The following is a 72,089-nucleotide window of genomic DNA, read 5'->3' as shown; positions in this document are numbered from 1 at the left end:
AGAAACCATTTCACATGAATCACTTGAGTGCAAATGATAGCTCCGCCAATGTACAGCCTTTTTATACCTCGTCTGCGATATACTACTGCCATCTGTATATGTGCATATCGCAAGCCTTCAGTCACCTCAGTGTAATTTCAATTATCTTCAAAGCCATCTGAGGCTTAAGCGGCCACTGTGGCGAAAAAAAAAAAAAAACACGGCACATTGTGTAGCGGAGCGTAGCACCTTCCCATATGACTGACAACTATCGAATCACCTCCATGTGCAGATACCTCGTTCTTCATACATGTTCGGTACGGACGCTGAACAAAGCAGTCACTCCAAAATCGCTCCCTGTGTCGACAGCAGTTCCCAGTTCGTACCCTTTCTAACTGCAAAATTATTTATATCGCTGTTATTTAAACACTAACAACGATCCCACTGTTTCTCTAAGTGAAGCTATAGTTCGTTTACATCCTATAAATTCCATAGCCCGGTAATTCTTAAATTGTGAACTCCAGAATTTATCAAACTGAACTGAGTGTAGATGGTGACCCCTGACCTGTCTCTGTTTTAATTCCTGTACCTTTGTAAAATTAAGATATTATATTGAAACTTGGTGCAGTTTCATCATTACGTATAATAAATATATTGCTGTCCTCTTGGCTTTCTGTTTTAATAAGAAAAATGTTACTTAATCTGACTCGTTTACCAAATTTTAAGTGCGAAAATTGATTTTTTCTTAGTGTCATAAGAAGTAGTGAGATAGCTTTCTGACAATTTCTCCCATATGTTTTTTTATGAGAAACTGAACCTAATGCCAACTCTCTAACTTCAATATTATGTGCTTCTAAAATTTCGAAGGAAAGTGGGATAATTCAAAAAGTAAAAGAGGTAACTTCATGGAAATTTCTACCATCTGTTCTTATGATAAACTGAATCTAATTCCATAAGTATAGCTTTCTAACTTTTTTGTTATATACATATTGAAATTTTACAAAAGTAGGATTTCTGAAGTAACTAATTAGTGAATCACATTGTGATTCAACCTTTTCAAAGTATTACATAATCTGATCAAGTCATGAAACCACATCCAAACATTTAAATTTCCATAAGTATATCGCGAACTCTCATCGTTATCGGCTCACTGTATATACTAGACATTGTTGTCTCGACCTTGCCCAAGTGACAAGAAGAAATCAATACTTCACGCTCCTCTCAGCACTTACTTGCTTCCCCACAGTGTCTCGAACAGAATGACCTCTTCATTGCCACCGAGCATGGAATCCAAAAACACCCACTTCTCTCACAAGACATACTGAAAGCTTTGGATCAAGGCAGTCAAGAAGCATTTGACTTTATACCACATCTACTCCTACTATCAAACGTACGATCGTATGGGGTAGCAAGCGAAATTTGTGAATGGATGTTTTGCTAGAGGACGCAGCATGTTATTGTGGATGGAGAGTAATCAACAGATGTAGAAGTAACTTCGGGTGTGCCCCGGAGAAGTGTGTTGGGACTCTTGCTGTTCATGTCGTACACGCTCTAGTCAAATTAATGTGGCCACTGCACAGATGAACAAAGGGACTACCAAAAGTGTGTCCTCAACGATTGTTCAGCGAACAATGCTGTGTATGGGACTCTGCAGTAAGTGCCTGGTTCATGCAATCATGCTGACTGCTGTTCTTTTCAACAAACTCAACTGGACTTCCACGATTGGCGACAGGCGGCCTTTTCAGATGAATCAGATTCTATGCTCCATTGACAGACGGCTATTGGCGTGTACGACATGAAACGTCTGAAAGCAAACACCCTGCAACAATTGTCGGATGGACCCAGGCTAGAGGACGCAGCGGTATGGCGCTGGTGGTAGATCTCAGTTTATAGGTGGAAAACTGGAGAAATGCAATCAGCCTACGGAAGAAACTGCTTACAAATCACTCATGCGACGGATCCTAGAATACTGCTCAAGTTTTGGGACCCATACCAAATAGGATTGACAGGGATACTGAAAACATACAAAGAAGTGCAGGGCGAATGGTCACAGGTTTGTCTGATCCGTGGGATAGTGTCACAGAGATACTGAAGAAACTGAACTGACATACTCTTGAAGATAAGTGTAAACTATGTCAAGGAAGCCTACTTAAAGAGTTTCAAGAACCAGCTTTAAGTAATGGTTCTAGGAATACGCTATAACCCCTACATTCGCTCCTCTAGTAGGGACAGTATTAGATTCATTACAGCAAGCTCATAGGCATTTAATCAATCACTCTTCCCGCGCTCCGTATATAAATGGAATGAGAAAAACACTAATTACTGGTACAACGGACGTACCATCTCCCGTGCACTTCACAGTGGTTTGCAAATTTAGACATAAATCCACAATATGAAACACGGTATACTTGTTTTGTTTCTTCAAAACAACTTTCACCTCCAAGCGGTCTCATTTCATCATCTCTTACCAAGTGTGATAACCATTACAGTCACATTCATTTGTGCACTTATTTTCTGCTGTTAGAAGCAGGATTTCTATTTTTGACACCAAAATAAAAGGTGGCGACAACGGTAAGTAGTGGTCGAAAGAAACAGATCGCAGACGTCAGGAAGTTACCTTGGACCTCGGTCAACATAACTTCATTCAAACATTAGTCTATTTCTGTCTGCATCATAAAGTTGTTCTTGATTGAAAATGTCAGTTTACGAGCCTAATTCTCGTCATTTGAGGGAGGTGTTACTGTTTTGTTTCAATATGAAAAAAAAAAACAGCGGCTGAGTCTCATCGAATGCTCTCAAGTACGTATGGGAAGGACGCTATTAGTGAAAGAACGTGTCGTGAGTGGCTTCAACGCTTCAAGAACGGTGATTTTAACGTCGGAGACCAGCATAATGGTGGAAAAGAGAATGTTTTCGAAGATGCAGAATTGGAGACATTGCTGAGTGAAGACTCGCGTCAAAGTCAAGAAGAATTGGCACAATTGGTAGGAGTGAGACAGCAAGCCATTTCAAAAGTCTCAAGGCTGTGGGCATGATTCAGGAAGAAGGAACTTGGTTCCCTTGGGATTTGAAACCAAGAGACGTTGAACGGCGTTTGTGTGTTTGTGAACAGTTGCTCCAGAGGCAAAAACGGAACGGATTTCTGCATCGCATTGTGACCAGGGACAAAGAATGGGTGCGTTACAATAACCCTAAACGCAAAAAATCATGGGGATATCCCGGCCATGCTTCCACGTTGACGGCCAAACTGAATATTCACGGCTCCAAGATCATGCTCTGCATTTGGTGGGACCAGCTCAGCGTCGTGTACTATGAGGTGTTAAAACCAAGTGAAACAATCACAGGTGCTCGTTATCGAACGCAATTAATGCGTTTGAGCAGAGCATTAAAAGACAAACGACCGCAATACAGAGAGAGGCACGATAAAGTGATTTTGCAGCATGACAAGGCTCGACCCCATGTTGCAAAAGAGGTCAAAACGTACATGGAAACGTTAAAATGGGAAGTCCTACCCACCCACCGTATTCTCCAGACATTACTCCCTCTGACTATCACCTGTTTAGATCAATGTGTAATGTCTCGAGTTAATGCCCGATAACATTCGGTGCTATACAGCCCGCAGTATTAGAGCCGGACGCTGGGAAAGAAACCGCCACTTGTGTCTTAGCCAATGAGTCATGTAAACCTGCTACTACGGCAGCGTGAGAACGGCTCCTGTGTCACTTCTTAGCGGCTGTACATTCACTACCTATAAGAACCTAAATAAATGATATTAAATATTATTCAATCATTTTCAAAATCGGTACACTACCTTTTGTCATTCAGGAGAAGATTGTATCCAAATTTCAACTTTATAACTATCATAGTTACAGAGATAAAAAAAATTGCTAAAAAATAAAAAACTGACACTTAGAAAACTAAATTCAGTTTGGAAATATAATAGTTCATCTTTTGGTATAACTGGAAAACATGAGCAGAACTCTCAGTTTGCAGAATTAATTGATTAAAATGCTCTGCATTTGGTGGGACCAGCTCGGCGTCGTGTACTATGAGGTGTTAAAACCAAGTGAAACAATCACAGGTGCTCGTTATCGAACGCAATTAATGCGTTTGAGCAGAGCATTAAAAGACAGACGACCGCAATACAGCGAGAGGCACGATAAAGTGATTTTGCAGCACGGCAAGGCAAGGCTCGACCCCAAAACGTACATAATTCTGCACACTGAGAGTTCTGCTCATGTTTTCCAGTTATACCAAAAGATGAACTATTATATTTCCAAACTGAATTTAGGTTTTCTAAGTGTCAGTTTTTTATTTTTTAGCAATTTTTTTATCTCTGTAACTATGATAGTTATAAAGCTGAAATTTGGATACAATCTTCTCCTGAATGACAAAAGGTACTGTAAGGATTTTGAAAATGATTGAATAATATTTAATATCATTTATTTAGGTTTTTCATTGTCATAATATAAAAATCAGACAAAATTATTATTTGTGTCTAATATTATTGTGGGAGTGAGTGCGAGTGAATGAGAGTGTGTACGTGGGACATTAGTGAAATTGCAATGTTGCATTATATACCATCTTAAGTAACCTGCAAGAGCTACACAAGCCTGTCGTAGGAAATTACCCACTTTGCTGATGACGTATGTCTAGCGTGATTGCTTTTGTAACAGAGCAGCCAGAAAGTCAGCTGGAGTAAAGTCTGTATCTAAAGAATATTTCGAGAAATATTGTTTTTTTTTTCGTTTTCGTTTATTTAACATTACTTTAATATTTTCATGTCAGGTCGACGTAAATGCGTCTGTGTATAAGGATTGGTGCAGGCCAGTTTTGGCGCTAGTATGATCATGAGCGAGCATTCTGATTGGCAGTCAGTATGGTCAGCCAATCAGAATTGAGACGGTGCGAGGTGCCGGGGCAAGCAGTGTATCTAACACTAAATTCTTCTAGAATCTACATATGTAAATGATGCTCTAAGCCCCCCCTATTCTAACTCCGACTTTTGCTGTTGCACATGGATTAAAAATATATACACGAACTGACTGTAATCAACCCTGCAAGTGGAGTAGAAAAGAGTTTGGCACCTGCAATAATTTAATTTGATAAATAAGTTAAATAAAGGAAGGTTTCATTAACGTAGTGAGAAATGATGGGTTGCTCTACCGATTAACAGAATGAAAGTTCTGTCCAAAATAACAATATGATTTATTAAGACTAAACACAAAATAATAAACAAAAACACATGAAACATTTATAATACATCAAATTGGCTCAAATTGGATACTCATACAAACACTGTGAAGGTGAAGTTGTCCCTAAACTAGATTGTGAGGTTTAAGACGAAGTGGTATGTGGAGCCAATTCCTTGCCACTCAAATCTTAAGAGAGACACACAGCTAACCCAACATTAATTGCTGCTACTCAAGACAGAACAAAGTTAGAAAAAGACGAACAGGCGCGCTCTGCTGAGCTCTGATTATCACCTAGGAAAATCCCTATCTGCCGGTGCTGCGGACATACATTACCAAACTGTCTTCTTAACTGCCAGAACACGATCTGGCGTACCGGAGGCGATGGCTGGTTGCTTCGACGTCCTCGACCGAAAGGCGAGAGCCGACTACCTCTGAGCACCCGTACAGGCCGAACACAGAACATTCCCGCCCCCACGACAGTGGCCGTGGTTAAACGTTCCAATCAGCAACTCGAAAACCGGCGGAAAATTCCACTCCATTGCCGGAGCACTACCATTCCACCAATGGAGATTCTTGGCGCCAATTTCTGCGCTGATTTTGCTACGTCACGGAGCTATGCCCTGAGCAAGCCAATCACAGTTACTATTTTGCAGAAAGCGCGGGAATTTTCCCGCCACAACTGCCTGGGTACACAAGTCATTCCCACGCCTCGCTGGTAGCCCGCCAGAAAGTGTTTTCGCTAAGTTTCTGTGAAGTAACGGAACCTCTAGCCCAGCCGCTGCTTCAGGCCCCTGCGGGCGTGTCTCTTGACAATGTCGGCGTCTGGAAAGCATTCACTCGACTCCCTCACACTTGTCAGCTTAACCCTCTCGAGATCCGCAGAGCCCGCCTGTCACCGGACCACCTGGGTGATGAGAGACGCTGCGTGGGAAGTCCGCGTGTGAAGGAATAGCAACTTTTCACCGCATGCAATTAGAGACGAAAATCGTAAGATAGAAATATGAGAGGGGGCTCATGCCACCTCTCAACGGTTCCCGCTCGTTGCCTGATACTGGGGGTGAGGCTGCAAGAGAGGAGTCGTTCGCCAGCTGCGGTCGTGGAAGGACATGTTAAATATGATGTTTCTCATTATGTGTAAAAAGAAGGAATATTAAGCTCCTTATGTTTGATACGTCTCGTGACTAACGCTGATGTAGTTACGGACAGTTTTGTGAAGTTTGGAAGTTCTAGAACTGTTTAATTGGACAAATATTTGTGTGTGAAATTTGGCCTTCATAACATCCGCGTGGCATGTTCCAATATTCAACCACTGAACATTTATGGCGAGCAGTTTTCTTTTTCCAAAAATCCGTGAGAAGGACTGAATGTATTAATTCAAATTAGTGGTGAAATTAACGACAGTTCTTCTGTAGAACTTTATTTCATTACTAGAGTTGCGCAGCCTCAGTAGTTGTAGATATTAGATTTTTTTTTATCAACGCTGCTTTTACATCATCTTGTAGGTATCTGCAGGGACATCGAGCAGTCGCCGTTCTGAGGTAGGTGAATTCTAATTTGCAGCCTGCACACGAAAAAAAACCACACCGCTGCAATCGGTGGATCGTTTTCTGGGAAAAACAATAGTAAAGTTCGGGTGTTTAGGAACTTTATAAAAAGCACCATTGTCTGAACGAACTCGTAAAGTATTCGCAGGCGAGTGATAAAGGAACGTTTGTGAGACGATAGACACGTGTGCTAATGAATTGTAGTTGGAACGCAGCAGCAAAGAGCTTGGGTGCAAAATTGTTATTGAAGTGTACCATGCAGCGAGAACAACTGAAGGTTCGCGCTAGCAGACTAAGTGCCGACACCTGAAGATCGACAGGCGCCATTCTACAGCTGCAAACCGAGGGATGGAGCAGTTGGCACCTGTGTATGGAGTGCTGGCCAGTAAACTGGATCGATGGGAGCAGGGCCTGGAGAACGGACCCGCGGTATCATCTCGCTGTGCAGTCATCCAGACGAGGCCAACGATAAGTATTGTTCTGTTTAAAGTTTTGTGTGTGTGTGCCAAGAAACTTTGCAGAATTGCTGAAAAGAATCAGGAAATTGCAGATGAAAAACTGAAGGTAGATTTAGGTAATGTAAATTACGAAGATGATACAATGACAGGTAATTTTAATTTTGATGTATCGCAATATAATGACAGTGGATTACCTGAGTCATTGTCGTCTAACTATAGTGCAGACAAAGAACTGAACGTGGTGGAAGCCGATGCTAAATATACAGGGTGTTACAAAAAGGTATGGTCAAACTTTCAGGAAACATTCCTCACACACAAATAAAGAAAAGATGTTATGTGGACATGTGTCTGGAAACGCTTACTCTCCATGTTAGAGCTCATTTTATTACTTCTCTTCAAATCACATTAATCATGGAATGGAAACACACAGCAACAGAATTTACCAGCGTGACTTCAAACACTTTGTTACAGGAAATGATCAAAATGTCCTCCGTTAGCGAGGATACATGCATCCTCCCTCCGTCGCATGGAATCCCTGATGCGTTGATGCAGCCCTGGAGAATGCCGTATTGTATCACAGCCGTCCACAATATTAGCACGACGAGTCAAATGCCCCCATAAATGAAAGTCAAGAGGGTTGAGGTCAGGGGAGCGTGGAGGCCATGGAATTGGTCCGCCTCTACCAATCAATCGGTCACCGAATCTGTTGTTGAGAAGCGTACGAACACTTCGACTGAAATGTGCAGGAGCTCCCTCGTGCATGAACCACATGTTGTCTCGTACTTGTAAAGGCACATGTTCTAGCAGCACAGATAGAGTATCCCGTATGAAATCATGATAACGTGCTCCATTGAGCGTAGGTGGAAGAACATGGGGCCCAATCAAGACATCACCAACAATGCCTGCCCAAACGTTCACAGAAAATCTGTGTTGATGACGTGATTGCACAATTTCGTGCGTATTCTCGTCTGCCCACACATGTTGATTGTAAAAATTTACAATTTGATCACGTTGGAATGAAGCCTCATCCGTAAAGAGAACATTTGCACTGAAATGAGGATTGACACATTGTTGGATGAACCATTCGCAGAAGTGTACTCGTGGAGGCCAATCAGCTGCTGATAGTGCCTGCACACGCTGTACATGGCACGGAAACAACTGGTTCTCCCGTAGCACTCTCCATACAGTGACGTGGTCAACGTTACCTTATACAGCAGCAACTTCTCTGACGCTGACATTAGGGTTATCGTCAACTGCACGAAGAATTGCCTCGTCCATTGCAGGTGTCCTCGTCGTTCTAGGTCTTCCCCAGTCGCGAGTGATCCGCTGGAATGTTCCGTGCTCCCTAAGACGCCGATCAATTGCTTCGAACGTCTTCCTGTCGGGACACCTTCGTTCTGGAAATCTGTCGCGATACAAACGTACATTGCCACGGCTATTGCCCCGTGCCAATCCATACATCAAATGGGCATCTGCCAACTCCGCATTTGTAAACATTGCACTGACTGCAAAACCACGTTCGTGATGAACACTAACCTGTTGATGCTACGTACTGATGTGCTTGATGCTAGTACTGTAGAGCAATGAGTCGCATCTCAACACAAGCCCCGAAATCAACATTACCTTCCTTCAATCGGGCCAACTGGCGGTGAGTCGAGGAAGTACAGTACATACTGACGAAACTAAAATGAGCTCTAACATGGAAATTAAGCGTTTCCGGACACATGTTCACATAACATCTTTTCTTTATTTGTATGTGAGGAATGTTTCCTGAAAGTTTGGCCGTACCTTTTTGTAACACCCTGTATACCTGTTACTGTTAAAGAAATAAAGCAGGAACCAGTGTCAGTTTATTGTGAAACAAAAGACAGTGTGTTAGGGATGTTAATGAACGTTTTGGCCAAGATGATAGGGTTGGGTTCCGAAATTAAAACGTCATTGAGTTCTGATATTAACGAAAAAATAAGTAAAATGGGTGTCGTCTGCCGTCTGCTTCGCGTCTGCTGTGCAGCGAGCTACCTTAATTTAATTATTAACTGTATTTGTCTTACTTGACACTTCTTCTTCCGTGTGTTTTTGCTTTTAGGAAGCTTTAATTGTCGAGTGCTAGTAATAGTGTTCCACAGATTTCGTGTTTGTTTTGAATACAGTCGGAGAGAGTCCCTTTAGTCAACCATAGTGCCAGTAGTGCTAGTGTTTGTTTTCAATACAGTCCAGAGACAGGTAGTGCTATTTTCATTGTTTTCTACAAGAAGTAGCTAGCAACCACAATTTAGTCAACAATCAGCCGCCTTTAGTGAATTAGCAATCTAGTTAAAAGTTGATTAACTCTCTACAGTAAATAGATTTCTTAGGATGGATAGTATGTGTGACTGCTGTGTACGGACGCAGGAGGAGCTGGCCGCTGTTCGCTAACAGCTGAACGTGTTGATGGCCGCGGTCAGTCGTCTTCAGGATGCTGACTCGGAGTGTAGCGGCAGTGGGGAGTCTGGTGCGCTGCATGGTGCACCCCAGGTGTTATATGCTTCACCCACTGTCCCTGCTGTCGAGACATCTTCGCGGGTAGAGTGGCGGGTTCAGCGGCGTTCGCGGCGCACGAGGCGGAGGGTAAATGTGGAGATTGGCCGTGCGGCATCGCCCGCTCTGCCTGTGAGTGGACATGTGGCCGCTCCTTCAGCAAGGTCCGAGCAGGCACACGGGGAGAGGGGTTTATTAGTTATTGGGAGCTCCAACGTTAGGCGGGTGATGGAGCCCCTTGGGGAAATAGCGGAAAGGTCGGGGAAGAAGGCCAGTGTTCACTCTGCTTGCCGGGGGGGTCTCATCCGAGATGTGGAGGAGGCCCTGCCGGCGGAGATAGAGAGCACTGGGTGCACCTGACTGCAAATTGTTGCTCATGTCGGCACCAATGACTCCTGCCGTCTGGGTTCAGAGGTCATCCTCAGTTCGTACAGGCGGTTGGCGGAATTGGTGAAGGCGGAAAGCCTCGCTCGCGGGGTGGAATCAAAGCTAACTATTTGTAGTATCGTTCCCAGAACCGATCGCGTCCTCTGGTTTGGAGCCGAGTGGAAGGCTTAAACCAGAGGCTCAGACGATTATGCGGAGATCTGGGGTGCAAATTTCTCGACGTCCGCTATCGGGTGGAGAAATGTAGGGTCCCCCTGAGTAGGTCAGGCGTGCACTACAAGCCGGAAGCGGCTACAAGGGTAGCAGAGTACGTGTGGAGGGCGCATGGGTTTTTTTTAGGTTAGACAATTCCCTCCCTAGGCCCGACAAGACGCCTCCTGAGACGCGGCAAGGTAGGAGTAGGCAAAATGCAACAGGGAATAACAATATTAATGTGCTAATAGTAAACTGCAGGAGCGTCTATAGAAAGCTTCCAGAACTGCTCTCATTAATAAACGGTCACAACGCACATATAGTACTAGGGACAGAAAGTTGGCTGAAACCAGACGTAAACAGTAATGAAATCCTAAACTCAGATTGGAAAATATACCGCAGAGACAGGCTGGACAGTGAAGGGGGAGGCGTGTTTATAGCGATAAGAAGTGCAATAGTATCGAAGGAAATTGACGGAGATCCAAAATGTGAAATAATCTGGGCGAAGGTCACTGTTGAAGCAGGCTCAGACATGGTAATTGGATGTCTCTATAGGCCCCCTGGCTCAGCAGCTGTTGTGGCTGAGCACCTGAAGGATAATTTGGAAAATATTTCGAGTAGATTTCCCCACCATGTTGTAGTTCTGGATGGAGATTTTAATTTGCCGGATATAGACTGGGAGACTCAAACGTTCATAACGGGTGGCAGGGACAAAGAATCCAGTGAAATGTTTTTTCAAGTGCTTTATCTGAAAACTACCTTGAGCAATTAAACAGAGAACCGACTCGTGGCGATAACATATTAGACCTTCTGGTGACAAACAGCCCCGAACTATTTGAAACCGTTAACGCAGAACAGGGAATTACGGATCATAAAGCGGTTACTGCATCGATGATTTCAGCCGTAAATAGAAATATTAAAAAAGGCAGGAAGATTTTTCTGTTTAGCAAAAGTGACAAAAAGCAGATTACAGAGTACCTGACGGCTCAACACAAAAGTTTTGTCTCAAGTACAGATAGTGTTGAGGATCAGTGGACAAAGTTCAAAACCATCGTACAATATGCGTTAGATGAGTATGTGCCAAGCAAGATCGTAACAGATGGAAAAGAGCCACCGTGGTACAACAACCGAGTTAGAAAACTGCTGCGGAAGCAAAGGGAACTTCACAGCAAACATAAACATAGCCAAAGCCTTGAAGACAAACAAAAATTACGCGAAGCGAAATGTAGTGTGAGGAGGGCTATGCGAGAGGCGTTCAATGAATTCGAAAGTAAAGTTCTATGTACTGACTTGGCAGAAAGTCCTAAGAAATTTTGGTCTTACGTGAAAGCGGTAGGTGGATCAAAACAAAATGTCCAGACACTCTGTGACCAAAATGGTACTGAAACAGAGGATGACAGACTAAAGGCCGAAATACTAAATGTCTTTTTCCAAAGCTGTTTCACAGAGGAAGACTGTACTGTAGTTCCTTCCCTAGATTGTCGCACAGATGACAAAATGGTAGATATCGAAATAGACGACAGAGGGATAGAGAAACAATTAAAATCGCTCAAGAGAGGAAAGGTCGCTGGACCTGATGGGATACCAGTTCGATTTTATACAGAGTACGCGAAGTAACTTGCCCCCTTCTTGCAGCGGTGTACCGTAGGTCTCTAGAAGAGCGTAGCGTTCCAAAGGATTGGAAAAGGGCACAGGTCATCCACGTTTTCAAGAAGGGACGTCCAACAGATGTGCAGAACTATAGACCTATATCTCTAACGTCGATCAGTTGTAGAATTTTGGAACACGTATTATGTTCGAGTATAATGACTTTTCTGGAGACTAGAAATCTACTCTGTAGGAATCAGCATGGGTTTCGAAAAAGACGGTCGTGTGAAACCCAGCTCGAGCTATTCGTCCACGAGACTCAGAGGGCCATAGACACGGGTTCACAGGTAGATGCCGTGTTTGTTGACTTCCGCAAGGCGTTCGATACAGTTCCCCACAGTCGTTTAATGAACAAAGTAAGAGCATATGGACTATCAGACCAATTGTGTGATTGGATTGAAGAGTTCCTAGATAACAGAACGCAGCATGTCATTCTCAATGGAGAGAAGTCTTCCGAAGTAAGAGTGATTTCAGGTGTGCCGCAGGGGAGTGTCATAGGACCGTTGCTATTCACAATATACATGAATGACCTTGTGGATGACATCGGAAGTTCACTGAGGCTTTTTGCAGATGATGCTGTGGTGTATCAAGAGATTGTAACAATGGAAAATTGTACTGAAATGCAGAAGGATCTGCAGCGAATTGACGCATGGTGCAGGGAATGGCAATTCAATCTCAATGTAGAAAAGTGTAATGTGCTGCGAATACATAGAAAGATAGATCCCTTATCATTTAGCTACAAAATAGCAGGTCAGCAACTGGAAGCAGTTAATTTCATAAATTATCTGGGAGTACGCATTAGGAGTGATTTAAAATGGAATGATCATGTAAAGTTGATCGTCGGTAAAGCAGATGCCAGACTGAGATTCATTGGAAGAATCCTAAGGAAATGCAATCCGAAAACAAAGGAAGTAGGTTACAGTACGCTTGTTCGCCCACTGCTTGAAAATAGCTCAGCAGTGTGGGATCCGTACCAGATAGGGTTGATAGACGAGATAGAGAAGATCCAACGGAGAGCAGCGCGCTTCGTTACAGGATCATTTAGTAATCGTGAATGCGCTACGGAGATGATAGATAAACTCAAGTGGAAGACTCTGCAGGAGAGACGCTCAGTAGCTCGGTACGGGCTTTTGTTAAAGTTTCGAAAACATACCTTCACCGAAGAGTCAAGCAGTATATTGCTCCCTCCTACGTATATCTCGCGAAGAGACCATAAGGATAAAATCAGAGAGATTAGAGCTCACACAGAGGCATTCTGACAATACTTCTTTCCACGAACAATACGAGACTGGAATAGAAGGGAGAACGGACAGAGGTACTCAAGGTACCCTCCGCCACACACCGTCAGGTGGCTTGCGGAGTATGAATGTAGATGTAGATGTAGATGTAAATATTTACGCTAAAATGAGTCATACAGGTTCCAAAATTAATAAAAAGGGTTCAGATATAAAAAGTTCAGATACAAAAAGTTCTGAAATAAATGAATTACACACTGAAGTTGAACAGGGGTTTACTAACTTGTCAATTGAAATGGAAGCTAAAATGGAGGACATAATTTCTAAATTGATGGAATCCTGGAATAATCATATGGCTTTGTTTAGTAATAATATGAACAGTGAGGTTAATCTGGTTAGACAAGAATGTAACACTGCAATTGTAACAGTGAAAAGTGAACTAACTTCACAGATTGAGCAAGTTGCTGAGGACAACCAACAGTCAAAGCAACAGTTACATTTAGAATTAGACAAAGTTAATGAACAGGTTCATAATGTAGAAAAGCACTGTGAGGAAAATCACACTGTATTAGCAAGTAAAATCAAAGAAGGAAAAGATGTGTGTGCAAAATTTGGTATGCAAGTGGCTAGTAAAATTACTAACATAGAAACTAATATCTAGCAATTTAGTACTAGTGTGAATTAGTAATTGTGTGAGCATGATGGTAGACTAACCTGAGTAGAGCAAAATGTTGACAACCATAGTGGCTGTGTAGTAACTAATGGAGAAGTAAAATCATCTGAAATTGCTTATGTAACACATCGCCAATTTTTGAAATTTGACCCAAATAAGAATGTTCACCCTAAGGAATTTTGGAGTGATTTTGCTCAGGTTTTCCCAAAAGTGTGGAGTGATAAGCAGAAGATTGGATTCATTACTTCAAATTTGATGGGAGAGGCAAGAATTGGGGGAAACTTGGCCTCAGATAAATACGACAGTCTAGTGGAGTTCAAACAAGCGTTCTTTGAAGAATACTGGAGAAAGAGGAAGCAGATGGAGGTGTTGAATAAATTTTGGTCGGGGTAAAAATATGATCCAAGAGAGACAGCATCAAAAGGTTTGTACAAAAGTTGGTGACTACCTTGTCATATTTGAATGCCAAAGTAGAAACAGAGCAAATTATTATGGGGATTGAAAATAAATTGCCATAGTATTGGCGAAATAAGATAATTTCTGCTCCCAGGGATGACACTGACCGGTTTGTGCACTATTTAGGAAGAGCAGAAAACATTTTAAAAGAGGAAGATAGTAACAGAAGAGAGTATAAGCCTCCTACTAGGTCAACTGACAACAGAGCCGAAGTTAACGTAAACAGAATAGGCATACAGAGTACGAACAGTTATAGAGGAAGATAATGGGGGAGAGGGGCCTGTGTTGGAAATAGTTTCAATGACTAAGTACAATACTTTGATTGCCGTCAGCTGCAGTCTGATGACGTACGGGTAGGCGCGGCCCGACAGGTGACAGAAACATCAGAGACAATGACGTCACACAGGAGGAAAACTGTTAGCAGTCTGTAATGACGCTAGCATTTGCAAACTCAAATCACGTAAGTTAAACCCGCTAGCGACGCCCTTTATCAAAAAGGCAGCTACTAAACAGTACGGGGGTAGCATAATAAAGAAAAGAAGGATAGGGGAGAATGGCACTGCAAAACAATTTGGTTATTCAGTAAAAGCAGTAGTTTTTTTGTGAAAGGGAAAGCTCAAATAAAGATCACAGGTACCATATTAAAAAGGAACTAAATACAGAAAGTGAAGACTCAGATCAGAAGGTGGGGGTGAATCAGCACAGCAAAACAGATGGGAGGCCTACGAGAGACGGTGGAAGTAGCACTATTATCGGGGAAACAGTGGGGGAGGTACCCAAGGAAGAGTATAATAGACTAGAGGAGATTGTATATAGGTTGAACGAAGTAATTTCGAATAGTGAGGAAGAAGGGACGGAAGAGGAAGAAGTAAATAATTTTGACAACACCTTGTATAGGGTTGCAGATATAAAGAGTATTATGGAGGGTGAGAAGTTAGTTAGACAAAGTATTAGACGCAAATAAAAAAGAAGGAATGAAACTGAAATTGGACAAAACGGAATTCGTAAAGAAAGAAATTAATTTCTGGGACATATTGCTACTGGCACTGGGATCATGCCCAATCCAGAAAAGATAAAAGCCATTAGAGATTATGCAGCACCAACCACACGTAAAGAGTTAAAAGGTATGTTTGGCCTTTTTGGATTTTACCGAAAATTTGTACCAGGTCAGTTATTTAATGCACCTTGTCTGAGGGAACTGGTAAAGATGAACAGGAGTGTCAAGCCGCATTTGAAGAACTTAAAGAGGCTCTGGTGAACAGTAAAATTTTGAACCATCCTGATTTTTCTAAACCTTTTTGTCTGGGATCAGATGCATGTGGTTACGGCCTGGGGGTGGAATTATTCCAGAAACAGTTGGTGAAGAATAGGTCCACAAAACAATAGCTTTTACTAGTCGGTCATTGCAAAAACCTGAAAAGAATTACAGCATTTCAGAGTTAGAAGCATTATCAATCATTTTTGGTTTACAGATCTTTTAACAGTACTTGTTGGGCCATAAAGTTTTAGTTTTCAGTGACCATAGTGCATTAATTTACCTACAGATGTGCCAACTTAAACACAGCCAACTTCGGAGGTGGGCCATGTACATCCATCAATTTGATCTTCGCATAGAACACATAAAAGGTTCCGCAAACATTTTGGCGGATACATTATCTCGATACGTAAAGGAGAACGAGCAGGATGGAGATTTCTTAGGAACAAGGGATTGTAATGAAGTTCTGCTAGCGGTCGTTCAGTTACAGGAAGAGGGACCAATAATACTTAATTGTAAAAATCTCAGGTGGGAACAAAACCAAGACGACAATCTTAAGTTGGTAAAAAGCAGGTTAGGACATCCCGACTTTCCAAAGTTAACAGAGTATTACCAGATACGTAAGGACATATTTTTCCGACGGAGAAAGAATACTGATGAGAATTGACGCATTTGTTTCACAGAACAACACGTGGGCTTACTTATTGATTATATACATGGGGAATATGGACATTATGGAGCCCAGAAATGTATTGCAAAGTTAAGTGAGGTAGTAGTTTTTGATAATATTTGGCGAAGAGTACAGAAGAGACTAGAATCTTGTGATAGATGTCAAAAGGTAAGAGCAAATAATAGAATTATTCAGGGGCAAATGTGTTCAGTGGAACCTCAGAAGAGGTTGGATTTAGTAGCTGTGAACCTGTTTAGCCCTTTGCCTGTTTCCAGGGGAGGTTGCGAGTACATATTTGTGCCAGTAGATGGTTTTACTAGATACGTGAGATTTTATCCTATTAAAAAGGCCAATGCTAAAGTAATTGTGAACAAACTAGAGAAAGACTATTTTGTAAACATTGGTGTTGAGATATTTAAATTTTCCCACCTCCGCATTGCAAATGTTTTGAGTTAAATGCCCAGGCGATGCGCTGTTGTTTTCACGATAATTCTACCAACATTGAGAGTTGTTTAGTTCTCGGGGTTTTGTAAAATTCCTGGATTCATGTCTCGTCGCTGTGCAGCCTATGAAAAGGATTGTGGAAGACTCCCAAATAAATTCCAAAGTACAGTGCAGTTTTAATACCAATATATTTCCAGGACTCTGGTGTCTGAGCCTGGTGAACTGTACCGGTTACATCACATGTACCCTCAGTTGACATCAAACGACATAGAGTTCACAACAATCAACAAACGAGTGAGCCTACAATACATTTGCTCACAACCCTAGCCAAAAAACGAGTGCCCCAAGGCGCCTGCGTGACCTCTATTTATACTTTTGTTAACAATTACCTACAATAAAAATTACAATTTTATGTAAAACCACAATTAAAAGTTAAAGTGAATATGAGCTACACATTGCTAAAATTTTACAATCTCAATGCTGAACAAGGTGAACCTATTTTCAACTTAGTTACGAGTTAATATAACATTTTCTGACTAATTATGTTACAGGTAACAATTACATTTCTAAATTTGTTTATAACAAATCAACTAGTGCCTGAATTTTAGTGCTAACATATATCGGGGATTCAATTAACATGCTTTATTTGTATGTTCTATTTAATTTTCTGTAGTAATTTTATAATGATAGGTTTACTGGTACACCCTGACCACATGCTACATTTCTTTCGATTAGTTACAGTATTAATTTCACATTTATATTGTGTTTCTCACATAAGAACAATTTTAATCAGCAAAGCATCGTTTTCGAATTATATGTATACTGAAATAGTGGTTATTTTTGTATGTAATTTGGAAACAGGTCACTTTACAATTTCACAATTAGGACTGGTGTTTATCTTTAATGCTCTCCAAGGGGTTCTGATAGGTAGCGATGAGATGCAGTAATATTTCAATACCCCCGAAGAGTTTTGCCTAGCCTGATAGACGAAACTCGTCTCACAGAAATATTAGTGTGATTGATGTGATACCGTACTAGTTGGACAAAATAACACAAACTGCAAATATCTTAAAAGGTACAAAATGAACCATGAAACTTTACATACAGATAAATTTCCCAAATAGCTACAAACATATACACCAAGAAAACAAGAATTGGAAATATGAAATTACAAAGAATTTTCCGAACTTTTACAAAATCAATATTTACATCAAATTTTCTGAATGAATGTTTTTCTGAAACTTTCACTTGTTTTTGTCACTTCTATAGCGTCCATTAATTTTCCCTCCTTCGAACACTCAAACACAACTAAGCTAACAAACCACAAATTTAATTGGATTAATTACGTTACACTTTTGAAGTGTCCATATGACATGTTCTAGAATAATATTATAATATAAAAGACAGTAGAATAAAATTTATCCTAACGGTTTGTAATACCATGAAATATTTTGCAGATCTTAACAAAAATGAATATTCAAAATTATATTTGTATATTTATATTGTGACAGTATAGAAACTGTTCATTTATATTCAATCCGGGTTGTTGTCACAAGTATCTGAATATACTATGTATAGTCAATATTTCTTGGCTTTGTACATCAAATGCAATAACGTTTCAAAATGTTTACCAGACATCTAGAAAGTCAGATCAAATTAACACTGAGAAACAGCTTCAAGATTTTATAAATTGTGACAAAATAAGTATTACATCAATAAAATTCCTGAAAGTGGCAAGATACACTTAAGCAAGTGAAAATGTAATTGTGCTATAGTTAGCAACCTTGCAGAAAGGAGGTTTTGTAAAAGAAAAAAATCCAGAGCCTTGTCACATTGCATCTTATATTTCATTTCGTCAAAGTACTCAGTCTGTCTATTAAAGTTGTCATTTCCTATTCCTCAATACCAAACTAGTCTCCAGATAGTGTCTTGTGAGATGTGACTAATGTAAAATAATAGTTTTTCAATGTGATTTGTGTGCTATGCGTTGTCATAGTTGTTCAAAATAACTCTCAATTTTAATTTCACATTAGCATTTCCTTCAATCAAAATGTACAAGAGTTCTACTTCATGCGATTCAAATGATTCATAAGTTGTGTTATGTGTGACTACACAGTACCACATCATCATAATCCTCTCAGTTAAACGAATCATCAAAACAATTAATAAATGAGGGTTCAATACCACCAACCACCTCAGCAGCATTGCATATGATATAACCTAAACCTATCATCATCATCATCATCATCATCATCATCATCATCCAAATACCCCTACGAAAATGCAATATCAAATCAAACTATCTTCCATCAATTAATGCGAATCAGAAACAGGACTGAGTCTGCAACCTAAAATCGTTAATACAAATGCAAATCACAACATCACTTACCATATTTCAAGACAATCCTCAACAATTCAGCAATTTCAACATCTCTCTCGTGTGTACACAACTGAGTGAAACATGTATATAGTATATCATGGCGATAGTCCCTTTTTAACAGCATAAATCACTTCAACCCTTTCCTAATTCATAACATCTTTCAACATCTCATGCGTTCTTATATATATAGTAACACACAAATTCAGTTGTCAATCGTATTGTGGGGCGGCGGGTGGAATAATAGAATACATGTTTTGTATTTATGCTGCTTGCCGTTCTCAACACTGGCTCTCTAACTACAATATTGGCAACCAGAAAGTGATTAGCAAAACGTGATGCCTGTAATTAGAATTCCTAGTGCCCACTTCATCTGAGAAATACATTTATAGCTACAGCTTATAGCTCTGAGGAATTAGGAGATTCTCTGAGATTCATAATCAAAAACCATTCTCTCTGAAATGTTCACTATATTCTGAAAGTCACAGACCAAAAGAATCCACACAATCTAACTACCAGAGCAGTTCAGAGTCTAATGCGCTGATGCCACTATAACTGTTCAAATTAAATGTTTAAATGAATGCTCGCCATAATTTGATGATAATGTTAATCAAACGCCATGCTAATAATGGTAGAATGTCTGTCCTGCAGCGGCACGTGAAAATACGACATACACAACTTCACTCGAAAACGATTTCATGGTTACACGTATCCCGAGCAACTTATTACTGCATCCGAGGCTGTTTATATCAACGATACCGACGCGACTCCCGGCACAGGTGGTGCGCTAATCAGCGTCTGGAGAGAACTGGGGCCTGCCTCTTTTTTCTCACGCAGCGTTCTTACATATAAAGCCGCGGTGCGGACGGCTAAGGGAACGCCTGATCAAATCTGCTCTCCCGACTAGCCGCTGGGCTAGTAATGCACCACTTTAAGTTATTGAATAAATCATTGCTTCCTTTACTGGTGGCCGATGAAGCTCTCAATTTATTTGTGCAATCAGCACACAAGTAAGTAATCATAATAAAAGTCTGACATGGCTAAGTCAAATGTTTTGGGCGAGATAATTAATTTAATTACACTACACGCAGTGGACGAGCTCTGACCTTGCCCTTTGGAGATACGCTATAGCTATAGTTTTATAGTTATTCTGTTGAAACTTCTCACATTTTTATGATTATAGCGGATCTCCCTTCTACTTAAATTTAAACATCCTAGCTTTATTTATTCGCCTACTTAATCTATCTTGCTTCCTTAATTTCTAAGACAAAAACCAGAAAATCATGAATTTCAACTAAAATTTTAATTTGTGAGATCCAGAATACTGTTTCTACTAAATTATTATTCAAAAGGAATCTAAATATAAATTTTTAAGTTTCTAGCTCTTTTCTGTTGCGCCAATGATTTTTACAGAAAAACGTCCAAATTTCGCAAATGGTTAAAGTTATTGAACTGATATTCAACACATATTGATTTAGTATTACTCCTGACATGCTAGAAACGTTTCAGGTTATTTACTTCATTTTAAAATATTGCGCAATATTTATTATGTCAGAGTTAGTTACAGCGGGCTAGGCTAGCACACAATGGAAAGACTGATGTGAATTTTATAAGGCGTGAGTATGCTGCTTCCCTACATCACCCTCTACTTAATTTTTTTGAATGTAAATGAAAAAAAATAATTACAAAAAGTGAAGCAAGAGTACAGCTTAACTCCCTATGAAAATGAAAATTGAAATGTAAACATATAGAAATATTAAAAGAAAACTTATTACCTACTTCAATTATTTAAATTGCTGGCATGATCACTGCCTCCTAAGCAACATTATCACTCAAAATTTAAGCAAAATCAATGAAACACTTTGGCATACATATTGCCTTAGACAAACATATAAAAATATGTAAAATTATGAAAATCTTAAATCATTAAATTGTCTGTAAATATTCATACATACAGAAAATCAAAGAAAATAACACAGTTATTCATGATACATAAACAGATAATTATATCTTAGCAGTCTTTTCTAAACCTGAAAGAAAATTTCACAAATCATGAAAATTTCATTTTTACACATGTGGTTGTAGCCGCATTGGCTGGCTTTCTACACTTCCATTCACAAGGGTAGAGGAGGGGAAGTTGCAACGGTGTGCGTCCTTCACGTTCACTCTAAATTACATGGGGAAAGGGGAGGGGTCACTGTGAGTTGTGTCCAAGTCACTCCACACTTTCACGCAGCTACCAGGCTGCCATTATCTGGTTTGTCCTGTAGAACAAACAAAAAGAGTGCCTCAGACTCTGTTCACTTAATATCTAAGGGTGGGTCACAATGAAATGGGGATATATACATTTTATCTTTCGATATTTTACTGGAACAAAGTTAACATAACTTTTTCAATTTTACTCTCGCGGTTACTTAACTGTCATGAAATCGGTAAACCAATGGCTCAAAACGCCGTTAGTCACATACTAGAGAAAATTTATGCTCAATGCATACAATCATAAATTCTATTTAATCTCAATTTATTATTTCTGGGCTGGAACACTGAACCAATGCTCGGTACATTCCTGACAAATCTGTATTTTATTTAATTAACTGACTCATCTTCGATTACCTTATTCTTAGAGATAGTATGAGTATATTTGATTAGCAGTTGTCTTCTCAGCCTCTTTGTACATGTGAGTAACTTGTGGTAATATTACAGCTCTGAGTGTCCAAAACACACTGCGTTTAGTTGACTACTAGATCCACTTATTGGTCCTCTGCTGCTGTGTCAGTTCCACATCTGCAATTATTTACTTACTTCATCGAAGTGTATTTATGCTGAGCTATAAATAATGTTTCACGTCTGCCATTATGTTACTCAATTATGTTACTAGTGTATGCACTTATTTAACACTCACTCTATTAACATTTAACGCATAGGATAGCACATTTTTTCATATCTATAGTGTATTGCAGCTGGTCAGTTTGCTCACGTTGCAATCCATTTCCACTTAATTGGATGCTGAAACCACAGGTAGTCTCTCTCGACCTACCACTAAAGTGCATTAAGTAATACTAAATTCCTTAAACCTATAGGACACCATGAGCTGCTCTGTCTCATCTAACATAAGGGTACCTATGGTCGCGTTCACGCCTCCAAGTCATAACCTCAATACGTGTAGGTGTGTCCTGTCACACACTACACCAAATAATGGCCAGCTCCAACCTTGTAAATATTTCAAGGACGTGTCCTTCACGTCTCAACCACAAACACTGTTCAATTCTATTACACTGCCATTCCTTGCTACACAAGGTGAGTTCATTCTTACAACTTATCTGCATATTTTTCATAACACTAAGCAATATCTTTTACTATTAATTAGTTAGCTCTACAGCATACAATAATTGGTTTCACTGCCACTTCAGATCCTGCTTGTACACGAATTTGTATATCTTTTAAAATTACTGTTGGTGGACCATTTCCAATAAAACAACAACTTTGTGCTTATAATATTACCAGGGTTCTATACATACTTGTTACTCAAATACCTTTGTATCTTAATTACATCATACTTCTCTGTTGTTTATTTCACTGTTAGGTTTTTCACATTAGGTATTTTCTTCACCAATCGGTGGATAGAATGGTTACAGAACTCATGGCTTGATAGCCATGACAGAAAATTTTAGTATTGCAAAGAAGGAGTCGAAATTTTGGTGGATAGGAAAGATGAAGAATGAGTGAGACCTGAAAAGGAAAGAAGATCTCACACAGCTCGGACTGCACAGCTGCCACACTGTGAAGAGGTTACAGAACAACCTCCTCCCTACAGAATTCATTAGCTTAATGCTGGCTTGATAGTCATACCGGAAGAATTTAGTATTTGAGAGTAAGAGCCGAAATTTTGGTGGATAGGAAAGTTGAAGAATTAGTGAGACCTGAAAAGGAAAGAAGATCTCACACAGCTGGGACTGCACAGCTGCCATACTGTGTAGAGGTTACAGAACAACCTCCTCCCTACAGAATTCATTCACTACCTATGAACTTCTTTAGGCCGATCACGTTCCTGAGACCTAATAGCTTTTCACTCTTAGGGTACTCTAGCCTATATGCATTGGCATGTGGTTTCCCTATGATCCTGAAAGGTCCTTGGTATACGAAGATGAATTTCTTTTCTTCCTTCTGATTAACTGAAATTTTATCGATTTCCTGCAATTTAGATTCTATTTTGTCCAAAATAATTGCTTCTTCTTCTTCTTCTTCTTCTTCTTCTTCTTCTTCTGTGTTTAGCTTACTTTTACTAACATTAACACCTTCGTCCCAATATCTCCTATTTTCAGAACTCGTATAGGCAGCTCCCAAGTTTCATCATTAGTTACTACATGTTTATCAATAAAAGGTACTGTAATTACTCCAGTTATCAGCAAGACCAATTTTAACTGGTTTCTCTCTAATATTTCGACAAGAAATCTATGCCAATTAAAACCTCAATCCTGAGATTGTTTGCAATTAAGCATGGATGATCAATTAAATTACCATTGATATCAAAGGGCAGTAAATCTTCTTGCTTTACCGTTTTTGACACCTTGCCAGTAGCATCAATTATTCTTAGTCCTGATACCCTCATTACGGTAAGCTTGTCTTTACTAGGTAATGCATCAAAGAAGGACTGAGATATCGCACTCACCTCACTTCCACTGTCTAAGAGACAACGTACATTGATACACAACTTATTCACTATTATTATAGGGTGGCTTATTCTAGGTTGTACAGGTGGTTCCTCAAACTCATCCAATAGTTCCTTTTGGATTTGTCTCCAACTAAAGTGATCGACCTCTGTCTTCATTACATTTAGGTCAAAGTGTGTAGGGGTTTCTTGAACTACATTTTCAGCTGCCTTTTCCAGTCGGTCTATTATTTTTAAATCGAAACACCGCACGACTTCATTACATTTAATTTGCTGAACATGACTCAAATTACTGTAGTCTGAGCGATTCTTCGTCTCCAGACCGGGCACAACACTAGTTACAGCTAAACCACTTTCACTATTATCGTCGGGTTCCTTCTCCAGTGACAACTGGTCACAGCTACTGGGTTCATCTACCCCCAACAGGCTATCCTGTACATTCTCACTTACCTCCTGTCCTAAATCTATTAGTACAGTATCAAAATCCTGCACAGGCACTTTAGATAAGAGCACATCATCCTCATCGTAAATGTAAGCATGAATTTCTTCTACTTCTTCACCTGACAATTCAATATTTTGTAGCTCTTCCCTACCGTTACACTGCTGCGCCTTCTCTTTCTCTTCCCACTAAGAAAGCGTCTCTAACACGGAATCTCTCGAATACTGTGAATGATCTAATATTTCTGCTGTATCCTTAGATGCTACCGACCCCTCATCCACATGTTCAGTCTGAGTATTCTGATCTGTCTTACCAATTATTGTAATTACTGGCTTAGGAAATGTAACCACCTGGTGAGCGCCAGTGTCCTCATAGACGGGAACTAGTTTTTCGGCCTCGGCCTACTACCGTTTCCTTTATTTCCATTATAGTTAACTGGCACAGCATTGCTTTCTGCACTGTTGTTTACCTGCATAATTTTGTTCGGAACAAAATTACTATCATTTGGATGCCATTGTTGGTTCTGATAATTATTTCTCCAATTCCTACCTCTCTTAGGATGGCGAACACCTACTGTTCTGATGTTTGCATTGCCATTCTGCTCGTTCTTAAAATTACTACTAGTGTTATTACCATTTCTGTTATTACGTGCTTGCTCCTCATTGGCAGCAACACGCTCTACACGTTCCAAATACTCAATGAAACCGGACATATGTAATTCTAGTTTGCCAATACCATGGCAGTTTGGCTTCAAGACCTAGTATTATCATTTCAGGTTTCAGCTTTTCCGCCAAATGTGACAAACGTGAAATCCATGATCTAGCAAACTCTTTAATAGATTCCTTGCCTGCATTGAAGCGTTTTCGCCCCAAAATTATCTCAACAATTCATTTTGCTTTTTGCTAGACCAATACTCATTAATGAAAGCAGTTTAAATTCCGCTAATATTTTACACTTCAACATATCATCAGCTGACCAACACATGGCGTCACCTGCTAAATGGCTTCTAATAAATGAGATTTTCTCTCGTTCAGACCAAGTTGGTGGAATCACATCTTCAAAATCGTTCCAGAAATGTAACGGGTGGATACTTTCATCTGGATCGAACCGCAAGAACTGCCGACATCCGATAAATGCGGCGTTTGCAGCTACAACTTGTTGTATACTACCATTTCCAGAAGTTACTGAAGCTACTTTACTCTCAATGTTAGCAATGTTAGTACTAATATTTTCTATTCTCATTTCAACATTATCTACTCTTTGCACAATATGAGTAGTATCAGTTTTGATTGCATCTGCTTCTGCTTGACATATGTTTACTTTTATATTAACATCGTTAAACCTATCTGAGCACAGTACAGATTCCGCCTCGATCTTTTCTGTTAACTTGTGCTCCAGCTTCGCATCTTCCATTTGGAAGTCTTTGCGAACCTCAGCAACTTCGGATTTTACTGTTTTATACATTTCAGAAAATTGTTGAGCAACCTTTTTCTTAATATCCTCATGATTGTAATCAATTTTATAATTCAAACTGTCCAGATCCTCTTTCAACTTATTGCAACCATCCTTGAAGGTACTGTCCATTACTCCAATCGTTTATTAAAATTAGTTTGGATGGCCACAATCTCATACTTTAATTCAGCATTACTGCTTTTGACCTCAGTTATTTCAGACTTTAATTCAGCTGTCATTTTAGCATTACTGGTAGCTATAGCTTGTAATATAACATTTAAATCAATAGCCCCAGTATCTTTGGGTTTCTCACTAGCTGGTTTTTTATCACACTCAGGTGACGAAAAACTTGCTCCAATACCAAAATCATCAAAACGAAATGAAACATCTGATTGATCAGTCGTATCTAACTTATCCTTTTTAAACTCTACCACCTCTGATGACTGTTTCGTTTTTAACTCATCAGATAAACTATCATCCAATAAATTAACAATTTCTGATTTCTGCTTTACTACAGGGGTCTCTATTATTGAATCATTGCCCTTTTTCACACTACTGTCAGGAGACAATACTTCATATTTCACTTTAACATTACTATTTTCATGCATATTTACACTTGAACCGTTGTCTGGATTAACAGTTCCCTCAACAGACATAGGTTCTGATTTAAGTTTAACCTCAGTTTCTTCTGGTGGTTCCATCGCCGACAGTCTTTTAGTGCAGGTTAGTAAAAATTTTAACAGCTTTTCACTTAACTTAGTTCCTTCTGCACGACGTATAGCGTTGCCAACGTGGCGTACCAGGATTACTGATGCGACACGGCGCATTGAACTGCAGATGGCACTTTGACGGCTGCTGTGGGTTTGCATGACTCGCAACTGCAGGCGCGGCTCCGGTTGCTTCGGCAGGCGACTGCGGTGAGGCGAAACTGGCTTCTCGCGATACCGGCAGCGCCGCTAGACTCAGTGCCAGCTCCGTCAATCCAGATGCGTTGTTAATCCAATAGCGTCGTCCACATGCACACGTAACACTATCACTGTTCTATTACTCAGTTGCGTGTTGCATTTCACTCCCGAATCCGAATATTTAAAAATCACTTTTACTTTTACTCAGTTTGTTTCCTGGCCGATTAGCAACATATGTGGGGCGGCGGGTGGCATAATATAATGTTCCTATTATTTATTTAATGCTGTTGTTTGCCGTTCTCAACACTGGCTCTCTAACTACAATATTGGCAACCAGAAAGTGATTAGCAAAACGTGATGCCTGTAATTAGAATTCCTAGTGCCCACTTCATCTGAGAAATACATTTATAGCTACAGCTTATAGCTCTGAGGAATTAGGAGATTCTCTGGGATTCATAATCAAAAACCATTCTCTCTAAAATGTTCACTATATTCTGAAAGTCACAGACCAAAAGGATCCACACAATCTAACTACCAGAGCAGTTCAGAGTCTAATGCGCTGATGCCACTATAACTGTTCAAATTAAATGTTTAAGTGAATGCTCGCCATAATTTGATGATAATGTTAATCAAACGCCACGCTAATAATGGTAGAATGTTTGTCCTGTGGCGGCACGTGAAAATACGACATACGCAAACTAAAGATAGGTCATTAACGTCATCCCAAAATTAACACTTCACTCGAAAACGATTTCATGGTTACGCATATCCCGAGTAACTTATTACTGCATCCGAAGCTGTTTACATCAACGATACCGACGCGACGCGACTCCCAGCACAGATGGTGCGCTAATCAGTGTCTGGAGAGAACTGGGGCCTGCCTCTTTTTTCTCGCGCAGCGTTCTTTCATATAAAGCCGCGGTGCGGATGGCTAAGGGAACGCCTGATCAAATCTGCTCTCCCGACTAGCTGCTGGGCTAGTAATGCACCGCTTTAAGTTATCGAATAAATCATTGCTTCATTTGCTAATGGCCGATGAAGCTCTCAATTTAATTGTGCAATCAGCACAGAAGTAAGTATTCATAATAAAAGTCTGACGTGGCTAAATCAAATATTTTGGGCGAGATAATAAATTTAATTACACTACACGCAGTAGACGAGCTCTGACCTTGCCCTTTGGAGATACGCTATAGCTATAGTTTTGCAGTTATTCTGTTGAAACTTCTCACATTTTTATGATTATAGCGGATCTCCCTTCTACTTAAATTTAAACATCCTAGCTTTATTTATTCGCCTACTTAATCTATCCAGCTTTCTTAATTTCTAAGACAAAAACCAGAAAATCATGAATTTCTACTAAATTTTAATTTGTGAGATCCAGAATACTGTTTCTACTAAGTTATTATGTAAAAGAAATCTAAATATAAATCTTTAAGTTTCTAGCTCTTTTCTGTTGCACCAATGATTTTTACAGAAAAACGTCCAAATTTCGTAAATGGTTAAAGTTATTGAACTGATATTCAACACATATTGATTTAGTATTACTCCTGACATGCTAGAAATATTGCGCAATATTTATGACGTCAGATGTAGTTACAGCAGACTAGGCTGGCACACAATCGAAAGACTGATGTGAATTTTATAAGGCGTGAGTATGCTGCTTCCCTACAGTATAATGGCATGAAAAGCAAAACATAGTAATTCCTTCCATGAGAATAATATATATGTGATAAAAACAGTGAAAAGATGTATATAGTTCTTTTTAACTGCACAAATGTACCATAAAATCTGTAAGTATGTATTAATAAGCGTAGTGTATCTTCACACAATTCACCTTTCATTTCTGAATAAGCTGATATAAATACAGTATGGTCTGTTGTCTGTACAGATGTGTAACTGTTCCTCACTAGAAAATACATATTGATTTTTCCTGGCAATGTAAGTTCAAATCATAGTCCTCACATATCAGTAATAGTCACAATCGGTAGGATGTAAATGTCAAATTATCAATACATATGATGATGCAGATTACTCAATCAAAACAAAATGTATCTTATAATACAAATTAAATCACATGAAAATATCTTACATAACGAATACAAGCAAACATAGGTACAAAAAATTAACGTATGTATTGTTGGACTTTTGTGTGTCAGAAAGGTATTGGGGAATGTGGCATCAGTGTTTTCAAGAAGAAAATGCCACATTAGCTGGGGTACCTTGCACAAGCTACACGCATAGTACACGAAGATTGTGTACCCCCCTGAGGGATTGCAATTATTGCACATAAGGTTTCAACTGAGTGACATTTCTTAAACCAAATAGCTTTTTTGATTTGGGATAGATAAGTCGATAGGCGTTTGGATGTGGTTTCTCATAAACTTCAAATGGACCAATGTAAATATCGAAAAATTTCTTGATCTCTCTATTGATTGCCTTGGATTTCTCATAACTTTTGATTAAGACTAAATCACCCACATTGCACTGTGTAAACTTTCCTTTTGAATCATGTTTAAGCTTTCTCTTGGCACAGTGTGTTTCAATATTTTTCTTTACTATTTCCATTCTCTCATCCGGTGTTAAATCATTACAGACAGGGAAATTGATCAATTCATACAAGATGTTTGGTGGGTGTTTTTTAAAATGGACTTCATAAGGCTTAAAGCCAGTTGTTGTATGTTGTAAGGTGTTCAAAACATCTTAAAAATCACATATGTAACTTGACCAATTTGTATGATCTTTAGAGCAGTAAGTTCTACAAAGCCTGCCTATTTCACACATATAGCGCTCAGTTGGGTTACAAGACGGAGAATAAACAGAAATAAGGACGTGCGTAATGTCTTCATCTTTCATGAAATCTTTCCAAATGTTTGATGTAAATTGGATCCCATTGTCTGAAAGAATGACTTTTGGTTTTCCAATCTGTGTGAAGTAACCATTACAGAAAGAGTTTAAAATTTTCCTGCTTGTTGCCTTCTTTAGTGGATGCAATTTTACTAGTTTAGTGAATAAGTCACCAACTAAAAACAAATAAGTATAACCCTCTTTAGTTCTCAGCAATTGGCCAAACAAATCAATTCCTATCAGTTCCAATTTGCCTTTTGGCACAATACTTTGTAAATAACCTTGGTATTTCTGATTTGTGACTTTTACTCTTTGACACCGATCACATTTCTGTATAACCTGTCTTACTCTTCTAAACATATTATTAAAATAGACATTTTCCTTAAGTTTGTCAGTGCATTTCATGATTCCACAGTGTCCATAGCTCTCATGTGTGTTCTTAATTAAAATGTCAACACATTGTATAGGACAACAAACCTTCCAGATGTCCGAGTCAGTGGTATGTCTTCTGAATAAAATACCTTTAAAGTTTTGATAATACATGCCAACCTTTTCATAGCCCTTTTTACCAATAAGGCTTTTCACAAGTTTCAAATCATGATCCTGGTTCTGGTATCTCGTAAGTTGACTGCAAATGTTAGTAATTTCCTTTTCACCCTTAATCCCTCTCATGTACATTATTTTAAACACTTTATTATCCAATAGCTCTTCTTCCTGACCACCCCCCACAGGTAATCTAGACAAAGCATAAGCAATTATATTCTGATCCCCTTTTATATACTGAATGCTTTAATCAAATTGTTGCAAAAATATGGCCCACCTGGTTAATCTACTATTGAAAAGTTTACAGTCTTGAATATAACATAGGGCTTTGTGATCCATGAAAACTATGACTTTATGGCCTGCTAGATAGTTCCTGTATTTAGTGAAACTCCATACAATGGCAAGTAGTTCCTTCTCAGTCACCGCGTAATTACATTCATGTTTCTGCAGACCTCGGCTGGCAAAACTGATTGAAAGATGTTCTATTTTTCCATCAATTTCCTTCTGTTGAAACAAATGTACACCCAATCCGTAATCTGAACTGTCATAAGGCAAAATGGTAGTGAAATGTCAGATCTGTGGAGTAATTGACTGTTATTTAGTTGTTGTTTGATCTCATTGAACGCTGCTCGACACTGATCTGTCCATTCACATATGGTATTCTTTTTTAATAGCTCTCTCAAACACGGTGCATTTAAAACTTGGGTGCTGACATACTTACGATAAAAATTACATAGACCATAAAATGACCTCAGCTGTTTCTTGTTCTTTGGACATAGAAACTGGACAATCGCAGAAATTTTATCACTGTCAGGTAGAATGCCTTCTCTGTTCATTATATGGCTTAAAAACTTCAAGTCTGATACTCCAAATTTGCATTTACTTAATTTAATGGTCATACCGCCTTGCCTGAACTTATTTGCTAATTTATACGAAGTATCGAGGTGTTACTCCCAAGTTTCGCTCGTTATTAATATATCATCCATGTAAATAATTAGTTTAGATAGTAGTTCACTTCCAGTCACATGATCCAAAGCTCGAATAAACTTAGCTACAGACACATTCAGCCCAAACGGAACAACACAATCATGAAAACATTTACCATTATATAAAAAGGCTGTGTATTGCCTTGAATCCTGTGCTAATGTGATCTGATGACAACCTGAGGTCAAATCCAGGCTAGAAAAATATTTTGTATCATTGAATTTGTACAAGAGTTCCTCCATGGATTCAGGATGATCTGTTTCTGTTTCTATAAACTATTTCAGGTGACGTGAATCCAATATCAGCCTAACACCACCATCATTTTTTGAAATACAGACCATCGGGCTGTTATATGGACTGTGACTTCTCTCTACTATTCTCCATTTTTGCATTTTCTGGAGTTCCCTCTCCACTTCTTTCCTTTTACAGATGGGTACCCCATAAGGCTTAATGAAAAAGGCTTTGTGTGGCTTTAACTTCAATTGACATTCATAACCTTTGACCCTACCAGGTTGATCACTAAAAATGTTACAGTTTTCCCAGAGAACATTTTCTAATTCCTGCTTTTCAGACTCAGTGAAGTAATTTGCTCCTTTTACCTTTTCTGATATAGTTAGGGGGTAACTACCATCAACCAAATTCTGGTTATTGTGATCCCTATTTTCCTCTTCCTCCGTGTAATGGCTACACTCTGGATAAACTATTTCCCTAATGTGGTTACTACTGCTTGTACTTCAATTTAACCGGATCACTACTTTTACTTGAATACTGGTCTTTGGTTCAGTGAACAGTAATTCTGACTTTTACCAATCAAAACTCACCTATCCAGTCCATCCCTAAAATCATTTGCTCATTGAGGTCTGGAATAACTAAACAACCATGTTCAAAATTAATGTTGCCAACAAAAAATGTAATTAAAGCTTGTTTATTTATTAACTTACTAAACTTGCCAATGGCACCTTTAATCCATACACCTGTGACTGGAAATTCGATGTAACTTTCTGTGTCTTTTATCCTATTCCTCAACTTGGCTGAGATACTACTAATGGGACTGCCAGTGTCAATCAAACAAAGTCCTGACCAATTGGTAATGCTTATTTCTATGTAAGGGCTACCTAAGGTAATATTTGTGTCATTATTCACATTCTCTGCCAGCAAGTCACTTTCTAATTCAGTTGTATCGATGTTGTTACATACTTCTTCACAGGTTTCAATGTCAGAGTCAACATAAGATTGAGTGTCATTATGACTGAAATCAAATACACATGAAACAGATACCTTACTTTCACTAGACTTAAAATTATCTTTCATGGATGGATCTGATTTGATGACTTCACTTTCTTTATTATTTTCTAAACAAACTTCATTTTCACTGATAATTGATTCCAAAATCTTCTCACCTATCAACTTAGCTTGTTCCTTCTTATTAGTAGACTTACTTAAGATTTCTTTTATACAAATTGTTACCAATACATTGTTTGCACTCTTAATATCTTCACATGAACCAATTTCACATTCAGAGTTACTTTCTGCTGCAACACCATTATCAATAACTTCAAAATAAATAATGCCATCCAATTCCTCTTGAATGCATATATCATCAAATAAATCATCCTTCACAACACTATCTTTATCAAAATCATCATAAAAATAATCTGTGGGTGATGCCTCAGCATTAACATCTGCCTTAACTACTAAGTGTTCAACATCTGAAGTTACACTACTGAAATCGCTACCTGTCTCATTATCTGAGTCAAGTGTTATTTCCTCATTTTGGCTACCAATTTCTAGTAATATAGATACCTCATTATCCTTACCTTCATCAGAAAACAAGCTAGTGATACCATACATATCATAAGTTCTGTCTACATCAGGTGTTAATGTGTCATCAATTAATGCTAAGTCATGTTCATTAAGTTCAAACTGTGGTCCTGCTGAGTATGTGCATTATTCAATTCACTCAACATGTGATCCCAAAACTTTTGTTTTAACTAGTATCATCTAAGTAGTAGTCCCTATTTACATTACATTTATGATTGCTTTTACGTTTCTGTCTCTTTAACCTCCTATTTGCGTGGTTTGTGCCATAATTATTCACCTCAAGTTGACAGGTTCCCAACGAGGTGGTTACCTGTTTCCCTGGTTGGAATTGTTGTTGTGAGGCTGGTTACTGTTTCTCTGTTCTTGATGGTTTTCGTGTCTGTTGTAACTACCGTTTTGGTTACCACGTCAATTATTATTTCTGTGTCCATTATATTGTTGTGACTCCCAATTCCTATTGTTAGTGTTTCTGATGTTTTGATTGTACTGTCTGTCATCATTCTGCCATGCACGGTCAATTTTGTCTGCATAACGTAAAAATTCGTCAACACCGTCATCTGGTCCATATACAAGTCCCCACTGGACCGAGCGAGGTGGCTCAGTGGTTAGCACACTGGACTCGCATTCGGGAGGACGACGGTTCAATCCCGTCTCCGGCCATCCTGATTTAGGTTTTCCGTGATTTCCCTAAATCATTTCAGGCAAATGCCGGGATGGTTCCTTTGAAAGGGCACGGCTGATTTCCTTCCCAATCCTTCCCTAACCCGAGCTTGCGCTCCGTCTCTAATGACCTCGTTGTCGACGGGACGTTAAACACTAACCACCACCACCACAAGTCCCCACTGAGAATGGTGTGGTAGGCGCCGTTTCAGTGCGTCAATCTATATCAGTTCGTCGAAAGGTTTGCTCAAATGTGACAATGTCCCTAATTGTTTTTCACAAAATTCTCGCATGCTAATTGCAAGACCTGTGTGATATTTGCTACCAATAAGAAATTCAGATTTTATTCTTGCCTGTTTGTTTTCTGACCAAAACTTCGCCAAGAATTGGCGTTCAAAATCGGCAAAAGACGTAGTATTTGTATTAATGTTTTGGTTCGCCCATATAAGGGCTTCACCATCCAAAAAACGTTTCGCAAATTTAACTTTAGCAGATTCTGGCATGTTAGGTTGGAAAATGTCTTTGCATTGATGCACAAAGTCAACTGGATGCAATTTCGCATCACCTGGGTAACATTTTAAACTAACATTGTTACAACTATGCACAAACATCTGGTTTGAATCAAAATTGGACATTATATTATTTTGCAGTTTTGGAAATTCAGAGCTGACTGTTTGCAGTTCTATTGTTACACTTTCTACTTTCTCGTCAATACGAGATATCTTATCAGAAACAACTTCAGAATTTAATTTCAATCTTTCCCCTACGAACTCTTTTTCTGAAACAAAGAGTTCCTGTAACATTTTTAACTCGTCTTTTCGGTTCACTAATTCATTTAAAACGACTACTTCCGTGTTTTTGACACGTTCGTTAAGTAATTCAATGCTTTTGTTTGTTTCTTTAAATTCGGAGATTGTGAAAGCCTCCAAACAGTCAACTTCGGTTTCTACCCTTTCAGTGTCACATGCAACAATTTCTACTATGTTATTTGTTGCATTGATTTCTTCTCTCAATGATTTCAAATTTTGGTCCAGCTTTTCTGTGACCTCTTTAATTTTGCTACCTAATTGGTTATTTTGAGTTACCAATTGTTCTAGTTTATTGTTCAACAATTGAGATATATGATCAATTAAATTCGGTTGCTGATTTGCTCCCGAAAAACCATGAAAAGGCGAACAACTACTGATCGCGGAATTTGCTTCACTGTTTAAGTGTACATTTGGAGTTGAAGCATGAAATTGACGGCCTGACCACGTGGTCATGCCTATTCAATTTAAGTGAGTTTCGCTCATTTTGATCAAAGTGGCTAAACACCAGACAAAACACTTTCCTGCCTATAAAGTGAAATTGTCACATGCACACAATGAAACAAAAACAGAAAATTGTAGGACACTGTCTGCGACTGAAATAAAACCAATTAAAAGGGGTACTTATCTGATTCATTCGCGATGTTATTCCAGAATATCACTTTTGTTCCTAGCGACGTCCGTGGCGCAGTCTGCAACGTAGAAGATTATGGTTCCTGCCTCTTGTACATCGAATTCTTGCGAGTCGTCCTTTGCACAGTCTTCCACTTGATCCCAGTTCCTCCACCATGTTGAGATGTTTAAATTTTCCCACCTCCTCATTGGAAATGTTTTGAGTGAAATGCCCAGTCGATGCGCTGTTGTTTTCACGTCAATTCTATCATCATTGAGAGTTGTTTAGTTCTCGGGGTTTTGTAAAATTCCTGGATTCATGTCTCGTCGCTGTGCAGCCTATGAAAAGCATTGCGGAAGACTCCCAAATAAATTCCAAAGTACAGTGCAGTTTTAATACCAATATATTTCCAGGACTCTGGTGTCTGAGCCTGGTGAACTGTACCGGTTACATCACATGTACCCTCAGTTGACATCAAACGACATAGAGTTCACAACAATCAACAAACGAGTGAGCCTACAATACATTTGCTCACAACCCTAGCCAAAAAACGAGTGCCCCAAGGCGCCTGCGTGACCTCTATTTATACTTTTATTAACAATTACCTACAATAAAAATTACAATTTTATGTAAAACCACAATTAAAAGTTAAAGTGAATATGAGCTACACATTGCTAAAATTTTACAATCTCAATGCTGAACAAGGTGAACCTATTTTCAACTTAGTTACGAGTTAATATAACATTTTCTGACTAATTATGTTACAGGTAACAATTACATTTCTAAATTTGTTTATAACAAATCAACTAGTGCCTGAATTTTAGTGCTAACATATATCGGGGATTCAATTAACATGCTTTATTTGTATGTTCTATTTAATTTTCTGTAGTAATTTTATAATGATAGGTTTACTGGTACATCCTGACCACATGCTACATTTCTTTCGATTAGTTACAGTATTAATTTCACATTTATACTGTGTTTCTCACACAAGAACAATGTTAATCAGCAAAGCATCGTTTTCGAATTATATGTATACTGAATTAGTGGTTATTTTTGTATGTAATTTGGAAACAGGTCACTTTACAAGTGGACAATTAGGACTGGTGCTTATCTTTAATGCTCTCCGAGGGGTTCTGATAGGTAGCAATGAGATACAGTAATATTTCAGTGTACTGAAAGCAATATTATCTGATAATGGGCCACAATTTATTTCTGAGCGATTTGCAGAATGCTTAAGAAAAAGAATCATAGAACATATAAAAATTTCTGCCTATTTTCCACAGGGGAGTATGTGTGAAAGGATCATGAAAGAACTAAACCGTCTCTGTAGAACATACTGTTACAAGAAGCATTCCGATTGGGCCAATTACTTAGAATATTCCGAAGAAGTGATTAACCATCTAAAACATGAAGCCACTGGTTTTCCTTCACTAGAATTAATGTGTGGGATTAGACCAAATAACCTCTTATTTGACCTAATAGAGTCCCCTAAGCTTGCTGAATTGGCAATGGAACATTAGAAAAAGTTAGCGTGAGCAAATATCAGAAGAAAGGGTCTGGAGAGTAAAAGGAGACATGATGCGATGGCAAGTCTATCTGGTTTTCAGATCGGTGACCTAGTGCTTGTGAAAACCAACCAGAAATCAAGAAAGCTTACGGCTGAGATGAAAAAGTTTGCTGATGAATATGTGGGACCTTTTAGGATTGTAGCCAAACCTCATGCCAATGCTTACAAACTAGAGTATGTAAAGTCACACAAATTATTGGGTTTAAGAAACATTATTGATTTAAAAAGGTATGTACTGAAGAACCATTAAATAACAGTAACTAAGAAGCCTCAGAGGGCGTTGCACTCTATGCAATGCTAAGTGTTTAACGGACACTAGGTACTCGAGTTATTGACAATACTATTTCCCTTTCTTTTCGTATTGTCTATCTTCCTCTTCTTCATTCAGAACTTTGACTATCGTGTTTCCTTCTTCACTACCATTGTAAATACTGTTGGAATGGAGTTTGTGGAGTAGTACAAAGTACAGAGAGCTAGTGTCCCAGTAGAAACTAAGGGCGGAGGGCGTTGCCCGCTGCTGCACCGGTAACTCCCGGCGTCGTCACGAGCCGCAGCGTCTGCAGGACGCGAGCAAGGCCGGGCCACGTGCTGTTAAACTCCTACCGCCTGTGCAGCCACTAACCGAGCACGGCATCGTGTTCCCCGAGCTGCGCGCATCAGCACGTCTCCACCACGACACGAGCGGTGGGACTGAGCTACCGGAAAATGTATTGAAAGCATCAACAATAAAGAGGAAGATAGCTAACAACAGCCTCCTTCTTCTACCCAGCCACGTCCTACAACCTCGACCATGTCACCCGCTCCGGTCATCCTATAACAAGTGGTGTCAGTTGGGCAACCTGCGCATCACACACACCTGTTACAATTGGTGACAGTAGTGGTGATTTGGAGGAAATTGTGGCTGGTAATCGACGAGGATATGTGGCACCTGAGAAGGGCAACAATGGATCAACAACTCCTCCAACATGACAAGTAAGTGCCAATTTTTCGTTTGATGGTTTGTCTGAACCTGTAGCATAGTCCGTCTTCTCTTCCTGTTCTTCTTTCTGGGCTTACTGTATTCTTGATTCGATAGCTGGTAGTGATGGAGCAGTCTGTGTCAGCTGAGGTGGCTATTCAGCAACTACTTGAGCGAGTGTCGGAATTAGAGATAGAGCTTGCTCGGTCTAAATAAGCGAGCAAGGAACGGTTTCCTGTTAACTCAGTAATTCTTTACACTAACACTGCGTCTTTGGTCATCCCTCTAAATTGGGAAATTGGGATACAGAAACACTTTTGCGTGTGGCTAAGTTGAAAGTAACTGGGGATGCCAGAGTGTATGTTACGTGCCATGAAGAATTAAGGGATGCTCAGACATTTGAGGTATTCAAAAAAGGGTTGCTCCAAAGGTATCGGAGGAAAAATACGTCTAGATATTATCGGGAACAATTGAATAGAATGTATCAAAGGAATGGGGAATCAATAGAAGCTTATGTAGATCGAATTCGAAAAATTAATGTTGATACCTATGAGCTAGCGGATTACGATAGGGTTAATGAAGCCATTCTGCAGGAAGCTGAAAAATGGTTCAAATGCCTCTGAGCACTATGGGACTTAACTGATGAGGTCATCAGTCCCCTAGAACTTAGAACTACTTAAACCTAACTAACCTAAGGACATCACACACATCCATGCCCGAGGCAGGATTCGAACCTGCGACCGTAGTGGTCGCGCGGTTCCAGACTGTAGCGCCTAGAACTGCTCGGCCACTCCGGCCGGCGCAGGAAGCTGAGCAGAGGGCACGAGACGCATTTTTTCGGGGAATACAACCCGAAACCTCCCGCAAGATTACGATGGAATTCGCTAAGACTCTCAATGAGGCAGTCGGAATCGCTGTGGCGTTAGAGGAAGTTGAAGCAGTAAGAAAGACGTGGACAGGAAAGCAGTGTTTAATCCAGAAATTAAATGTTTCAGATGTGATCGGATGGGACACATTAGACGTGATTGCAAGGAAGTGCAGTGCAGGAAATGCAGACAATGGGGTCATCGGGAGCGTAATTGCAAGGGGTCCTGGCAGAAACATGATAGGAAACCGCAAGGTGGGGCTCATCCCCCTCAGTTAAATGGGGCAGGGGGTGGTGTGTCTACTGTGCAACACCCCTGGTAAGGATTAATGCTGGTGCAGAATCAGTGGCAGACTTTTTTCTGACCGGCTTGGTGAGGGGCAGACCGTGCAATTTTTTATTGGATACTGGGTCTCAGGTATCCGTGGTGAGTAGAAATGTACTCGGTAAAGTAGAATTAAAACCACCACGCTGGGCGTTAAGTGGCATGGGTGGGGGACAGGTGAAGTCACTTGGATCAGCGGTGTTAAACTTCCGAGTGGAAATGAGGAACTTCCAGGTGAAGGTAGAAGTTCTTCCAGTTGTTGGCAGCAGCTATGATGTCATACTCGGACTGGATTTCCTGGTTGCGCATCACGCAAAAGTTAACCTGGAATGGCGCACAGTAGAACTGGACGGAATACAATTTCGCCTACGTTCTGTGGGCGAAAAACCATTACTGTCGCAAGGAACCGTCCAGACGCCGGGTGGGCCACCTAAACTGCGTACAAGGTCCCTTAGGGTTAACTCGCGGGATATTATACCGAAGGGTACAGGGAAAATAATCTGGGCAGATGTTGGAGCTAGCGTGGTGGTAAATTCGTTGTGTGTTGCTGAACCTTTGTCTGAGAATGAGCCACTGGAAACAGTGAAGTGTTTTACGCGCTGTAGCGTGTCCTACGTGCGGGAGATAGAAGGCAAAAAGGTTGTGCCTGTCAGTATTGATAATTTTGGCCTTGAAGAGGTGCCGTTAGCACGGGGTACCGAAATAGTGAATCTGGAGATAATAGGGGAAGATGAACTGGATAAGGTATTTTGCAGCAGATTACACAATGTCGGGAGAGTCTGTCAGCTGGTCCGTACTGACGGATAAAGTAGCACATTTAGAAGGGCAAGACAGAGAAGTCATGGAGAACCTTTTGACAGAAATAAAGAGTTATTTAAATCTCATGGTCCACTGCCCGCCACACTGTTAGTTCAGCATTACACCCCCACTGGGAATGAAGCACTGGTGTATAAACGTCCATATCGTGTTCCAAAAAGTTTACAGCCTGTCATGGAAGAATTTGTTAATCAACAGGTTAGGGATGGGATAGTAGAAACCAGTCGTAGTCCCTAGTCCGCTCCTGTCGTAATAGTGGGTAAAAAAACATCCGATGGGGGCAATGCATATCGTTTTTGTTGTGATTACCGTTTCCTGAATCAAAAAACTGTATCGGATGCATACCCAATGCCTAATATCACTGAAACTCTGGATAATTTGGGTCAGTGTCGGTACTTCATGACACTGGATGTTCGAAACAGGTACCACCAGTTAAAGATCGCCCCAGAAGACCGACCGAAGACAGCTTTTTCAACATCTTCAGGTCATTTTCAGTATCGGCGAATGCCTTTCTGACTCAAAAATGCTCCGGCAGCCTTCCAACAGTTACTATATAGCGTGTTATGTGTTACGAGGGCTGAAACCTAATCAGTGTATGGTATATTTGGGCGACATAAATGTTTTCTCAAAGGACGTGCAAGAACATGTGCGCTGTTTGCGCGAAGTTTCCGATCGTCTGAAAGCAGCGCAGTTTTGTCTTCATATGGAAAAATGTCATTTTTTGTTGCAAGAAGTCCGTTTTTTAGGTCACATTATAGGACAGGAGGGTGTCCGCATGGATCCAAAACTCGTAGAGACGGTAATAAATTTTCCGACACCTACAAAAGTAAAAGAGTTGCAGTCTTATTTAGGTCCAAATGGCTCTGAGCACTAAGGGACTTAACTTCTGAGGTCATCAGTGCCCTGGAACTTAGAACTACTTAAACCTAACTAACCTAAGGACACCACACACATCCATGCCCGACGCAGGATTCGAACCTGCGACCATAGCAGTCGCACAGTTCCAGACTGTAGCGACTAGAACCACCTGGCCAGCCCGGCCGGCACTCTTATTTAGGTTTTGCCAAGTTTTACAGGAGGTATATTCCAAAATTTTCGGAAATTGCAAGGCCTCTCACACAGTTGTTGAAGAAGGGAGCAAAATTTCACTGGTCAGCAGAAAGCGAAGAGGCTTTTCATAAGTTAAAAAATTTGTTAACATCTAGTCCAGGTTTGGCTTTTCCAGATTTTAGTAAACAGTTTATATTATCTTGTGACTCTAGCAATTTTTCTTTGGGTATTGTATTATCTGAGGAAATAGATGGGCAGGAACACCCGATAGCATTTGATTCCAGACAGCTAAACAATGCAGAAAAAAATTACTCAACAACCGAGAAGGAGTTATTGGCATTAATTTTCGGAATAACCTATTTCCAGTGTTATTTGTATGGGCGACGTTTCAAGGTGACTACTAACCATGCAGCACTTAAGTGGTTGTTAGGGCTTAAAGACCCAACAAGTAGATTAACTACGTGGGCTTTGCGTCTTAGTGAATACGATTTTGAAGTGATTCATCGACCGGCTAAATTGCATTTAAATACGGATGGTCTAAGTTGTAAAGTATGCGCCATGGAATGCACAGGAATAAATGAGAACGAATGGGAGGAGGCACAAACCTCTGACACAGATTGTCAACGATTTACCTTGCAGCGACAGTTCGTCGTGGGAGACGGGATATTGTACCGTAAAACTAGGAACAGTCCACGCATAGTCGTACCAGAAAAATTGCGAAGCGAAATTTTGAGGCAAGCGCATGATTCAATGTTTTCTGGTCATTCGGGTCGAAGAGCAATGGAAAGGAGGGTAGCAAAGAGTTATTGGTGGTCAACGCGTACGCAAGATGTCAATCAGTATATAAAGAATTGCATTCAGTGTGCTCAATGGGCGGAATTGAGTCATCAGAAAATTGTGTTGCAACGACTACCAGAAGCAGATAGACCTTTTCAGTTACTTGGCTTAGACATCTTGGGACCGTTTGTGCAAACACCAGCGGGTAATCGCTATGTTTTAACAATAAAAGATCATTTTTCGAGCTATGTGTCTATGACAGCTATTCCACACCAGCAAGCCGAAAAAGTGGCTCACGCCATGGTACATCAATGGATATTGAAATTCGGAACACCTGAAACTATAATTACAGATCAAGGCCAAACTTTTGAAACAGTTATGCAAGTTGTTGCATGTAAAGAATTTGAGAACGAGTACGTTACACCCGCTGGCTAAGGGTCGGACTAAGAGAGTTCATCGTACAATAGTTATTATGTAAATTCGCAACACAACAACTGAGATACCCTATTGGCATTTGTAACAGCGGTGTATAACTCAAAACTGCATGAAAGTACAGGATTGTCTCCATATGAGGTACTGTTCAGTTGGAAGATGCCATCTCCATCTGAATTGTTCAAGACACCACCAGGAACCAATATTTCGGCTGTTAAGGATTTATCCACAAAGTTGAAAACAATCTGGCGGAAGGTGAAAAAAAATGAACACTAAAGTGTTAGAGAGACAGGACAAAGTTCACAATAGAAAGGCGGTTTTATGCAAATATCATGTAGGACAATGGGTGATGATGACTAATATGTATGTGCCAAAAGGCAAAACGAAAAAATTTGTATCCCATTATCAAGGTCCTTTCTATGTGATCGAGATGACATCGCTGGTGAATGTAAAATTACAGCTTCCAACTCGCCCTACTGTTGTGCATGTGGGCCGAATTAGGCCTTTCAAGGGGAATTTTGAGGAACTTCCTTCATTGTCTGCAGTAACTTCTAGTGGAGAGAAAGATGAATCCTAGAAAAAGAATAAGTAAGGAGTAGATAAACAAGAAAACCAAGTTAATTGTGGAAGCGATCAGACATGCTATTATGCTCTTAGGCCACATGTAAAAAGGAAGAGCTAATGTGAGTTGTTTTTCTTTTGTGTCTCAGGAGGCGTGACGTTCTGGTAAGACCAGCAGTTCCAGTGTCATGGGTTGCGCTGAAGAGGGAAGAGGGAAGGTGAGCACTACCTCTCAGCATAGTTATTCTGTTTTGCTGTTGCAACTTAGCTGAAGCCTTGAAGGTATGTCTTATATCAAGTGGTGTTTCGTTCTCACGACAAGCGGACATAATTATGTCCGGACATCAATGGACCTTAAGGGTGGACTGTAATATTTGGGCGATTGAAGACGAAATCTGTAAATTAGAGGATACATTTAATGAACTTCATTCCATGGTGGCTAATCAGTCAAGGTTTAATGACACACAGGGGGAATATCAGCTACTACGATCAGCTTTTGTACACTTACTAGCTCAGTTGCGGCAAACTGCAGGGTTAATCCCGCACATCTGTAGGAAAAGAGGATGGTTAGATGCAGGTGGCCATATCCTAAAAAATGTTTTTGGGACCGCTGATGCGGAAGATATTGAAAGTATTAATGAAATGCTACGGCAGTTACAGGATAATGTGAATAGCAACCAGGGAATGCTAGATCTTCATAAAACCCAATTAGAGAGTTTGGAGAGAGATGTAGTTAATAATACGCCCCAACTGCGAGCTTTGGCCAAGACTTTGATGTCCCACATTAAGGCCACAGCCAACACAACCAATCATGACTTGGGTATAATCAAGTACCGGTTGCATAACATCGATTCACAGCTGATAATTGCTAAGCTGCTCCGTTTCCTTGCTGATAGTATTACGGAAGCACACATAGAAGGAGGCTTTGTTGCACACAATGTGCGGGCACCTAACCCCAGTATTGTTACTTTCGGAACAACTTCAGGAAGGCTTACGGAGAGTTCAATCGGAATTACCCGCATTAACAGACGAACACTTATCCCTGTACTACAAAATGGCCACTGTTACCAGATCGCGGACGGGTATCCTGCTGAGAATTCATATCATAATACCATTAACATGTAAGGATTGTAAATTTGAATGTGACACCTTGCATACATATCCAGTGAAGTGGGAAATTTTGCAGAAATTCGTACAATTAACCGTACCGGAAATACTGTTAGCGGCACGTAACAGACAAGCTCATGCGTTCCTCACTGCACAAGCCTTGCTGTGTTGTTGAACAGGTCCAGTTACCATCTGCCCCGCGAAATTGTTATACACTGTTCCCAAATCTTCTGGGTATTCTCCATTCTGCTCTCAAGAACCAGTCGCAGAGTGCCCTAAGGAAATTATAGCAGGCACGGTGCAGTTCTTTCAGCAAGTGGGTCCACATTGGGTATTTTCAGTAATGGAAAACACAGTCGTTATTTGCGTTTATTACGAGCAGGGTAAGCAATGGAGTATGCAAAGTATAGAACTGCATGGGCAGGCACTGTTAATTAACGGCACACAGTGTGACATTTCAGGGCCAACTTTCCGTTTACCAGCCATGATTACTGGAGCTACAATCATGATCATAACACGCGCATTGATCTATGTACCCGACAAACCGATGCAATTCATCACGAAAGAAAATCTCACCCTTTTGAATAGCACATTAGACCCGAATTTGCTCGCCTCTTTGGACCAGATGCTAGCAGCTCAGGATGGACATATTGATGTGTCGGCAGCGGGGCCAACACCTTGTAGATCGAAGTGGCTGAAAGTGCACGCTAAACTAACGCAGACGGGCGTGAAGTACTGGAACATGAGACTTATTAATGAATAAGAAGAAAAGTACGTAGCTGGAATAATATACTTAACTTTATTCTCTTGTTGGAATACATCTCTTGAATAGTAGTAAGCTATAAGCACTGATACAAATGGCGCCTTGCTAGGTAGTAGCTATGGAATAAGCTGAAGGCTATTCTATCAGTCTCTCGGCAAATGAGAGGAAGACTTGGTAGGTCTGGTCGCAAGCTATGTCGTCCGTACAACTGGGGCGAGGTCTATTCCGTATCTTGTGACCTGCCATGTGGTGGCGCTAGGATTGCGATTACACAGTGGCGACACGCGGGTCCGACATGTACTACAGGACCGCGGCCGATTTAAGTTACCACCTAGCAAGTGTGGTGTCTAGCGGTGACACCACACATATAACTATGGAACATCATTCTCAACGAGTGCATGAGTACCGTAATTAGCATAAGGAATGCTTACTAGTTATTGGATCATCAACCACCACCATCTGTATTTTTATCTTTGTCGTAGGATTAGTGTACTATCAGCTCAAGAAGAATGTACCCCAAATCCAGCCGCTTCCAACCTTTAACCTAAGGGTCCAGGCAAAATCACTGAACAGTTGTGTGGCACTGCAGCAGAACACTGAGTAATGTTTATGAACAAAGATTAGACTGAGGATAGAAGTGAATGAACACAGTGTAAATAGTGAATCAACCGCATTTTGTGGTGTTTGTGAAGTGAACTGGAGTTCTTTTGACTTTTTGGTTGAATTCGGGGACGAATTCTTTTTGTACAAGGGAGGACTTGTAGAGGACAAGGGGCTATTTTCAGGAAATATGGGGCGAAATTGTTATTTAGTGTGTTTCAGTGCACGATGAGCCAGCCTCACGGCAGATGGCGGACAAAGGCTGGCTGGAATGTTATGCAGGTGACACAGTTTTGCAACAAGCGCCGGTATGTGTGTACGTGTGCAGCAGCCATCAAGAGCCAGAATGCAGCATTAGCAGATTTACGCAGGCATGGGCCATGTGTGGCGCGGTTGCGTTAGCCAACTCGTCGAGAACATTCTAATAAACACGGCGCCATGTAACTGGCAGATTCAGCAGCGATCTGCACAATTTAAGGGAATCAGAGGTGGGCGTCGGCATCGGTTCGACCGACTGGGCGTTCGGTCACTGTTACGTCGTCATCAGTGATGTAGTCCATGAGGACCGGTCGGCGGAGGGCGTTGCCCACTGCTGCAGCGGCGACTCCCAGCGTCGTCACGAGCTGCAGCATCTGCAGGAGGCGAGCCGGGCCGGGCCTCATGCCGCTAATCTCCCACCACCTGCGCAGCCGCTGACCGAGCATGACGTTGCGTTCCCCGGGCTGCGCGCATCAGCACGTCTCCACCACGACACAAGCGGTGGGGCTGAGCTACCGGAAAATGTATTGGAAGAACCAACAATAAAGAGGAAGATTGCTAACAACAGCCACCTTCCGCTACCCAGCCACGCCCTACAACCCCAACCACGTCACCTGCTCTGGTCATCCTATAACAGTAATATTGAGAGGTGGCATGAGCCCCCTCTCATATTTCTATCTTACGATTCTCCTCTCTAGTTGCATGCGGTGGAGGGTTGCTTTTCCTTAACACGCGTACTTCCCACGCAGCGTCTCTCGTCACCCGGGTGGGCCGGTGACAGGCGGGCTCTGTGGAACAGGAGAGAGTTAAGCCGACGTGTGTGAGGCAGTCGAGTGAATGCTTTTCAGACGCCGACATTGTCAAGAGACACGCCCGCTGGGGTGTGAAGTAGCGGCTGGGCTAGAGGTTCCGTTACTTCAGAGAAACCTTGCGAAAACACTTTCTGGCGAGCTACCAGCGAGGCGTGGGAATGACTTGTGTACCCACGCAGTTGTGGCGGGAAAATTCCCGCACTTTCTGCAAAATCAGCACAGAAATTGGCGCCAAGAATCTCCATTGGTGGAATGGTAGTGCTCCGGCAATGGAGTGGAATTTCCGCCGGTTTTCGAGTTGCTGATTGGAACGTAACCACGGCCACTGTCGTGGGGGCGGGAATGTTCGGTGTTCGGCCTGTACGGGTGCTCTGGTAGTCGGCAGTCGCCTTTCGGTCGCGGACGTCGGAGCAACCAGCCCTCGCCTGCGGTACGCCAGATCGTGTTCTGGGAGATAAGAAGACTGTTGGTAATGTACGTCCGCAGCACCGGCAGATAGGGATTTTCCTAGGTGATAATCAGAGCTCAGCAGAGCGCGCCTGTTCATCCTTTTCTAACTTTGTTCAGTTTCGAGTAGCAGCAATTACTATTGGGTTAGCTGTGTGTCTCTCTTGAGATTTGAGTGGAAAGGAATTGGCTCCACATACCACTTCGTCTTAAACCTCACGATCTAAGTTAGGGACAACTTCACCTTTACTGTGTTTGTATGAATCTCCAATTTTAGCCAATTTGATGTTTTATACTTCCTGTGTCTCTTTTACTATTCTGTGTTTAGTCTTAATAAATCATATTGTTATTTTGGACAGAACTTTCTTTCTGTTAATCAATAGAGCAACCCTATCATTCCTCACTATGCTAATGAAACCTTTGTTTATTTAACTTATGTATCAAATTAAATTATTGCAGGTGCCAAACTCTCTTCTACTCCACTAGCAGGGTTGATTAAAGTCAGTTCGCGTATTTGTTTTATCCTTGTGCAACAGCAAAAGTCGGAGTTAGAATAGGGGGGGCTTAGAGCATGATTTACACATGTGGATTCTAGTAGAATTTAGTGATAAATACACTACTAGCCCCGGCACCTCGCATAATATGGCGACCCTTGGCCTCGGATCTTTCCTGTGAATCTCTGATAAACAAACAGGATTCTTAGTAGGAACATTCAATTTTTTTTCTCTACTTTTTTTAATGATTAATACCCAAGTTTTTTTTGGTAGTTCCGCGTTTAGTTTTAAGTAGCGGCGCATGACTACAGTTTTTGTTTTCAGTGTATATATTTTTTGTTCATTGTTTTTTTTGTGTTTCGCTGATGTGGTGTCTGTACCGCATCGCACTTTGTCGGATTTGTGTGCGGTTTCTGTACCACATCAAATTGTGTTTGTGATTACAGCGTTGGAACAGCGTTGTTGAAATTTTATGTTTATGTGTAAAAAATATATGGAGTAGATTAATTTTATTGTGCATTTTAGATGAATTTGTTTTTATGAATGATAACGAGAAGTAAGGCACGACTATTATCGGGCGAAGCTAAAACAAAAGAGGATAGCATAATGGATAAGGGGCAGTTTACTGACGGGAATAGGTTCGGAGATGAGATGGGCACATTTTTAGCAGGACAGGACGCCAGGGGCATTGATGAGGAAGGTGATTTGGACGCGATCTCAGAGCAGCGTTGCGGCCGTGATTATGATAGTGAAGTAGAGGATGAAACAGAGACAGGCACACAGGTCGAGACAGTAGCAGAAGTTTATAGTCAAACGAACGAGTGCAGACAGAGGCCAGCTCGGTCACGTCAGAGCTCTAGCGCCCAGGTGTCCAGAGTTACATCGCCCATGTTTGAAGAGGATCAAGAAGATGACGTAAACCCAATACTGAGCTTCCTACGATCAATGAAAGAAGAAGCTGACGAACAGCGTAAGAAGCAGGAAGAAGCTGACGAACAGCGTAAGAGGGAGAAGGAAGAAGAGGAGAAACAACGTAAGAAGGAGAAGGAAGAAGAGGAGAAACAACGTAAGAAGGAGAAGGAAGAAGAGGAGAAACAACGTAAGAAGGAGAAGGAAGAAGCTGACGAACAGCGTAAGAGGGACACTGAGGCAATAATCTCGCATATAGGGGCAATTCGTGGGGAATTATTAACAATAAAGAAAGAATGTGGAGAAGCAAAACAAATGTCAATGGTAGCACAAAAAGTAGCAGGCCTAGCCAAAACTGCAGCAACAGGGGCAATGAAAATCGCAAGAGTAACTCTTAAACTCGCAGGGCGCTTGCGACGTGCGACACAAGTCCACTCGAAATCCCTAGCGGCCTTAAAGACTCAAGGTAATATTGCGGTTACGAACATCACGAAACGAATGAAAGAAGTAGAGAGTCGGATAGCAAAACTAGAGCGAAATGGGCACACGAGCACTGCGCGTTCGGATACCAATGATGGAGCACACAGGATTGTGTCTCCGAGGAAAAGCCCGCCGTGCTCTAGCCCAGTGACAGCGTGCGGAACAAACAATGCACACGCAGAAACAGCGAGTAATAGCTCCAATAATTGCAGCCCACTTAGAAGAGTGAATGCTGAATGCCACTTCCACTGTGATACAGACGTAGCACATCACAGTTATCAGCAAGATAGATCAGGACACTCCGCAGACGTGCAAGTATCGGAAACGTCTGACAACACCAGTGCGAGGATCGGACAGAATTTTGATCACAATCACTTCCTGTCGATACTCAAATTCCAGAAGTTCAAAGATAATGGAGGGTCGATGCATCCGAAGAGCTGGGTGATGCAATTTACTAATTCATTACCGTCGTCATGGCCAACCCAGGCCAAATTAGAATTCATGTGTGGACACATCGAAGGCCAAGCCGCGGAAAAGATGCGGGGCGTGGCAGCGACGTGTCGGACTTATCAGGAATTTGTTGGTGCATTCCTGCGGACCTACTGGTCAAAGGAAACGCAAGACAGGATTAAAGAGGAAATAATATTTTGTCCTGAACTGGAAGTGTCCGGGCATAAGAGCGCAACCAAATTTTTTGATGACTTACTCAAGAAGAATCAGTTTTTAGATAGTCCATACAGCAACGGAGAAATTATTAAATTTTGCTTTTCGAAATTGCCAGGTAGGTATCAACAGACACTTGTCGGGAAGTGTGGATCTGACATAGATGCATTCAAGAGTCTACTGCGCGAACTCGAAGTAGTCTTCGATAAACAAGACGCAAAGGACAGGAAGAAGGCGCAAAATAACAAATACCACGGGCCAGCAAGGGAAGACGACAACAGATCGCATAATCGCACTGGTCAGTTAGGAAACCAGGGTTACCGAGATCAAGGTTACGCTATTCAAGGTTATGGAAACCAGAGACACGGAAACCAGAACGTCAGGGAACAGGGTCAATCCAGACAAGCAATCTGGGACAGGAGGAATGACGAACGGCAAAGCGACCGTAATTGGAGGGAGCGAAATCAAGGACAACAGGAGAACCAGGAGATTGAAATTAGACCTCCAAATCCTAATGCACGTCAGAGGAGGGGGAGTCTAAGAAGGGATTGACGCTAGTCCATAGGACTCCACCACTTCTCTCACATAAAGGAGTTCGTAGAATAGTAGTAGTGTAAGAAATGTACATAGTAGAATAGGCAAAGATATGAACCTTTTTTCGGGGAACAATAATCGTTACATTAATAGATTAAGATTGCTAAAGTATTAACACGCTGCGTTGTCTTGCATAAGAATTTACTGCTGCTATCCTCTTTTTGTTTATGTTTGCGATCTCCAATGTCGATGGAGTAGGAGACACTACCTTTTCATGAGCAATGTTTTTGTCCTTTCCTATCTGGTGTCCATGTTAAGGGATAAGGATGAGTGACGAGACGTCGCACAAACGGGCGCATACAAGAACGTGCTCTTAGAAGCGTTCTGAGAGGTCGTGATACGCTCCATAGCGGCCACAACCAGTTCGTGAGACGTTCATACCAATGCTTGCAGGCACGCGTCAGTGCACTGCACGATTGTGGTATATTGCGCGATTTCGAGGGTGAATATGGGCAGTATAGTTTTTGCAGAGCTGCGCCGGTATCGTTGTCTTGCAAGTCGGGGTGAACCTGTGAGCATTTGACTCTAATGGTGCCCTAGACGAGAGAAATGAGGGCATAAAAGCCTACCATGCTAATGTGCTGGTTGGGGATTTAGCGTGCTGCTCGTTTTTGTCACAGATGAATCACCAAGGAATTGTACTTGGATATTCGTGACATACTGTGTAGCTGGCGTGTGTTGGGTGTCTGAATCCTCAACAGGAACCAGTCCTGGCTTGGTCATATTACATTGCTTCTGGAAAGGTGTACTTCGATCGCGAAAACCGCCTCACATAGAGAAGGAAGTTGCAACTATAAATTTATTGTCGTGTATAGCCATGGCTAACCCAGTCTCTGGAGTTTCAGTGAGGCGTAATGAAAACTCGGAGGTCATGTCGTACGGCGCGCACATCACTGTCGTCAATAGCGGCGAGCAGCAAGACATCTCAGCGTAACAGGAACTATGTAAGGGTATTGTATAAGGTAAATAAAAAAATAAATAAATAAATAAATAAATAAATAAATAAAATAAAATAAATAAATAAATAAATAAAAGGGAAAGTACGATACTAGGATAAGTTAAACTGTAGGATTTAACAATAACTAGATTAATATTGTGGGGGTTTTCTACCACAAGTGTGGCGCGCGCCTGTTGAGTTGCTATTTTTCAGGTCACCAAACCACAGACCCGAGATGGAGGGACGACGGGCGAGCGAAAGTAGCGTAGTTGCATGTTCTTTATAGCACAGTAAAACTTAGACCTGCATAACAACATAATTTAATTAAAAGACGTAGAATGTAGATCGTTGGGATATGGTAGTTAATTCTTGAAGCATGTCTACTGTCGATCTATATAATTAATAGTAATATTAGTGCGGGCCCGCACATTTAGTTGTTCATCCATTACAAAGCATCAGTTATCACACACCATGTACTTACTGAGATCGGTCTCTACACGTATATCAAAATAAATTATTTCCATGTCTAGATTAGATGTTATAATGATTGCCATAGATTAATAACTATAAAAGTAAAATAAGAGTGTCTGAAATGACAGACCATCAATGTTTCATTAGGTAAATTTATTATAACATAGAAGGTCATGGGAAAAAGTTAGGCATAAGACTTTTGTAAGAATTGTACAGATGACGAGGAACGTGGCAATGCAGAGGCCAGCCAGCGCAAAAACAAGAGGTCTTCGGCTACCTGCTAGAGGGCGAGCGTCCCGTCCTACACGCTGACAGTCACCCGGCTGCTTACCTGAGGGATTACACGGGACCCTCGCCCCGCCACAAGCGAAAGTGGGGCTGGCCGTTGACCCTGACACGCGACAGCCTGCTAGCTCTCCGGACGCGGCAGCCGCTTGGAGGGATTCCCTGCGGCAGACCACGTTGTCGTGAGTACACGAAGAACATCACATATCGTGTCAGAACCTGCGCCTCATGTGCCTCAGGACAGAAAGGGACGCTCTATACTCACCTGTTTGGGTTTTTACAACTCACTAGCATTGGCCGATCTGCATACACAAAGCAGTATCGTGCCACACTAACAAATGTATGGTCTCATGTCTTACTTCTCCTCTCTATTAGAGAGCAGTTTTTAACAATAGTCGCTCCTAGTTCGATCCTGTATGGATGACCTCACACACTTGTGGAGTCACTCCACGTGCCATCATCCCTCGTCGAACTGCAATATTGGGAAACATAAAGTTCTGTCCAGCGAGAGAAGAGACCTAGACTAGTGATGTATCCCAACGAGTAGACCTCAGAGACAATTAATCGACGTGAGGAGAGCCTATCACTGTGTCTTCCTACCATACGGCCGTGATCATATGCGTGGGTCTGACTACAATCTCAACAGCGTACTGCAGACACTCCAGAACTCCCTATTGCTGTTGCCACAACGTAGCAACTACAACCGACGTTTAGCCTTATGTGATGTCAGTACAGTGGAATCAGTGAAGTGCCACGGATATTTCTAACAATGTGATTTAGTGCCTCATTCTCAGCACAGTCGTGAACTTTGTGCAATGTGCACGCACAATTTGATGCCCCATGAACCTTGTTTTTTTTGTTTTTCTTAAATTTCTTTCTCTTATGTTGTTTCTGTAATGTATGTTATACCTTGTATGCGTTTGTGTTTTACACTGTAATTCTTATTACAGATTACTGTATTGTTCTCCACATCATGTTTTTTTTGTATTTTGTGTTTATTGTTGTGTGTATGCTAACAGTGTGCCTGAAGTCCCCATAAACTGAAGCAGATACCACCACTGTCATTGTGAATGGACCATCAGTTCAGGGAACATTTTGTAAAGGTTATTCTTGCTGCAGGGAGACAGAATGAATCGGAAGTTGTAACTAGATTCTGAAAACTCACAAAGAGATTGTTAACTTAAATATTATCATGTGTGAGTGAGGTCAGGTTAGTTTAATGATTAAAATTGTTGTAACATCTTGGGCATTTAATTGCGGAGCACTCCAACTCTGATTGTAAAGAATAAACTGCTCCATATTTGGCTCAGATGCCCGGGCCATGTTTAGAGCGTGAATGTCTGCGTGAATCGGTGTTTGGAAGGGGCTCCCTGGGTATGGATGTGTGATGTGAGTGTTAGTGTTCCATATTAAGAAGGTGAAGTTGGCTACATCATAAATAATCCTCCCTCTATGAGTTGCATTTTTCAGTTGCAATGATCTTTTTTATAGAGTGCGGTATGTGGAGTCACTTTGTAAGATTGTTCTTGGGCGATTGACTCACTACCTTGCTCCTAAGTGAGCCAACCGCTCACCAATTACAATCTAAAATGGCGTAGGGGCAATGAGAGGTGGCATGAGCCCCCTCTCATATTTCTATCTTACGATTCTCCTCTCTAGTTGCATGCGGTGGAGGGTTGCTTTTCCTTAACACGCGTACTTCCCACGCAGCGTCTCTCGTCACCCGGGTGGGCCGGTGACAGGCGGGCTCTGTGGAACAGGAGAGAGTTAAGCCGACGTGTGTGAGGCAGTCGAGTGAATGCTTTTCAGACGCCGACATTGTCAAGAGACACGCCCGCTGGGGTGTGAAGTAGCGGCTGGGCTAGAGGTTCCGTTACTTCAGAGAAACCTTGCGAAAACACTTTCTGGCGAGCTACCAGCGAGGCGTGGGAATGACTTGTGTACCCACGCAGTTGTGGCGGGAAAATTCCCGCACTTTCTGCAAAATCAGCACAGAAATTGGCGCCAAGAATCTCCATTGGTGGAATGGTAGTGCTCCGGCAATGGAGTGGAATTTCCGCCGGTTTTCGAGTTGCTGATTGGAACGTAACCACGGCCACTGTCGTGGGGGCGGGAATGTTCGGTGTTCGGCCTGTACAGGTGCTCTGGTAGTCGGCAGTCGCCTTTCGGTCGCGGACGTCGGAGCAACCAGCCCTCGCCTGCGGTACGCCAGATCGTGTTCTGGGAGATAAGAAGACTGTTGGTAATGTACGTCCGCAGCACCGGCAGATAGGGATTTTCCTAGGTGATAATCAGAGCTCAGCAGAGCGCGCCTGTTCATCCTTTTCTAACTTTGTTCAGTTTCGAGTAGCAGCAATTACTATTGGGTTAGCTGTGTGTCTCTCTTGAGATTTGAGTGGAAAGGAATTGGCTCCACATACCACTTCGTCTTAAACCTCACGATCTAAGTTAGGGACAACTTCACCTTTACTGTGTTTGTATGAATCTCCAGTTTTAGCCAATTTGATGTTTTATACTTCCTGTGTCTCTTTTACTATTCTGTGTTTAGTCTTAATAAATCATATTGTTATTTTGGACAGAACTTTCTTTCTGTTAATCAATAGAGCAACCCTATCATTCCTCACTATGCTAATGAAACCTTTGTTTATTTAACTTATGTATCAAATTAAATTATTGCAGGTGCCAAACTCTCTTCTACTCCACTAGCAGGGTTGATTAAAGTCAGTTCGCGTATTTGTTTTATCCTTGTGCAACAGCAAAAGTCGGAGTTAGAATAGGGGGGGCTTAGAGCATGATTTACACATGTGGATTCTAGTAGAATTTAGTGATAAATACACTACTAGCCCCGGCACCTCGCAATATGAAGAATAATACAAAAGGTTTGGTAACCTGTAAAGACGTTGCAGAATAAGAAATGTGTTTAAGGCAAGAGAGGGCCTGTTCAAGGAAGTAAAGTCTAAAATGTGATGTGTTTTGGAAGCCACAGAGGTGAGCCCAAGATGTCTAATTTTCACGAAGTTTTATGTAACTGGTAAAAATGTTATTGTAAAGGTAATGTGTTCAGAGGCAAAAGAGGAGTGCCTGCCTAAAATATTAAAAGAGGTTTTGTATTTGAGATGACTTGAAAGCCACAGAGAGGTGAACTTAAGTGTATTTAATATTGTCAGTAATGGATGTTTTCTTGAATATAGTGAATGAGATGTGTTGGAGAGCCACATGAGTTGGTATGAGTCGGACTTAATGTTTCTCTATAAGGACCTGTTTTATATATCCTCCCCCCCCCCCCATGAGCCATGGACCTTGCCATTGGTGGGGAGGCTTGCGTGCCTCAGCGATACAGATAGCCGTACCGTAGGTGCAACCACAACGGAGGGATATCTGTTGAGAGGCCAGACAAACATGTGGTTCCTGAAGAGGGGCAGCAGCCTTTTCAGTAGTTGCAGCGGCAACAGTCGGTATGATTGGCTGATCTGGCCTTCTAACACTAACCAAAACGGCCTTGCTGTGCTGGTACTGCGAACGGCGGAAAGCAAGGGGAAACTACAGCCATAATTTTTCCCGATGGCATGCAGCTTTACTGTAGGGTTAAATGATGATGGCGTCCTCTTACGTAAAATATTCCAGAGGTAAAATAGTCCCCCATTCGGATCTCCAGACAGGGACTACCTAAGAGGACGTTGTTATCAGGAGAAAGAAAACTAGCATTCTACGGATTGGAGTGTGGAATGTCAGATCCCTTAATCAGGCAGGTAGGCTAGAAAATTTAAAAAGGGAAATGGATAGGTAGTTAGATATAGTGGGAATTAGTGAAGTTCGGTGGCAGGAGGAACAAGACTTCTGGTCAGGTGAATACAGGGTTATAAATACAAAATCAAATAGGGGTAATGCAGGAGTAGGTTTAATAATGAATAGGAAAGTAGGAATGCGAGTAAGCTACTACAAACAGCATAGTGAACGCATTATTGTGGCCAAGATAGATACGAAGCCCACGCCTACCACACCAGTACAAGTTTATATGCCAACTAGCTCTGCAGATGATGAAGAGATTGAGGAAATGTATGATGAAATAAAAGAAATTATTCAGATAGCGAAGGGAGACGAGAATTTAATAGTCATGTGCGACTGGACTCGATAGTATGAAGAGGAAGAGAAGGAAACGTAGTAGGTGAATATGGAATGGGAGTAAGGAATGACAGAGGAAGCCACCTGGTAGAATTTTGCACAGAGCATAACTTAATCATAGCTAACACTTGGTTCAAGAATCATAAAAGAAAGTTGTATACACGGAAGAAGCCTGGAGATACTGGATGATCTCAGATAGATTATATAATGGTAAGACAGAGATTCAGGAACCAGGTTTTAAATTGTAAGACATTTCCAGGGACAGATGTGGACTCTGGCCACAATCTATTGGTTATGAACTGTAGATTAAAACTGAAGAAACTGCAAAAAGTTGGGAATTTGATAAGATGGGACCTGGATAAACTGAAAGAACCAGAGGTTGTAGAGAGCTTCAGGGAGAGTATTAGGGAACGACTGACAAAAATGGGGGAAATAAATACAGCAGAAGAAGAATGGGCAGCTTTGAGAGATGAAATAGTGAAGGTAGCAGAGGATCAAGTAGGTAAAAAGACGAGGGCTAATAGAAATCCTTGGGTAACAGAAGAGATATTGAATTTAATTGATGAAAGGAGAAAATATGAAAATGCAGTAAATGAAGCAGGCAAAAAGGAATACAAACGTCTCAAAAATGAGATCGACAGGAAGTGCAGGGATGGCTAGAGGCCAAATGTAGAGATGTAGAGGCACATATCACTAGGGGTAAGATAGATACTGCCTACAGGAAAATTAAAGAGACCTTTGGAGAAAAGAGAACCACTTGCATGAATATCAAGAGCTCAGATGGAAACCCAGTTCTAAGCAAAGTAGGGAAAGCAGAAAGGTGGAAGGAGTATATAGAGGGTCTATACAGGGGCTATGTTCTTGAGGATAATATTATGAAAATGGAAGAGGATGTAGATGAAGATGAAATGGGAGATATGATACTGCGTGAAGAGTTTGGCAAAGCACTGAAAGACCTATGTCGAAACAAGGCCCTGGGAGATGTATGAGACAGGTGAAATACCCTCAGACTCCAAGAAGAATATAATAATTCCAATCCCAAAGAAAGCAGGTGTTGACAGATGTGAAAATTACCGAACTATCAGTTTAATAAGCCACAGCTGCAATATACGAACACGAATTCTTTACAGATGAATGTAAAAACTGGTAGAAGCCGACCTCGGGGAAGATCAGTTTGGATTCCATAGAAATGTTGGAACACGTGAGACAATACTGACACTACGACTTATCTTAGAAAATAGATTAAAGAAAATCAAACCTACGTTTCTAGCATTTGTAGCCTTAGAGAAAGCTTTTGACATTGAAACTTTTGACATTGTTGATTGGAATACCCTCTTTCAAATTCTGAAGGTGGTAGGGGTAAAATACAGGGAGTGAAAGGCTATTTATAATTTGTACAGAAACCAGATGGCAGTTATAAGAGTAGAGGGGCATGAAAGGGAACCAGTGGTTGGAAAGGGAGTGAGACAGGGTTATAACCTATCTTCGATGTTATTCAATCTGGATATTGAGCAAAGAAGAAAAATTCGGAGTAGGTATTAAAATCCATGGAGAAGAAATAAAAACTTCGAGGTTCGCCGGTGACATTGCAATTCTGTCAGAGACAGTAAAGGATCTGGAAGAGCAGCTGAACGGAATGGACAGTGTCTTGAAAGGAGGATATAAGATGAACATCAACAAAAGCAAACCGAGGATAAGGGAATGTAGTCGAATTAAATCGGGTGATGCTGCGGGGATTAGATTAGGAAATGAGACGCTTAAAGTAGTAAATAAGTTTTGCTATTTGGGGAGCAAAATAACTGATGACGGTCGAAGTAGAGAGGATATAAAATTTAGACTGACAGTGACAAGGAAAGCGTTTCTGAAGAAGAGAAATTTGTTAACATCGAGTATAGATTTATGTGTCAGGAAGTCTTTTCTGAAAGTTAATGTACATTAAGTAATTTTGTATTTCTTTATGGAATGTGTAATGATGTTTTCCAGAGCCGCAGGTGGTAGCGGAGGTAACTTTGCAGGACATTTTATAATGATGTATTTTGATCTTTGTGTACAATAGCTTATTTGTGTGAAGGCAAGCAGTAAAATTTTGTTTTATGAAAGAGAGTTAGAAAAGAGTGGTTTTGGGAATCAGCAGATATTGTAACAGTAAATTGCTTAATCGTTAACAGACTTTGAAAAAAGAATTCAGTGATGTCGCCAATTTTGGGGTACTGTTGATTTTTTTTTTTTTTTTTGAGGGACAGCTAATTCACTTTTTACTGAGAGGATAGGTATTAATTGTAACTACTGTAAAGAAAATGTTAAATTGCAATGAAATATGAATTTGCCTGAGAAAGAAATGTTTGGGTAAATAAGAAGTAAATTGTGGAGGACAGTAAAGTTTCCGAAAATTTTTTTTAAAGAGTTCTTTGCTTTTGAATTGAGAGTAGCAATAGCTGATTAGAGCATATAGGTGTGTTAGGGTATGATGTATAGATTAAGAATGGACTCTTAGACGTACTGTATATTGCAGGTACCAAAATATGACAGAACCTGATACGAGATTGAGAGAAAACCCGGTTTGAGACAGAGCTGGACGCTGTATCCCAGTGATGAGCCCATGATGTGACACATATGTAAGTGTTGAATAGAAGTGGTCCGCATCCATTTTATTCATCAGAGACAGTTATCAGAATCTCGACGTGTTGTCAGAGAAATGTTAGGTAAAGAGATGACCACCATATTGAAGTGAATATATCCTGCGATAGGAAAGAACACCCTCCACAGTGCCGAAATTATATTTCTAGTCAATTTTTGGACGCTGATAGAGCGGAGTGTTAATTGATTGTTTTTGCTTAAATTCATTATGAAACAGTAAGAACCTTTTGTTTGGAGAAAAAAGTTTGTAGTTTCAAGAGCAAATGTAAAATTTGTCTGATGTAAATACTTTGTTAATTCGATTTTGAAAAAAGGAAGAGTTTAAGAATAATTTTGTAAGAAAAATGTGATATGAAAAAAGGATGGAAATTTTCTGTAAATTAATTTGATTGTATACTATTTAGTCTTAGCCCTTGATATTCGGTGTAACAGTATATAATACTGTTATGTAATTTAGATATATGGTTAATTGAAGAAAACAAAGCTTGATTCACAGTGTCATGCTAATTAAATATTCAAATTTTGGACGCAATAAGAAGCATAAAATATGCTCAGGAGAAATTTTAGGTTCTTAAGGGGTGTGTAACGTCGCGGATTAACGCGCAATAACATTCGTTGCTATACAGCCCGTAGTATTGGAGCCAGACGCTGTGTAAGAAACCGCCACTTGTGCCTTAGCCAACGAGTCATGTAAACCTGCTACTACGGCAGCGTGAGAACGATCCTGGGTCACTTCTTAGCGACTGTACATTCACTACCTATAAAAACCTAAATAAATGATGTTAAATATTATTCAATCATTTTCAAAATCGGTACACTACCTTTTGTCATTCAGGAGAAGATTGTATCCAAATTTCAGCTTTGTAACTATCATAGTTTCAGAGATAAAAAACTTGCTAAAAAATCAAAAACTGACACTTAGAAAACTAAATTCAGTTTAGAAATATAATAGTTTATCTTTTGGTATAGTTGGTAAACATGAGCAGAACTCTCAGTGTGCAGAATTAATAGATTGAAATTTTCATATTAAAACTTTAATTATTTTTCATTGTCACAATATAAAAATCAGACAAAATTATTATTTGTGACTAATATTATAATGAGAGTGAATGTGAGTGAACGAGAGGGTGTAAGTGAGACATTCGTCAAATTGTAATGTTGCATTATATACCGTCTTAAGTAACCTGCAAGAGTTACACAAGCCTGTCGTGGGAAATTGATCCGAGGGAAATTACCCACTTTGCTGATGACGTATGTCTAGGAGTGACTGCTATTGTAACAGAGCACCCAGAAAGTCAGATAGAGTAAAATCTGTATCTAAAGAATATTTCGAGAATTATTGTTTTTTTCGTTTTCGTTTATTTAACATTACTTTAATATTTGCATGTCAGGTTGACGAAAATGCGTCTGTGTATAAGGATTGGTGCAGGCCTGTTTGGCGCTAGTATGATCATGTGTGAGCATTCTGATTGGCCGTCAGTATGGTAAGCCAATCAGAATTGAGACGGTTCCCGCTCGTTGCCTGATACTGGGGGTGAGGCTGCAAGAGAGGAGTCGCTCGCCAGCTGCGGTCGCGGAAGGGCATGTTAAATGTGATGTTCCTCATTATGTGTAAAATGAAAGAATATTAAGCTCCTCACGTTTGATACGTGTCGTGACTAACGCTGATGTAGTTGCGGACAGTTTTGTGAAGTGTGGAAGTTCTAGAACTGTTTCATCATCATCATCATTTAAGTCTGATTATGCCTTTCAGCGTTCAGCCTGGAGCATAGTCCCCCTTATAAAATTCCTTTAATTGGACAAATATTTGTGTGTGAAATTTGGCCTTCATAGTATCCATGTGACATGTTGCAGTATTCAACGACTGAGCATTTATGGCGAGCAGTTTTCTTTTTTCAAAAATCTATAAGAAGGACCGAATGTATTAACTCAAATTAGTGGTGAAATTAACGACAGATTTTCTATAGAACTTTCTTTCATTACTAGAGTTGCGCGGTCTCAGTAATTGCAGATATTAGTGTTTTTTTATCAACACTGCTTTTACATCATCTTGTAATTATCTGCATTGCCGAGTGAAGGGACATCGAGCAGTCGCCGTTCTGAGGTAGATGAATTCTAATTTGCAGCCTGCACACGAAAAAAGCCACACCGACGCAAATGGCGCATGTCCTGGCTGATCAACACTTCCGATCTCATGAAGAGGTCATAAATTGGATCGATTCGTGGATCGTTTCAAAAGATGAACAATTTTTTCGGCGCGGGATTCGTACACTGTCCGAAAGATCGGAGAAAGTAGTGGCCAGTGATGGAAAATACTCAAATGTTGGGGAAAAAACGGCGGAAGCAAAGTTGTATACCTTGTAGATGTTTATAAGTATTTCATTTATTTCCATAAGGAGACCTTTGTGAATAAAATTGATGACAGATTACAAAACAGTCACTAGACATATCCACATGTTGCGAACACAGAGCAATAACGATGATGTGCAGTTTCGAATTACCAGAATTCTAAGGCATGCTCACAAGACTAATAAATTTATGAACGTGATTTCATTTCTCGCCTTGTGGTATTGTGACTGTATGATAAGTGGGACCAGAGTGTATGTGTAAACAAAATTCACTCGGTCACCAATTGTGAGAACGTACTACCAGAAGTTTATTACACTTTTATTTTTGGAACATCTAGGCACTTGTTTCTGCATTCTTGTGTATGACAATGGTGCTGCAATTCATAACAGCCATCTTAAAAATGGTCTCCTCTAGCCTTCATGATGAACGAACTGCTGATTCACGATGCCATGTTGCCTAATAGCCTGTAAGGATCTCATCACCAGCCAGTAGCTGTGTGTAACAGTCCAGTCCCCTTCATAACTAAGTATATAACTAAGACAAGAGATGGAACGTTCCTGCAGTGACACATTACTGCATCAGAGATAATAAGTGTACAAGCTGTTCTGTGTGAACAGTTGAATGTGGAGGGCTACAGTGAACACTTCATGAGCAGGTGCTCTAGCAGTTTCCCCTGTTTCTTTCTTAGCCTAACAAGAGGAGATTTGCTTACCTCGTTTCTTCTAAAGTGGACTCAGTGCCCTCACTGGGTATATTATCCACCTAACATGCATTCAACAGACAGTGAAGTTTGTGATGGCTTGTGGGGATATTTCGACGTTACTACAATGAAAATTTTGTAATACTGGGATGCCACTTGATTTATTGCTACAATCCAAAACTAAAAAAATTAGTTTTATAACGAAAACTACTTGAGAGCCATTCTAACGTCAGTGTTTGCATCAAAGATCGCAAAGTCTAATTACAACTTGAGAAACATGATAATTCACAATACTGTCTCCACGCGAAGTTGCTGACTTAATGAAACTGTATATAAATGTTTTCCTAGACAATGTCAAACAGTAAATCACTTTTTAAGCGAACTGAAGAGCCATAGGCAAAAAAATGTATTTCCTGACAGAATGATAGTCACAGAGTGATTAAAAACGTTTCCTGAGGCACAATTAACTTTCAACTTAATTTGAATAAGCTGAAATAAACGCTTGTAGCACGAGTATGTTGTCTGTAGGAATGTGAATGTTAGACTTCCTATTAACGTTTCCAGAGCTAGAATTAAGTTTTAAATTACTTTTAAGTAAAGAAGATGACAACCTGCAAAGCACACATACTGTCAGCCTGAAAGCTGGTTATGGACTGCTTGCGGAGCTACCACAACACTTTCGCGCCGCCGGCCGGGGTGGCCGAGCGGTTCTAGGCGCTACAGTCTGGCACCGCGCGGCTACTACGGTCGCAGGTTCGAATCCTGCCTCGGGCATGGATGTGTGTGATGTCCTTAGGTTAGTTAGGTTTAAGTAGTTCTAAGTTCTGGGTGACTGATGACCTCAGAAGTTGAGTCCCATTGTGCTCCGAGCCATTTGAACTTTCGCGCCTGTCTCCTCAGGGCGGTCTTGTGATTGGTCCCTTTTAATCTGCCAATCATTTACACATTAAACGAATCCTCTAATTACGCTTTGCACTCTTTAGACTAATTGAACTTGTAATTAGAAATCTATTAGGGTGGCCATGGTTTCAGTATCGTTACAACACTGTACAGACAATTAATCATATAGATAATAAATGTGATACGTCTTGGCATCTTGGCATCAAGCTTAGCAGGTGAATCACTGCGCTCTATACTCGCTTCAGCACAACAAGGCATCGTTCTCATGCTTTCTGATCATCTGTAACTTATGGTAATGGGTAGCCTATCGTTCTTGCCTGTTCACTGGTAGGGTAACAGTGGACGTACAGGAACAGCAAAGTCAGCATTTTCAGCATCAGGTTACATCTGAGGCAACTATTCTTATTATCTTCATGGTCACCATTCCCATCTCCTCTATTCCCCTCTCCATCCTTCCTCCACTTAGCTTTTGGTCAACTGCATTACGTCAACATCATCATACGCTGTTGCTCTTGGCCAGTCGCCAGAGGAGCCTCACTGCTCTAGGGTAATTTGCTCTTGATTAACAGAAGTCATTCAAGGTCTATGCTCTGCAACAAGAGGACCATACTTAATCTGGTCTATTGTGTGACACCAAATGCAGAAACTGGTAATATAGGTCATAAAATCGACAAACTGGCAGGATAAGCCGTACAGTTGGCAGGAAATTGGTAGGATAGGTCGTAAAAAATTGGCAAATTGGTAGGATAGGGGCAGGCCACAAATATGGCAAATTGGCAGGCAAGGCTGTAAAAATTGGCAGGTGGGTTTGGGGTTGTTTGGGGGAGGAGACCAGACAGCGAGGTCATCAGTCTCATCGGATTAGGGAAGTATAGGGAAGGACGTCAGCCGTGCCCTTTCAAAGAAACCATCCTGGCATTTGCCTGGAGCGATTTAAAGAAATCACGGAAAACCTAAATCAGGCTGGCCGGACGCGGGATTGAACCGTCGTCCTCCCGAATTGGTAGGGAACTGGTAGGATAGGCCAGAAAATTGGTAAATTGGTAGGGCAGGATGTAAAGCTGGCAGGAAATTGGTAGTAGAGGTCGTAAAAATTGGCAAACTGGTAAGATAGATCATTAAATTGGCAGGAAATCGGTAGGATAGAATATAAAATTGGCAAATTGTCAGGACAAGCCATAATAATTCGAAGGAAACTGATAACATAGGCAGTAAAATTGAGAGATGGGCAGGACAGGATTTAAAATTGGTTAATTGGAAGGATAATTTATAACGTAGTTGTATCTACCTACAGTAAAAAAAGATTAACACTTTAAGTGATGTGTGTCTGACAAATGTAAAAAAAATTGATGTGTAAATGCATCTGTTCTTGTAAAGGAGGATACGTGCATTGCAGATGTAACTGCTTATTGTTAGTAGTTAGTGTTGGTCTTCATATTTCGTCACTTACAATTTGATATAACAAATTAATTCTAACTATGCTATTACATGAGTCTAGTCATTTTTACTCTGTAGTGAAGGGATCAGGGTGTGGATATTTGTTGTAACAAATTAATTCCAACATCTCATTTGAAGCAATTGCACCAGTCTTGCCATTTCTACTCTGTAGTGAAGAGATCAGGTTCTTTTGTAACTAATAACAATGATGTCACAAAAAATTCATGGTTTTATTTACAATAATTTTTTATTAACAGTACTTTCAATAATCTTTCTTTGAGCTTTAAACGATGACTTGTATACATATCTACAACTGTAAAATAACACAATTTTTGTAACAATAATTTTCAAACATTTTACAACATTTTTTGTACTTTAAAGATTTTATATACATTTTTAAAACTAATACTTTCAGGTACAAAGATACATAGACATATTTATTTATTGTAAAACTAACAAAAAACCTATACACTGCATTTTTCACTGAATCATCAAAATGACTGATGGGTTTTTAATAAATAATTTTTTTTCTAAATACAGTTTTCATTCTCTTATGTAATATTCGTAACTCATAGGACACAGGGACTAGCAGCAGCAGCAGCAGGTGGAGAAAACCACACACACACACACACACACAATGTGCAGTCAGCTTGGATATGTACATAGTACACCTATGATAAACGGTTCATCCAACTGTTTCACACACACACACACACACACTATTTACAAAACTTATGAATAAAAACCCATCAACACACTCAGTTCCTCAAAAGAATAGTGTGAGCACAGGAGGGTCCCAATCCTGTCCTCACAGACAAATCATCTGCTGTCATGGCACAACAGGAAGACTTTCAGCTGCAGTGTAGTAGCCGGCCGCGGTGGTCTCGTGGTTCTAGGCGCGCAGTCCGGAACCGTGCGACTGCTACGGTCGCAGGTTCGAATCCTGCCTCGGGCATGGATGTGTGTGATGTCCTTAGGTTAGTTAGGTTTAAGTAGTTCTAGGGGACTTATGACCACAGCAGTTGAGTCCCATAGTGCTCAGAGCCATTTGAACCATTTTGCAGTGTAGTATGTACCTCATGGTCCCAAGCCGCTCAATAGACTATCTGGCAAACAGTATGTGGAGCACTGTCAGTGATGTCGAGCAGGCATCCCTTATAATCTTTGATTGTAAGAGCCTTTAAGGCCACACAATGCAAAGTATGTCCACCATTGGGTGGCACCTGCATCTACACTGACGGAAAAAGAAATCCCAACACCAAGAAGGAGTTGTGTAACGTAAACGAAAGTTTACAGGCATGTGTCTACATGTGAAAGCTGATGTATATTCAAATTGCATACCAGTAACATAAGAGTGACACTAGTAGCGCCATGCTGGTAATGCAAATCAGATTTGTTTAAGTACAGGCTCTAATGGTCGTGATAATTAGTTAACTTTGACACTGGATTTGATGAGTTATTCAAGAATGCCTTTAAGGTTATAAAGACGCCATTATAAACATGAGCCTGAATGAGGTTGTGTAATAGAACTATGTGAAACTGGATCTTCCTTCTGTGATATTGCAGAAGGACGTGGCAGGAGTGTAACCACTGTACATGATTATTGGCAGTGATGATCACTAGAATGTACTGTTTCAAGAAGACCAGACTCGAGACCGCCGCAAGGCACTACCAAGAGGGAACACCATTATCTTCGGTGTATGACTCTGGCGCAAAGTACTGCTTCTGCAGCAGCAATTTGAGCAGCATTTGGCACTACAGTGAGACAATGAACCGTTACAAATTGGTTACTTCAAGGACAACATCAAGCCAGATGCCCTGTAGCATGCATTCCACTGACCCCAAACCATCGCCACGTGACTTCAATGGTGTCAAGAGAGAGCTCATTGGAGGGCAGGATGGAGGTCTGTTGTCTTTTCTGATGAAAGCTGCTTTTGCCTTGGTGCCAGTGATGGCCGTGTGTTTGATAGAAAGAGGACACATTAGGGCCTGCAGCCAATCGATCTGCACACTAGATACACTGGACTGACACTTGGAGTTCTGGGGTGCGCTTTTTGTATGACAGTAGGAGCACTCTCGAGATTATCCTACACACACTTACTGCAAATTTGTACATCAATTCGGTGATTTGATCTGTTGTGCTATCATCCATGAACAGCATTACGAGTGTTGTTTTCCTACATAATAACGCTCGTTGACATACCGCTGTTGTAACCCAAAATGCTGTACAGAGTGTTGACATGTTACCTTGGGCTGCTGAAACATCAGATATGTCTCGAATAGAGCACATATTGGACATCATTGGATGACAAACTCCAGTGTCATACACAGACAGCAATAATCGTCAATGTATTGACCAACCAAGTGTAACAGGCATCCAACTCCATCCCACATAGTGACATTCGGCACATATTCAACACAATGCTGTACATTTGCATGCTTGCAATCTACATTATGGAGGTTACACTGGTTATTAATGTACCAGCATTTCACATTTGCAATAGCTTATCTTGAACTTACATTAACCTGTGATCTTGCAATGTTTATGACTTATATATGTTATCTATACAAATGTATTCCCGGAATTTCATTACTCTACATTAATTACTTTTTGGTGTTGCGATTTTTTTTCACCAGTATATATGGTATGCATACATTTTAGATGCTAGACCCCCAAAAACATCACAAACAGCGACCCATTCGCCTCGTCTTCCATCAAGCTAAAACCTCTTTTTTTTCGTTTTTGAGGTGTTATGCCATAAGGATTATCAGTCACATATCCAGGCATATCGAGCGTTTCGGGATTGTACTTAATTCCTTCATGTGGGTGGCAGTCTTTTACACAGTAGATGAAACCATCTGTATCTACATCAAGTAATTTGGGATCAGCGACACTTGGCTTCACAAACTCATAGCAAAATCAGTACATGCGGAGTTTGGAGAGGTCCAGAATACAGATCAACACACACAGGTTTCATGAACTGCGTATAAACCTTAGCCACCTCCACAGTGACTAGTCCGTCACTGAAGATAGTGACCCACTTAAAATTTAGCCAGCCGAAGTAATCTCTTGTATTGTAATGTCTATCCAAAAGGTAAAACTAAATGAATTTCATGGAAGTTTCTTATGTTCCCAAGGTTTTACTGAAAATAGATTTATTCATTAATTTAAAAAATCGTTTTTAAAATCACACATCACGAGAGCCCCCTTTTCAGAATTGACATAAATTTACTCCTTCAATCAGCATGACTGCCTGAAGCAGATAGCACAGTTGACTCTAGTAAGTTTCATTCACAAACTTAGACATTGCTGGAGATTTATATAGTGCAGAATGTATCGCTGCTTATTTTCCAGCGTTGTCATCAACTTGGGGTAAAAACAATTGCATGGGGCTAGGTGTTCCAAACACAGCAGCAACTCGCTGTGCACATCATGCAAATCAGTAGGATATGCCAGGTCTGCATCCAAGACATTTCCTTCATCAGAATCTGCAGCTACATGTTGGATCTTCCTTTTCTGAGAACCATTGCAACCCACCACTCAGCAGAGGTTGTTGTATGGCATAACTGTGGATTTTGTTTACATCCAAGTAAAAGCTTCAACTTAAATCATCTGACAGCCTCTACTCTGCCTCACTCATTTGTGGGTTATTTGCGTTGGTACACCCATGCACACATTGCCATTACACCTGCTCACATTATGGAATAAGATGGATATGTGCTGTGGCAGTTGATATTTCAAGTTGCATGTGTTGTGAGCTGACCACGGAACTTCCCCATTAGATTACAGCAGTACCTACATGGAGTTTCCATTTTTCTATCCAACGGGCGCTCAAAAATATGACATTGAACTGCATGCTCATATATGTCATCATTTTCCCATGGTTTAGTCCAGATTCTTGTTATAAATCTTATCAACACTCATTTCAGATTTTCTGAGCTGAGAGAGCACTATATCAAGAGATTAACCCCAATATATGATTCGAATTAACTAAGGATACAGTCCTATGAGCATACAACTTAATACACTGCCGCATACAATACATACTCTTCAGTGAAGATAGTATAAGAGGCAGTTGGGCCATCTTCACAATGCACCACAGGAACTAGTTAGAAGTCGAAGTCAGTGTATATGACGAAGGGACAGTGCTCCTGTTCACAGGCATTCTGAAACTTTAAGAACGTGTTTACCTCGTTAGACATTTCCATACTTGCTGATTCCTGGATAGAGCAATCAATCAGGTGCTTCTCTAAATACCCACTCTTAGTAAAGGAATTGAGGTACTTATGGCTAAAATACATTGCATCATGATGGTTCGATAATCGGGGGGAAAGTAGGTGCGACATGTTTTTAATCCATTTGTAGTGCTACTTTTCGCCTTTGGAGAACCAGAATAAATCTACATCTTTAGGCATTGACCAGCGACTTTGGAAAAGTATAATGTGCAACGACTTTATGCTTCACATCCTCTCACACAATGCGCTCCTCATTATCTTCTGGCTTGCTTTCATCTAATCCCAGGACATAAACGTGTAATGAATAATCAGGGATCTGCCTCTAGAAATTTTGCACCTCTAGAGTTTTACAGGGAATGAGTTTCCTCTGAAATTATAAAGTCCACAGACATTAGATGTTTGGTGTATATCCGTACGATGTGCATTTTTTGGATAATTTCTATCGCAAGCCAGAGGCGACCATGCAAAGCAATATTTAGCCCCATCAGCAGTAACCTGAAAGTTAATATGCACCTGTTTTTTAGCTATGTCCTCTGAAAGAGAGATGAAATTTGAATCCACCATTAAATGGGGGTACATGGTTCAGTGCCTTACCAGACCATCTTACCCACATTTTCGAAAAATGGCCCAGTGTATCACCCTTGATGAAAGTTCTAAACAGCTCGTCAATCGACTTAGCCTGTGATATCACTCCATTTTCCAGCCATATTTTGAGAATGCTCTTTTCTGATGCATCACTGCCTTTTTTTCAGGCGGTGAGTCAGCTTGCACTATAGAACTACCTGGCACCTAATGGCGGGATACCTCAGATCGTTGACGATTGCACGAAGTTCCCTTTCTAAAACGACTCGATAGGCATTAACGAAAGTAACAAAATCTTCATAGCCCACGTCAGAGTTGTCAGAGCGAGTTTGTAACATCCTAACCCTAATAGTGCCAGTAACGACAGAGTACACCAATGCAGCTACACAATTTACCTGGTGATCTGTAGCAGAGTGAGCCATAGGCTTCTGTTAGGTACAGACTGATGTCTGTATGGCCCAGACGACAGACGAGGCCTGGGTGACTGTGTCATTGAGAGGCCGGCTCACAGTGTTTACAGGCTTGGGTAATGCACCATCACTGACAGACCCACTTGCAGCAAATGCATCATTGTCAGTTCTGGCTGTGGTGTTGTCGGTATTGGTCTTCAGACGGTTGCAATACTCCTGCAAAGGAAGAAACGAGATTGATAAGTATCCTGTGAAACACACGATGGTCATATGCAGCTGTCAACACTTTCTGATTTTTACATTAATGTTTATCGACGTTGGTACAGCCAATAATGGATTTTAACTAGGCATTGAGATTATCATTTGGAATATTAATGCATTATAATACTTTTCTATTCATCTCAGCATCAACATCCATCTAAATGTCAGTCAGTGGTTGTGGCAGTGATCCAGTTCAGCCTTGCTGTATCATGATCATCAAGTTCACCTATAAAACTAGAACATGCATCGCAAGCACTGTAAACATATGTAACATTATCTTTAGAAGAAGAAGAAGAAGAAGAAGAAGAAGAAGAAGAAGCAGAAGTAATAGTACGTAATGTATCTGCTCCTTAACGACTGGTTCTATTCCCCACGTAGGTTTGGTAGAAAACGTCGTCATGGATATTTATGGCTCAATTTCTAAAATGGCTCAAAAATGGTTCAAATGGCTCTGAGCACTATGGGACTTAACATCTATGGTCATCAGTCCCCTAGAACTTAGAACTACTTAAACCTAACTAACCTAAGGACATCACACACATCCATGCCCGAGGCAGGATTCGAACCTGCGACCGTAGCAGTCGCGCGGTTCCGGACTGAGCGCCTAGAACCGCTAGACCACCGCGGCCGGCTTCAATTTCTAAGGCTGTGGCATCGATCCATTCACCCACAGGACTATCATAGCACTTAGAGAAACAAGAACACACCTTCCAAGTACTGCATGCAAGCATAAATGTTTTAGAAGAACAAATACGAATTAACACTCATGTATGCGATTCATCATAGTTGGGTCAGAGCCCCATGAGCTTTGGTTTGAGAATTGTCGCTGCTGGGATGGAATAATTGCATCCTGTAAGGTCTTAGCCCACTTACATATAGATATGATAGTATTCTGGTCATATAAAAGAATTAAAGCATCTTATATGCGTTGTTTGCAAATGTAAAACATTATTATTATCATATGTATAAAAAAATGTTTGGACACATTCACACACATAATATATTAATGTAAATATGTATACTCACATTTAAGTTGCTGATGGTTCAATTCTGGTGGAGTTGGCTCAAACCATTCACTCCCTTCCTCTGAATCATTTATCAGGAAAACCATAGTTTCATCATCAAATAGTGGTGATGATATGCTGATCGTGTAGCACCTTCTTTGTATTCACCTGATGAACGAGAGCACTTACTCACTGTATCACCATTAGAACAGTTGGACTTGAGCTTCATAATTTTATGATTATGATCAGACTGAAGTAGATAGGAGCCAATCAATGCAGCTTATTTATACGATATTTCAGTGCCTGTGCTGGTCAGAATTACGATGCAATTTTCCTTTGGTCATGCGTATTTCCAACTGAACAATACAGTACTCCACTCCCCCTTGCTTAGATCTGTTGGTTGAAAGCAGTTTGCTCTTAATACTGACTACCATTTTTTTAATAGTTAGAGTGTATGAAGTAACATCATAACCTCAAGTGATGCTGTGATATGTATACCACTTGTTTTCACGCAGTCGTCAGTAGAAAAATTAGGCAGAAATGTTTACAGAGATATGAGTCGAAGTCCAGGTAGTGTCGAAAATTGTAGAGAAACAAGTTCTTTTTGGAAAAGCAATAGCATAATCCTTCCACTGGTCTTAAGTCCTTGGCAACGTATTCTGCATAAACACTTCACGAAATGTTGGGATTTTGAATTTGTTGATGAATTCAAGCAGATCTGATTTTGTTAGTAATCTGTCTGGTAGTATTGCTATGAGCTATTTTTTATGAAGAGGCCAAGCCCTTTCTTCTACATTTTAAATATAGTCCTTACCAATAATGATGACCTCCATCATCCTATGAGAGGTGGCTACCTTTTTGGCTAGTCTCTATCTTACCCATAAGGGAAGATAGGATGGAGTAGTAGGCTAATGGCATGTAGAACCATGCAACTGCACATAGAGCCGTAGGATTGGATATGGCAGTGATTGCAGGGGCAGTACTAACTATCTATGCTTGCTCTCTCTCTCTCTCTGTACTGGGGTCCTATGTCTAAAGGTGTAAATGCAGGGCAGGCGAGAGTGGGACACCAAGGGGCCACCACAGGGGTCGTTTCCTTGGGACACAGGATGTGGAGTCTTTTCGTAGCTCAGCAGTCAACTCATGGCGAGCACAAAGCATCAGCATTGAGTTTTGTGTGAGAGGATGGGCAGGCGCTAGGCCTCAGACCATCCAGACCTAGTATAATATGGCACGACGCAGTTACAGCATGAAAATATACCCCCCCCCCCCCCAATTGCTTCATTGCTTACTCGAGCCCAGCGTGTGGAAAGCGTAGAGCGTCCGCATGTTGACGAGAAAAACTCGATGATGGTGTGAGGGAATTCAGAGAAATGCTATTCTGGGCAAGTGGAAGAGTAGACTCCAGATGTAGATAACATCCTTTGAAATCAGACCAAAAATCCCAACGAAGAAGCCATTATTGTGGGACTGGTGGTGCTCCAAGCCAACACTGAGAGAATAGAACGTATTTTTTTCCCAGGGTGGTGAAATCGGGCCAGTGAGAAAAGCATGCCCTGTCCCTGGTAAGCAGCATGTGACCTGGAACTTGAGTTCCACTCTTTGGACAGAGGTGGGTGTTAATGAAGTTGTCTGGGAGTAGAGTGTTTAGGGAGTTGATGGAGAGAGTATAAGAGACTTTAGAAAACTATATTATTGGGTAATATGACAATGTTTCCATAGCCAATAAATTCATTGTCACAAAAAGGAATAATAGAAGATTCAATGAGACATGACACAGGATATAATACTTAGGGACCCTTACACCAGGTCGCCTTATGGAAATTCCATTAGATCTGATAGGCGAATGCATAGCAGAAAGTGGGCTTCTCACATTTGGCATACCATGCTAAGAATTGCATACCATGTGGCATTTTGTGATCGCAGTCAGATAACTTTGGAAGTAATACAGCTAGGCGTGCAAGGTTGGCTGTGCGAAAATTTTGGACAGCAGAGACTAAGAATAATGGAATAGAGTTTTTCCGGTTACTATAATACCACAAGCGCGAAAATAATAATAAATTACTTTTCAGCTTGTACTTCAATAATTGTATATGTCTATGTTGGTTGTGCTGGTGACACCATCCATTAATGAAAATTTAGTGTAGACCAGCGTTGTAATATTCTGAAAGAGTATATTAATAGACGTGTGCTATGAATAAGGAAAAGCTGAAGGGAACTTCATAGTAATTCGTCTGTGGAATTGAAAGAAGGTAGGGGGATTCAGGTGAGTTACACAACAAAAAATGGCTCTGAGCACTATGGGACTCAACTTCTGAGGTTATTAGTCCCCTAGAACTTAGAACTAGTTAAACCTAACTAACCTAAGGACATCACAAACATCCATGCCCGAGGCAGGATTCGAACCTGCGACCGTAGCGGTCTTGCGGTTCCAGACTGCAGCGCCTTTAACCGCACGGCCACTTCGGCCGGCAGTTACACAACAAATTCATACAAGAAGTCAGATGTGTAT

General features: G+C 40.7%; 1 protein-coding gene across 1 annotated transcript; it reads right to left on the bottom strand.

Moving 5' to 3' along the window:
* Window positions 1-17,037: 17,037 nt before the first annotated feature.
* Window positions 17,038-34,608, bottom strand: LOC126249407 (uncharacterized). The gene is made up of 4 exons (XM_049951061.1): window positions 33,804-34,608; window positions 32,009-32,796; window positions 18,873-18,925; window positions 17,038-17,041 (listed from the first exon to the last, which is right to left on the bottom strand). Exons 1-4 carry the CDS (start codon window positions 34,606-34,608, stop codon window positions 17,038-17,040), a joined length of 1,650 nt encoding a protein of 549 aa, XP_049807018.1.
* Window positions 34,609-72,089: the final 37,481 nt, after the last annotated feature.

Source organism: Schistocerca nitens, chromosome 3, assembly GCF_023898315.1.
Source record: "Schistocerca nitens isolate TAMUIC-IGC-003100 chromosome 3, iqSchNite1.1, whole genome shotgun sequence".
Lineage (NCBI taxonomy): Eukaryota > Metazoa > Arthropoda > Insecta > Orthoptera > Acrididae > Schistocerca > Schistocerca nitens.
This window is presented reverse-complemented; position numbering and strand designations above follow the sequence as displayed.

Coding starts and splice junctions, on each gene's coding strand:
- LOC126249407 (XM_049951061.1), bottom strand. CDS start 34,608: ATGACCACGTGGTCAGGCCGTCAATTTCATGCTTCAACTCCAAATGTA. Junction 32,797..33,803: donor TGCGAAACGTTTTTTGGATG/GTGAAGCCCTTA, acceptor CATACTCAGCAG/GACCACAGTTTGAACTTAAT. Junction 18,926..32,008: donor GTGACTTGCTGGCAGAGAAT/GTGAATAATGAC, acceptor GCATTTTCGTAG/GGGTATTTGGATGATGATGA.